Below are 72,089 nucleotides of genomic sequence, written 5' to 3'. Positions count from 1 at the left end.
ATTGGATACCAAATCTAAACTCTCGGTTCCCAGCGGGGAAAAAAAGGACGTCTGTCCACTTCGAACGCCGCGGTGAGAATAGTCAGAGTGACGTTGAGGACTTGCGTTTAAGATTAATCCAACTCCCTGACTGGTGAAATGGAACTACACCATTGGTCTATTCAAATTTTCTTAAAATTCCGCTGGTAATAAACTTGAGACATGGCGTGCGATTGGTTGTGTTGATTTATTATCATTTACTAATATATTTTTGAAATCCTAATGTATGTGCCGTCGTAGTGATTTAAATCAGCCGTGGGGCTTTACTTCCTCAAATTTGAATCTATGGCGATTTTGTTAGCAATGAGCGGTGATGGTAAATTTTTCATTCTTAATACGTGTTTTCATTCAATCTCTTTTTCAAAATGGGATCTTCGGTCAGCGTGATTAGTGGTGAAATATTTTTCATCTGAAGACGACATTTTCTCTGTGTGTTAAGAAATGCATTAAGAGTTTATTATTATTTTTTTTTTTTTGTATTTTCCTTATATTTGCCTCATTCGTTTGTGATTTCTGAATTTAATGAAAAAAAACCACAAAACATTTGTCACAGTGTGACACCGCTGCTATTGAAATGGACACAAAAAAGTACCAGCAACTACCTATTCTAGTCTCAGGTCAAAATGCCTGATGTTGTATACTGTGCTGTACAAATTCTGAAGGTTGCATACGGTGTTGAATAAAGCTCATCAAGGTTAATAATGATACACATTCTGAAGCCACAACCGACAACTGCCCAAAAAGGTGAATGAAAAATATTTTGGTCCACCTTTTTACCCTTCATATTTTGAACCGTTGGTGATAGAAACCTACTTTTTTTAGAAAACCTTTTCCAAATAACGAGTCCATTTAGAACATGCCATTTATTTTACTAATGGCCGTATAATCACCGAGGTACTGAGTTAAATGTTTCATACGAACCCGTGTTCTTTCGAAGAAATGTTCTTGCTCACTCTCTTCTTAGCCCTAACAAAAATATCCATGTTTCTACGTCTAAGTGCAATAATAGCAGAGATATTTGAGTTCAAAAATCGCTGAAATGAAAACAAAAAACGGTATGCATTAACGGATTGGCTCGAGAAATCGTTCTGCAATTACAGTTTATTAAAGTTTTTCTAAATTTTTAAATATTCCTTTAATTTCCGATCAGCAAGATCTCAGCGGACTTTATTATTGATATATAAACATGGAATTTATTTTGTTGGGCTCAGGAAAGACAGGGCAATACTAAAAATTAGAGGGACCGTATAAAAAAATTGATTTTGCATTCCTCTACCGGCTATATGCGGCCCGTAGAAAAATGAATCGCATATCTGAAATGGGCGCTGCACCAGCATATCTAGTGTTGTGCGTGAACATTTTACGCTGCCATCTATTTTTAAAATTATGAGCGAAGTCTAATGATTGGATATTTGCGCCATTGTAGGCCTGTTGTTCTTTGTGGTGAGACTTTTTAATGGGAATATCGGCTCGCATTCAAGCCTCAAAATCGAGACGATCTCCCCCTTTAAAAGGTCTCGCCACAGAGAGCAACGGACCTGCAAACAGTATGAATGTAATTCAATCATAACACATCACTCACTTCACTTCTGAAATATAGATGGCGGCACTGAAAAATCAAACACAACGCTACATACGCACTCAGGCTGTTAGGTACATACACAGTTACACTTCCATCACAACTCACTAGGTAGTAAATCACCTATAGATGGTGATAGACCTGAGTTTCTTTCGACTTGAAAGAAAGAAAGAAAAGGCCTCGAAATCGCGGTCTACACAACGCCAACTCCAGGCTGACCACCACTGTGCTACCGGTGAGGTTTGAACCCGGGTCCTCGCGATGCCGTCACTATAAATTTTGAAGACCGGACACACACCAAATGACACCAAATGATCACCTTTCTTCCGATTTCTGAAAGTTCCTAATTGACGAATTTCACAACTTGGCAGTGTTTAGCCTGTTACTTTTATGCGCGCAAAGATTGACGAAGCCCTCAAGAGTCTCGAAACATACTCTCAGCGCCTGTGGAACGTACGAGCCGCTTTATTTGGTTTCTACTGATACGTTTCATCCTGATGAAATTTATTTCTGTCCTTATCACACTAATGCTATGTCACGTTTGGGATGTGGAAATTTCGTCTTCGACATTTCGTCCCCGACATTTCGGCCTTCGTACGTTTCGTCTCCTACCCGGTTCATTTAGCTTCTGGAAATTTCGTCCCAGACATTTCATCCCGGAAATATCGTTCCTGACATTTCGCTCGCCCTGACCGTATGAGTAACTAAGTAAGTTATTGAATGTGTGAGTAATTAAGTGGTTGCTTTAGTGACCGTGTGAGTGAGTGATTGTGTGAGTGACCAAGTGCATGAGTGTATGGGTGATCTAACTTGAGCGATCAAGTTAGTGAGCATATGAGTGGCCGCACTCACTCACTTGTTCACTCATACGGTCATTTACTTGATCTGGAAGAGTAGGTAAACGTTGCCTGATACTCAGAAATAAGTTCCGAGTTTTTCTGAGTATTAACTTGATCACTCATATAGTCACTTAGCCTCTCACTTGGTCACTCTTACAGTCACTTAGTTGGTCACTCACCTACTCACTTCGTCACTAACGTGGGCAGGGTAGGCGAAATGGCCGGATAGAAATGTCTGGGGGCGAAATGTACTGTGGAAGAAACGTGAAGGGGGGAAATTATGTTGGGGATGAAATTTCCGGAAACGGTAACTTTTTTTTGCAGAGCCAGACAAATCCAAATAAATCGAAAATGATTCTCCAGTTACATATGACCAATCTATTAACGCGATCGATCGATCGATCGGCTTTGTATTTCTATTTATTTATTTATTTTGCCGGAAGCGATACTTCTTATCAGTTACTTTCGGTCGAGTGAGCGCTCGCGATGCTTGCCGGAGATATTACCGAGAGATGGCCGATGGCTTTTTTTTAGACGATCTGTAGTCCGTCATGTCTTCGGTCGAGAAGAAGGATTTTTGTGTTTCCAACCCTAAATTCAATGCTTGACCGTGGTTGTGATAAGACGCTGTGGGATCTTCTTCGCGTCCGTGACAAGTTTGATTTTTTTCGTGGCTACTTCATCATTTGTTCTAGACATCGACTTGCTCTAGACATCGATTCCAGCAAAAGAAATGGAATTTTTCCAATTTTTTCACAATGCGTTGTCTTCATTTCATGGACCTTATTGCATTGAAACTACTTTTACGAATGCATATCCGGCAGGAACATCCTTCAGCATACAACCAAACCTTGGTTTACGAATGCCCTGGTTTGTGAACAACAAAAATGATCCGGTTCACGAACTAGTCTTGGTTTACGAACACTCGAAATGGCCTAAATCCCGAAAGTAACACATTTCGGAAGCGTGAGATTAATTTTTTCACTACAGAATTAAGTTGAAGATTTATATTTCACCAGACAAAAATTCCGCCACCAAATATGGTTCCTCTTATCCATCCCACGGGTCAGCGGGTAGTTTCAAACTTTACGAAACTCTGGAAAAAAATAACCTTTTAAAAGATGTTTTGCTATAATATCTCACGTAGAACTGACAGAGAACAGTAAGTAAGTTCTGGGAAGACTGCATAGTTCTTATTTACAAAGATTGGTAGCGAGCGCCTTACAGAGAATCATAAATTTGACGTGAAATATATTTTGCGACCAGATAGTATTGCAAACAGAGATTTCTTTTTCATCGAGCTTGAGCTATCATTGATATGGTAGTTTTGTTCTCTGCTCTATACTCTTTCTACCTCGGCATTGCGTGGTCAAACCGTCAATAGAGCTTGCAACATCACTCTCATCGTCTCAAAATTGGTCAAAAAAATATGACTTTTCCAACAACGATTCCAAAGGTACGTCATGTTTCTCAGCATTTCCCACTTCGAATCTGCTCTTTCATTAGGATGACCAAAAAATTGGCACATTTCTTTCATTTCAATGCCTCCATACTGTTGCATCAATTCATCTGACCGAGAGAAAATGACAGTGTTTAATTATTGAGCCATACAAACACATGTTGATTTTCGCCATCTTCTCCAAAAACGATCTTTTCCCTATTTTGTCACTGCTAAGTGTCATATGCCATGAAATGATTCCTTCACATTTGATTATTTTTTTTCTCTCCTAGCGCGACACTATAGAAAATTGGAGGCGACTATAGCAAAAAATCGCTGTCTCTACTCTGAAGGAGAAGCTGAAGTTGTTGAACTTCAAGGCGAAGATGCGAGCCGATCTCCCTTTTATAAAGTCTCGCCGCAGAGATCAACAGGCCTACACACAACGGTATATTATTCAATCATTACACTTCACGCATAATTAGAAAAATTAATGGCAGATGGCAACACTACACATAACAAACATTACACAAAAACAAACTTCTCGGAAGGTTCGCTACACGTACAAACACATTCCAACATGTACCAATTCGTTAGAAGTTCCGCAGAGGAATATGGACGAGGTGAATTTCTGGTTTAGTAGTAGTAGTAGTAGTAGTAGTCTCTACTCTCACATGTCTGATCGCCACGGGACGACCGTTAATTTTCACCAATACTGGTTAATCCCATACGTTCGGACGACCTCGATCGACAGATTATGTACATGTTGCTCAACACTAGCGAATAGATCAGCTTGATTGCCGTCATGGAATGATTTTGAAAACCAAAAATTGGATCGCTATCGGATAATTTGACCTGGAAATGAACACAAACTCGTTTCTCTTAAGGCCCCTTGTGTAAAGTTATCTTGCGGATATATTGCTACCATAATATCCCAGATCCAAGATTTAATCACCTCATTTAAAAATCAGATAGCTTGGTTCTCATACTGCAGGTTTATGTTTACATAGTTACTTGTCGGGGGAATGACTATTCGCAAAAGGAACTCGTATATTAAATCCAGCTACTTCAAGTATTGCGTATGTACCTACACCATCGTCTAGCCTAGAGAAGTTAAATTACTTATTCGAATGAAATTTTATAATCTTCTCGCGACTTCCGGCGCAACCTACGGTGTTTTCCTTCCGGTAAAGATTTTGACAGGTAACATCGTAAGCGAAGTTGGTTAAAATCGATTCCGAACTTTGAGAACATTACATGCAGAGAGAACTTGTTTCGCCCTCACAAAACCATGTCCAAAGTCGGTGTTTTCAGTGACAGCTGCTCCAGAATAACGCCGCCGCTAATAATTCGGAAGCAAAGCCGCGAAAACGTGCAACACTGTCATTGCTATTATTCACCGGGAGGCTGAAAATTCCAATATTTACGGATTATGGTAAATGATCAGATTATTACGGTCATACAGAAAGTAATATCTTGGAGCTGAAGAACCAACGTTGGTTTCATTTTTTTAAATGTTTCCCTGAGGCCGGGTACACAATGGACAGTCAAATCGAGGAATAACCAGGCCACATCGCAATATCGGCTCATTGTCCTCACGGACTGATTATCTCTGGCAGTTTATTTATTTACTAGCTCTTATCCGCGGCTTCGCTAGCGTGGATTTGCTAATATCAAAATTACTAGACGCTGTGATTCCCCCCATATAACATTTGAACCCCTTAAGACATCTTGGGTGACGAATTTTAAGAAATCCCGTCTTAGTGAGTATATATATTTACATTATCACATATAATACTGACTAAATTTCATATTTATTCAGCGATTTCGCCTCAGTGATGGTTGCTTTCGATCTTTGAACCCCCCTCCCCCCCCCACTCTTAGAGGGTGAATTTTGAAAAATCCCATCTCAGAGTCAGTCTTTCCATTACAATACCTGCTAGAAAATAGTGACCAAGTTTTATATTTATAGCTTCAGCGGTTTCGGCTCGGCGTGATTTCTCCATATGACCCACCCCTTTGAACCCCTTAGGGACCGAATTAAAAAAAAAAACCTCTTAGTTAGTCGATGAATATAAAATGCTGATGTCATGAAATAAAACTGCTGACCGAATTTCATGAACGCTATCTTTAAACCCGCTCTTATGACCCCCTTAAAACCCCCTTCTTAGGTAGTTTCTACGTCATGAAATAACACTTCTGATAAATTTCATGAATATTAGCTTCAGTGGTTTCGGCTCGGCGTGAGTTCCCTGTAGTACCTCTGAACCTCCTTGAGTCCCGTACATGTGTGAGGGTACGTCCATAGTGAACCGCTTCTCGCTACTCGCTTTATCGCGGCTGAAAAAAGATCGTGAAAACTCATTGGGGCGGCCATAGTGCGCCCGGCTACCTGCTTATACCGGCTCAAACTGCTTTTACCCGCTTTAACCAGAATGAATTATTATTTCTTTTTCTCGCTTGACCGGCTCACCGCTTGCAGTTTTGAACGGATACTTTCCTCTAAGTGTTCGTTTTATAATGGAATAGTAAATCGACGGAGTTTTTGTAACGATCAATTATCGTTATTACTAATCGTTGATTAATTATGACATAATAAGCGAAATCATTAATTAATTAAGGATCATTAATTATCATACTAAATCCAACGGAGTTTTTATGACGCCTAATTATTGTTAATACTAATCGTTAATTAGTTGACGTAATGAAAACGATATCGTTAATTAATCAAAATACCGTTGGATTTCGTTTTATCGTTACTAATTATTCATCATGATTTAGTTTTATCGTTAATAAACTAATTAACGATAAAACGAAATCCAACGGATTTTACCGTTAATTAGTTAATTATCGGCCAGTTCAGTTTTATCGTTATTAGTTGATTAGTTAATTATCGATCATGATTTAGTTTTATCATTAATATAAACTAATTAACGATAAAACTAAATCAAACGGAATTTTGTAACGATTAATTTTCGTTTTTCTAATCGAAAATTTGTTGTGGCACTAAAAGCGAAATCGCTGATTTATCATCAATTAATTAATTTAATATAATTAGCGATTACACTAAACCCATTGCAACTTCAAGGCGAGTCCTATTAATTTCATGTACATTCGTCATTCCTTCATGTTTAATTTTATGATAAATATTTTTTGTTGTCAACAAAAACACACAATAGATCCCCACGTGATAGATCCATGATGCCAACTGCCCATGCAGGCAGACGCTCCCGCGAGCGGTGCACTATAACCACCACCGGCTAGAATCGCGAGAGATCATCTCGCTTTCTACAACTGCCGCGGTTTAAGCAATAAAGCGAGAAGCGGGAAGCGGTGCACTATGGACGTACCTTAAGATTGGGGGAGGTGGCTTTGGTCATTATTACTTGTATGGCAGCATTTTTGCCTCATGGGGAAAAAAGGAGGGACAGTGATCCGTCAAAAGAGTCCAATCTTTGTGGCGGAATAATGGTGGGTGACTACAACCTCGAAACCACCGCGAAAGCTATTTAATTTCTTCGTCACGTTTTCGTTCAACCCACGTGATCAATGACGGCTTCTGGAAAGAATGGTGTTAAAAGGGGGGAACCGGCATAAACTAAATGCTCTGTTAACGGGTTGTAGTGAAAATCCCTGTTAACGGTAACATCCGGGATATTTCATTTCCCATGTAAACGGCGCTTTAAGGGGTCGAATTTCGAAAAACCCCGATCTTACTTAGTCTTTGAAACCTACCTCATGAAAAAAATTTCATCAAAACAATTTCTGACCAACTTTCATGAATAGCTTCAACGATTTCGGCCCAGCATGTTTTCTCCGTATGACCACTTCCCCCTTCTCTTATGACCCTCTTGAGTACCGAATTTCGAAAAATCCATTCTTAGTAAGTCGAAGAATATGAACTGTCGATGTCATGAAATAGAATTTCTGATGAAATTTCAGGAATTTAAAATTTTAACCCTCCTTATGACCCACTTAGGGGGTCGAATTTCGAAAAATACCTTCTTTGTTAGTTTCTACGCCATGAAATAAAAATACTGATAAATTTCATGAATATTAGCTTAATCGGTTCCGGCTCGGCACGATTTCTTTGTGTTACATTTGAAACTTTTTGTTTTTAATTATATTTTGAAACGTAATTCACAGAATTTTTGTTCCTTTGCATAATCGGATGGGGGATTGAACGGTTTCATTATTTCTTCTATAATTCATATCCGAAAGTATTTGAAAAGACATTTTCTGAAAAATTTTATTATTTTGGAAGAAGAGGTGCTCACACACACACACATGGCTCATGGAATCAAGTGATTTTTGAAAAACAAAAAAAATGGAGATAAGAGATATATGAAGCGAAATTTCGATGAAACAATAGATAAATTTTCTCGATAATACGCAGAAATCTCCAACGAATAAGACAAATATACAGAAAATACAAAACTCCCCATGCTTTTTCGACACATCGTGGGTGCCGTCTTCAGAGAAAAAATATACAGGTTGTTCCGTTGATGGAGCGAGGGTGGGTTGCTCGTAGACATTAAGAAGAACAAATATTACAATAGAACATGGTGTCGCTAACCACGTTGAGAGGATGAAAATCGCGAAAAACGCGTGCAGGCTCTGAGTCCAGAGGAGACGAAATGGGTGTCAGTTGATCACTGAATGCGTTCGTGTGTTCGTTCACCAAATCTGACAAAAGCAGCGTCGGAAAACGCATGTCCAAACACACGGACCAAAAGTCATTGGCCGGTCCAGAATATAACCTAGGTATTTCACTTCTCTTACTGGTTCCACGGCCGCTCCACCGATATAGATAGGTGCGTTTCCTGGGTCCGTTATTCTCGTGAACCAAATAAATTGGCACTTGCTGTGGTTCAGCTCAATGGCATTGATGCCACACCTATCCTCAATGGTCTCGACGATATCTTGAAGATTTTCACGGCATTTATTAGATTTCCTGATTGGTGAATATGATGGTATCGTCAGCAAAAAGTGCGATAATTCCTACTAGAGAGAGAGGTGCAGGAATATCATTAATATAAAGCAAGAAGAGCTGCGGGCCTAAGCAGGATCCTTATGGAACTGATTGTGCAGTTGGGTTACACAGGAGTGCCCTCGGCGGAAGCCATGTTGCTCGGGTCGGATGATGTTACGTTGATTGAGATAGCTATCAAGTCGTGTTATATAATTATATACGCTCAAATAATTTAGATATTCTAGAGATGGGCTAGGTCATAGGTCTATACGTTTTTGCAATGAGAAGATCAGTTTTATGAATTGGTTTTATAATAGAAAGCTTACAGATGCGCGAGGAAAATAGTTGTTTCGGAGCATGCTGTTGAAGAGATTTGTGAGGGTAGAGATAATTGCAGGAGGTAAATTTTTAATAGCATAATTGGAGATTATCATCATGCCCAGGTTTTGAGTTTATTAATAAGTGTTTTATCCTCGTCCGAGGTGGTTAGCTCGGCTTCACTAAATCCACATAGAGCCAGTCTTGGTATGCTCAGAAATCTTGAAGTTTCCTCTGATGTTCAAGTTCGATGATAGATGGTTGATTGGAGTTCAGGGTGAACTGTTACTCGTAGTTGTTGGCCAGTACTTCAGTTATTTCACTTTCGGAGAAGACAAATTCATTCCTTTGGTTTTTGATCTTGTTGATGTTGCCTCTTTTGACCTTGCAGTTCTTCCAGGCCCTCCAAAGTGACCCATCTGCTGCTGTGGCGTCTTCTATAAAGTTAGAAAATCGTTCATTGTATAGGCTGAGGTCCCTTTTCGTATTTCTTTCCGCAGTCTGTTAAAAGCTACTTTGTCCAATCGCCTCCTGTGATGTTGCCACATTTTCCTGATCTTGTTTCGTACCTCTTGGGAGATGCCAAATTTGTTGCCAGTTGCAAGAATTTTCCTTACCGATTTATCAATTGCGTTTTTAATTTTGGAAGTGATATCAGAGATTCCTTGTTCGGCAATATCAGGAGTATGTCGGTCGAGGGCTAGTTCTTCTTCGATGCTGAGAATTTCACAGTATTTATACCAGTTATAAGGAATGTCTTTGGGTCTTAAAATACCTATGGTAAAGACTAGTGGATTACGAATTGAATTTAGCACTGGTATTGAACTTAGTTGGGTGTTATATGGAAAAATTTTAGAAATTACAGCCAAGTCAGGCCTACCTTTTCCTCAGAGGAGTTAGTAGGACAAAGGCACAAGACCAGAATAGAACGTTTCCGTCACAGCCTAGCCTTTGCAGGCTGTCTTGCTTGAGTTACCAGTTATGCGGGTGTGAATTTTAACATAATATTATGTGTGATAAAATATGCATAGATTTATTATGTTATTACTACGTGACACTTATATTTTTGAAAAAATATAAGATAATAACGATTACTACATATAGACATAATTGTATTTAATTTTACCTACAGGCTACAACATACTAAATTTTTATTCATCGCGGTCTTTTAATTCAACAAAAACGACAATAAATTCACAATCATTCTTCCAATAGATGGCACTGCACAGAAAAGATGTAATCGTTGGGTATAAAGATGAAAACACGTGAGAGAAGTTCGATGCAAGAAAAATAAACGGAGTACAAACGTGAATAAATAAAGAAAAACAAATAATAATGTATCGCTATTTCGTATCTTCCGTAGTTCTTTAGGTCTAGCAATTATCTGTGTATGTGTATATCATCTTCTTTATCCAAACATATCCAAAGGAAAGGATACTCGTATATGTCATTGTCGCTGGATGATATATTGCTCCCGGCTTAAGTGCTTCATGAGACAGAAGGGGGAAAAAAATTATGTATCAAGCAACATTATATACATCTCTCTCTCTTTCTATACTAGAAGATAGTGTAGGATCTCTTGTTGTGTAACGGTAAGAATAGCTCAAACTCTATTTTATTTATTTATTTATTTTTTTAATGCATGAAATCCGTATCTTTCGTGGTCGTTTATTAAGTGCCTGGCATTTGCTGTCTGTGCATGTTTTTTTTTTCAAGTATTTTCGATTTCAAGACGCGATGCCATTTATCAAGTTCTGGAATTTCTGGACTTTCCGCGAGTTATCAGTTTTCAAAAGCTCCGTAATTAGTTTCTGAGGAAATGTGTGCGTATTTAAGTGCGTGTTTCTGTGAAAAGAAGAGTTTCTTCACTCATTTTGGTTTTTTTTTTGTACTTTCGTCGTCGCTGTTGTTATAATCAGAAAATAAAGAACTTTCGAGACACTTTCGGTATTTTTGGTGCGGTGGAAGTGTTACCCGGAATGTTCATTAAAAAGTTTCCGAGATCTCTCGTGGGCGACGAAATTTTGTTTTTGAAATAGAAGGAAAGAAGAAGGTTTAATATATACCCTCTTGATGCAGATAAACTGGGTTATCGGAACAGTGATCAGGACCGAAATACGGGGACTTCAAAAAAAACAGCAGTGGTAACATGAGACGTACAGGTTCAATCGGGATTAAACGGAAGCTATTGCTGTCGAAAACGATCATTGTCTATAGAGAAGTATTCTTCCATCGTTGGTCCGCTAATTCATGTAGTTGTTTTATAATTTGAGATTTAATAAGAAATACGTATAATACGTTTTATTCATTGAGTTTTTTTTTTATCTCTGCCTTAGGTGTCCGCAAGTTTTGCGAATTATTTCTTCTATTTATGAATTTTTTTCTACTGCTCAAATTATTTCTTTTATTTATGTATTTTCGCTGGTCTTCAAGTTACTTCTTGCATTTTTTATGTATTTTGCCGGTCTGCAGATTATTTTCCTAATTTTTATATTTTTTCCAATCCTCGAATTATATCTCTCATTTATGTATTATTATGCTGGTCTACAAATAGCCTCAAAGAATTCCTCCTATGCATTCTTTGTTGTTGTTCCGCAAAAATTATTTCTCTGTGCAATGCAACTTTTCTGTAATATATATTTTCGACCGATCCTCAAACCACCGGTAGATGGCATCTTCATTTGCATCCTAACTCGTTGATGGCAGGGAATTGCGATTCAGCGATACGGCCGGAGTTGGTGTGTGGTGAAGTAGGCCGCGCAATTGTAGAAATATTTCCACTATTTCACATCGGTAAAAGAATTACAGAACATTAGTTTATGGAATTGAAGATTTAAACTCATTTGTTCAAAATTATAACTAGGCAGTGAGAAATTTTACTGCTCTAAGCAATGTTTATAAAAAATATAACGGGTGTATGTATTAGAATTGAAGTGGTTAATCGCAGAGAGAGACGTTTCAACTTCATAGCCTCTAATTTAGTTCTTGTTGTTCAGTAGTTTCGGAACAAACCATAAACGGATCACATTGCTTTCCAAGCGATGAATTACTATCAGTGGTTAGGATCCGTATTCGTGTTTTTGGTTTGTTCAGATCAGTTCAGTCTATCCGAACATATTCGAATGTCTGCATGAAAATGGATGTTGTCCAGTTAGGAACGAACATGAACAGTAAGTGACCATAAACACCAATCTCTGTGCCTACTTATGATTCCGCTGGACCGATGTTTATCAGAAATTCAAGGAACTATTGAAAGAACGGTGCAAGAGATTTTACTCATACAGGTGTTTTCATGAAGAATTCCGTAACTTTGAAATGTCATAATTTAGAAATAGTGATAGATAGAAAGATAAAAAAAGTGGTAGATTGAGTGGAATCGCCTGTAATGTTAAATACACCGGCTTGCAAAATTAGTTACAATTTTAACTCATAGATGACATTGCGGTCAACTTTTCTATTGGGGGGGGGCATTTAAATTTAATTGTTAACAGAAAGTACCCTCAAACACTTCATGAGCTCGAACAGTTTATCTGTAAGGCATAAGCGCATCCATTGCAGTAAAGACATTGTTAAAAAAAAAAGCTTTAAATTCCACTCTGCTAGTGACACGCCATTGCTAAGCCAAGACGGTCATTTCAAATCCACAGTAATGTGATTTGATTCATGCTTACGAAAGGCAATTTCGCCTAAAGAGCATTAAACCCGTTATGTGACGCCGTTTATTACCCAAAGTTTTAACTAATTTTGTAAATCAGTGTATTTAAAATTCCAAGCCTACCTATTAAACGCACCATTGGTTAGATCTTTTTATCTCTATCGCTGTTTCAAAGTCAAGACGACCTTATTGAAATACCCTGTATAAGTAGTAAAGTGGTTCTACAAAACATATCTGTGACCACTGATGGCCAGAATCTTACCAATCTGTGGCAAAGGATCATAAATAAGACTTTCTTTTATTTCCAACCGTGCACAACTAAGGTCTATCACCATCTATGGCCGATTTACTACCTAGTGAGTCGTGCCGGACGTGTAACTGCGTGTGTACTTAACAGTCTGAGTGCGTATGTAGCGTCGTGTTTCATTTTTTTTAGTGCTGCCATCTATATTTCAGAAGTTAAGTGAATGATGTATTATGATTGAATTACATTTGTACTGTTTGTAGGTCTGTTGCTCTCTGTGGCGATACTTTTTAAAGAAGAGATCGGCTCGCATTCGCGGCTTGAAGTTGGGAATCACAGCAAACCAACTTACCAACTTCAGCCGACCACCACTGTGGAGACGGTGGGGATAACACTGAACGAATGTTAAAATACTCAGCTGAGAGGTGCAATAAATAGTTTTTGATAAATGTGTCAGTTGCTACTTCTAGCTTTCCAACCCAAGTACAAAGCGAAATTCATATCCCATTAGAGGTAACGGGTGACGCTTATTTATGTCTAATAAAGCAGTGCCTTCCAAAGTGTGATCGTGACTACACTTCCTCCGTTCTAGGGGTTGTCAGAACTAAAATGTGTATTCAGTGGAGGCACTAACCATATACGTATCATATGATATTAATTTATCAAATTTTTTACACTTAAAATAATCAATATATGAAGTTAATACAGTAAAATATCCTCCTAACGGACACCCCTCTCTTACCGTAAACAAAAACTAATTGCCCCGTGTATAATAAAACTATACTTTCAAACCCATGATTATTGGTCACCCGTTTTTTACGGACGCATTTTTTTTCCTACCGGTGTCACAAAAGCGAGGTTTTACTGTACTTACTTGTACGGGGTAACTCAAAAAGAATCAGCCGATTTCAAAATAATGTATTTTTTAAAATTAAAAACACAGAATGTGTTTGTGTGTGATAAGTAATATGGCGATATATAAAGGCGAAATGTCTACAATTTATGAGCAATATTATAATAATTAGTGGTTCTTTTTTGATAAAAAAGTAAAATAGTTCTATAAAAAAATGTTCTGCGTTCTTTCGTTTTCACGGTGTCAGTTGGTAATTACTGTTCAGTGTTCCTTAGGCTATCGTTTGGCGTGTGTTGAGGGAAAAAAATGTGTTACAAGCCTAGTGATGAACTAAAATGAATGGCATTCTGATCTCAAATGCAAAAAGCTAAGCTACGGGAATAGTTTGAAAAATTCCATTATAAAACAGTTCTGTCAACTAATTTGCTAACTAAGAATATCAGCCTCAAGGCTGAATAGGGAGGCATGAAACTGATTGTTGCCATTAATTACGAAAATTAAAAACAAAACAAACAGGTATTTTCGGGACAGTATGCTTATTACAAAAATAGTGAGTGCCGCAGAAAACCAGTACAAATGGTCACTCTATATATAGCAGTCGGCGATAAAATTCTTGTCAAAAGCGTGTCGCGCCTGAAATACTTTGGTGCCACTACAAAAAGAAACGAAACCCATCTGGAATTGAAGATTAATTAGAAAATCATTCAGCCACGAGGAATCGAAGATATTAACGTTGACTGAAAGAGAGCATAAGATTTACTACCATAAATCCTTCGATAATAAATTGCTATTATGTTTATCACCAGCTGATATCCAACTGGTCTTTGTATATTAACTCGGAAACTTGATGAGATAGTCAGCACAAGAGTGCACTGCATAGTGATCGCCAACACGCGAGTTCATTCGCATGTCTACAGTCATTTACGAGACGGTAATTACCATTTTTCTCCCCCAAAAATTCGGTTTAGTATTTGTTCAAAGTTACATTCTGAAATTCCATTCTGTGGTCCTAAATTATAAAGTTCTTAAAGTCAATTATCTACCTCATCTGGATTAATAACACCGATAAGGGATCGTTGGCTTCTTAACTGGAATATTAATCGACACACAGAGGCTTCGCGGCACGTTCCTTGCGCTCGTGATGGGCAAACGTCTTCTCTTAGTCGAGAGGAGAAGCTTTCATAAATATTCATGTCCATGCGCCCAGCTGCTCTCAAAACTGATGGATGCGGCGTTTAAGGCCGCTTACGCTCCTCATTGGTAGCTCTAATAATATGGCAGAGGCTAACTTACACTTGGTATTACCTTGCTTCGGTAATACTTGACGCGGCTCTCTCCTTGTGCGTGTGTGTGTGTAGCAATATTAGACAAATAAGTGAAACGTGGTGAGCACAAGAGCTGTGTGAAATTTCAATTATTTTTCTTCCGTTGCTAACGCTTGTCTTGCGAAGAGAAAAAAATAAGTGGATGTTTATTTTATTTATTTATTTTTTTTTTTGAATTATAACGGCTGTACGAATTCGTAATTTCTTATGCGAATATATAATCATGCATATCATATTGCCAGAAGTATTCGGATACATAGATCCAAAAAGGGAATTGAAAGTGTACAAATTTCTAAAAAAAAGTTGCATTATTGGAGCAGCTCTTCCTCCACCTTCTTGAATTACTGCTTTTATCGTTATGGGTGCGTTTCCAATCAATTTCTGGTATTTATTCGCTGGGAATATCCCAGGACCCACAAGGGGACGTATGGTCCCAGGTTGAAAGTCCCACAACTTTACCGTAAACCAACCTCAGTGCCATATCGCCACAGCTGTTCTTATTTCTTTGAGAGAAAAAACGGGATACAGCGAATCCCGCTTATAACGTTTTTTTTCAAAAATACGTCATGAAAAAACGTTGTGAGAAAACGCATTAAACGGGAAATCTTAATGAGAATTTGTTAGGTCCAAGAAAATGAGTCGTACGAAGCGGGAAAACGTTGTAAGTGGGAACGTTGTAAGTGGGACTGACTGTATTTGGATTCCAAGTATATACGAAAAAAATACGGGGGCATTGTCAATTATCGCCATAAAACTAACAAAGTTGCAAACTATTGCCAAGATCACTGAAAATCGCTAGTGGCGGGAAATGAAGCGCTAATCCATATTTGAGGATTACAATTAATTATACGAAATAAAACGTTCAACATGATAATAATGTGAAATGAATATTCTTCGTTGAAATCAGGGATTTAAATTATATTTAAACTCATAAATTATGTTATGATAATTACAACTGTAAATAAGAATATTCATTTCACATTATTATCATGTTAAACGTTTCATTTCGCATAATTGATTGTAATCCACTCAAATATGCATTAGTGCTTCATTTCCCGCCACTAGCGATTTTCAGTGATTTCACCAATTGTTTGCAACTTTGTTCGCAAAGAATAAAAATTCAAGTAGTCTACGTTGGAAATACGTGAAAAAAACGAGACATTTTTCACAGAAAGGTCGAGACGGCCAAAATTACGTTAATGTTCCTTCAAATACGGGATTTTTGGTCACCACAGGTCATATGGGAAGTCATATGAGAACTTCCTACCGATGGAGTTATGTAAGAAATGTCAGTGCCATCTATCAGTGGTCACTTCAGGCTTTGTATGTAGAGAACTTGTTTACAGCAGTAAACAACTTCTTAGTAGTAAACAACTAAAACTGAGTAAAACATTCAGCTCATTCTAATTAAGAAAATTAATTAATTATTTTTTAATTAATTAACTTTTAATAGCAGCACAATTAAAGTAAAAATGTTAATCACTCAGAAGAAAAAGTAAAATTTTATATGAACAAAATTTACATGAAAATGTAGTTCAGTTGAAAATTTCAAAATTTGTCCCTGTACAGCAATCACTGTACTGCATCTTCATATCTCAGTCAATCTCCTGTCGTAGTAATTCACTATTCAAACAGTTATGAAAACTTCGAGCCAGTCGCAATCGACTGTGAAATCACGAAACATACACGTTTGACCGTTTATCAATCTCGAAGTACGTACAAGAAAATACGTAAACCGAAGACGACAAGCCTCCCACCTTGTCAGATCCTCCAAGAGGCAAAAACAAACTAGAGGAATCATAACGTTGACTTGAATGCAGTACCGTCAAATTGGCGACTTGGGCACACATTTTAGATATTTTTCGTATTATCTCCCTTATAAATTGACATTTTTTAAATAAAAGTTGCACCTCCATAGAAAGAAGTTTTTTCCCCTCTGTTTTTATGCAAAGGTAACTGTTTTGAATTTATTATGATAGAGAAAAATTAATGCAAAGTCGTACGCAAGTCACCAATTGACAACTCTATTTTATTCATATTTCGCCTATCGAAGTGTATATGTATCCATTTCACCCACTGGAAATAATTCAGGACAAATTACAAAAAAATAAATAACACATAAATTTTGTTTTTATTATATTGTATTTAGATTATTTATATCTAACAACGCAAATCTCCTTAGTCAAGCATGCCTGTTTTTGAGGGTTTACCTTCCTCAATGCAGAGAGTCAGATAAATGCCAAATCTAATCTTTCAGCTCTGACTTCCAATATTTATTTATTTTTTCCATGATTCCAAAAATTTCAGTAATCTGTCCTGGGTATTTTCTTCCCTCATATTTGAATAAACTAAAATCCCAAACTCTTATGTCGGATGTACTTTGTCCCTCATCAAACTGTTTTGTGATAGGAAATGAAACAACATGATTATCGTTCATATCTTGAAAATGAGAGGTAGGAGCATCGATTTCAGAATCTTCTGACATGAAAAGGCTGTCTTTTTTCACTTTTCTGTCTTTTATGTGGTTATTTATTTATTTCTTCGGTTCTACTGTATGATTAGTACTAGTGGTTGTGAAGCTTCCTTAGGGTTTAGACCAGTGTTTCCCAACTTTTTTTGTCCCATCGCCCCTTCAGAAATTTTTTTATCCCATCGCTCCCAACGAAATCTAACCCATAGGATCCTATGTTATATGTAGTTTCTACCACCCCCGAAACATTTCATCGCCCCCAGGGGGCGTTAACGCCCACGTTGGGAATCACTGGTTTAGACTATCCAGGTCATCAATGGTCATTCTATTCCCTGAAGAAATGAATAGAAAATACTGCCCCCAAGTCAACGCGCAATTCTTAAAAATTTCACTAATCATACAATCATTAATTAACAAACTGACTCAATTTGATAATTTATCACCCGCTATCGAAATAATAAGTATACTGACAAAAGCAAACTTCTACCAAGATTTTAACATGTAACAACTAAGCTTCGTAAACAAAACTTTGCAATGGTTTCATGAAATCTTAAAACAGGTCATGATGAAAGTAGGCGGGGAAAAAAAAAGACGGGATAATTAAGAGAGATTTGGGCACGATTTTGAATCATGGAAGCTCGTTCTTGCGACTGGACCTGGAATCACCTCCGTATTTCATTCGCGGTGGCTATATATATAGCGCCATCTAAAATAAAACTTGGAGCATGTACCCTAGTCACCCGATTTGACGGTACTAGTGTTCCAAAGTTCTCGTTGAAATACAACCATCTCAATGGATGGGTGGAAAACCCCATCTCAATTTATGTCCCCTCAAAAGAGTTCAATTTCATATAAACTCTTAAGCTTTATTTCATCTTATTTTTATTTAGTTCTTTGATTTGCACGAACTGCATACTATGGAGTAAACGACTAAATCCTAGCAAAACGTTCTACTCATCCTAATGAAGTTAATCCATCCCTTCAAATTTTACTCACGAGTATAATCTCATTTCGTGAGCGCTATTCCCCTTTTTAAAGTATTCTAAAAATCTCTTTCCAAATTTATTTATCAGAAGATAACATGTGTTCTTATATTTTCCCTCAAGGAAATCCCCCAACGCAGTCATTTTATTTACACCAGGTGAAACTTGCTGCCTGAGCGGGGTGGTGGAAAGATGCTCATATACTGCAATGAAGGTTGCTGCCACGGTCCTGGGTTCGAATCCGAGAAAGGATGTATTTTTCCTAACGAATTGAGACGACCACTAATAGACAGTGCCTTCATTTCCAACCCATCTCATTAATGGCAGTAAATTGCGATATTACCAGAGTTGGTGAAGTAGTATATGGTTGAAGGGGTGCAGAGAAGAGCTACGCGTGTCCTTATTGGCACATGGGGCTTGAGTTATGAAGAGAGACTTCATTTTTTGAATATGTTTACATTGGATGAACGCAATTTCGTTTCCTATCACTATCATCCCGTCAAATTAATTTGCTTTTAATGGCAGCATAATTAAAGTGTGAGTTAATCATTTAATTCATTAATTACAGTTTTTTCTACAGTAAAAACCCGTCATTCAATCCGGTATGAAAGCATCAAATAATTCACTATCAGGTGTAATTTCACGTGCCTGTGAAACATGCGTCTGATCATTTATAAATCTTCAAGCACAAGAAAGTATATAAACTGGAGACGAAGGGATCCAGCCAGATCCTTCGAGAAGCAAAAGCAAATAACGAGAGAAGTCGTAACGTTGACTTAAACGCAGTACTAGCGTTTCAAATATCTCGTTGAAATCGTATAGGCTATTGGAAAACCTGATCTTAATTTATATCCCCTCAAAAGAGTTCAATTTCAAATCGAACTTAACCTTTATTTTCTTTTATTATTATTTAGTTCTTGGATTTACGCGGAGAACCCTTTTAGGGTCGTTATTTTTCTTTCTATTTTTAGATAGATCTCGTGTTACTAGTTCTTCTTTTGAAGAGAAGCTCTCTCTTGGTTTTCATGCTTTTTCTTGATCATGAAGAAAGGAGAGATTCCCATGGAATGAAGTAAGAGAGATAAGGTTATCGTTACCAAGAGAAAGACTTAGAGCCTTCAAAATCGACAATTTTTCCCTCTCTTTTTTTGTTTTTCATCTCTGCAGTTAATGCTCAGGTCCTAGGAAGGTATAAATAGAAGATGTGCGTTTAGCACACTGTTCCAGTGGTGTAGATTTAAAACCGTTATCAACTTTGAACATGCCGGGAATTTGTGGCGAAAAGAGATTTTTCATTCTTCTCTTTGCATCTACTAGAGGTTTTACTATCTACACATGCATGCCCCCTTTCATTTTTCAAGCATTCTTTCTTCTTTCGGCCAGTAATAATGTGTGAATTATCGCAGTAGTTCAAGGACGTAATGATCAGTTTTAAGTTGGCACATATAGTGAATGTGAATGTCTATCGGATTTTTTTTTTAACTTTCTTGTGTAAAAATTTTTTAATCTCTTATATGGCAATAAATTTCATTCAAACCCGTATGTATTTGTCACTACGAGAAAGTAGATATTGTGAGTGAAAAGTTAGAGAATAAACAATGAAAATTCAGTTGAAAAATGAATGGAATTAAGAGCAAATGAATGAAAGCTGAGAACAGAAGAATGAAAATTTGGGAAAATAGAGTGAATGTGTAAATTCAAAGAAAAATGAATGTAAATTCAAAGAAAAATGAATGTAAATTCAAAGAAAAATGAATGTAAATTCAAAGAAAAATGAATGTAAATTCAAAGAAAAATGAATGTAAATTCAAAGAAAAATGAATGTAAATTCAAAGAAAAATGAATGTAAATTCAAAGAAAAATGAATGTAAATTCAAAGAAAAAATAAATATACATGGAGGAAGGAAGATACTGGAAAATGAAAATAAAGAGCGAAATGCAAGAAAGGGGAGGGAAAAAGGACAAAAACGAATGCAAATTAAAAGAAAACGAGTGCAGCTTAGGAGAAAATGAATGAAATGAAAAGAAAAATGAATGAAAATAGAAAAAAAAGGAATAGTTGTTTTTCTAAAGTAACTTTCTTGCAGAGTTTTATAAGGGGGAATGTACGTTTTTTCCTTTAAAATAACATTGTAATCTAACATTGAAAAATGAAAGTTACTAATCCGTGGGACCAGTGAATACAATAACCTACTGGTCCTTAGACGTCATGGCTGCGGTGCCAGACATGGCCCAGGCTCTGTCCCGTGTGTGAGAGACATCATGACTTGCTCCGCTAAGTGAAATCTGCTCTAAATAATAATTAATTTTCCCTAATATATTAGCATTTAGAAAAGTGATATTCCACCAAGAGGGTGCTAAAATCCATAAAAAATCCACTGCAGATCGTCGATTCTCCCATACGAGATTCTTCCACGATCAATGTATCGTCGCCGGGAGGGGAGCGCGAAGTTTTTCGATACTGGTCCCGTGGACTAGCACAATTTTTTTCTCGGTGGTCCGATTGTTTAACCGGTGGTCTCGGACCAGCGGACCACCAATGATTTCGGATGCTGAATTATTAGTTACTTAATATTATCAGCTATAGCCCATTTTGAGCATTTCTGTCCAGCTCTGACGAATTTTTGAAGTAACCTATCGTTTCCAGTCGGGCCCTGTTTGGTATATACGCAAAATTTGAAAAAGTTGAAAAAGTTGCCACCCGGTCTCTCTTGGCTGGAACAAAAAAAAATTCCATGTTTCCAAGTGGAATATTCGCTGAGATATTTTAATTCGAAAAAGAACAGCATAAACTAGCGAAAAACACTTCTTTGTTCTCCAACTTTTCTTCGAATTTTGAATTCGAATTTGAAATCTAAGTGTATATTGCACTTGGAAACATGGATTTTTTTCACCTCAAGGAAGATCGGGTGGCAACAATTTTCTAATCGGAAGTTGGAAGAAAGGGGAGGACCGTATAAAAATTAAAATTTTTATCTGTTTATCAGTAAATTTTTCTCCCTTTGAACGGCATTTAAGATGACGTCCGTCAACATTTGAAACATTTTTTTCTAATTGAAAGTTGTCTCTAAAACTAAAGGTTCAGGAAATAGCCATTGGACAACGGTAAGAGTGGACACCCATATAAAATTGTGATTGAAATTTTTCCTTAACCTGTCCTGGCTTTTTAACTGTTCAAAAAATAAACTGAGTGCTATCAAAATTCAGCCGGAAATAATATTTTCTGGATTAGATCTCATAACACCATACACTGGGAAAAACTTGAAAACAAAACACTACTTTTTTAGCCGATAAAAACTCTTCTCCATTACTTATAATCTCACGTTACTCATCATTACCGAATGAATAAAAAATGAATTCCTCTTCTCGAATCTTAATTTCCACCGAAAATAGATCGGCATTTGATTTCGAATCCGCTTGAAGCTGAGACCTCTCACCTTGATATTCAAATCTCACATCGTTTAATATCCTCTTTTCCCTCTTCCGTATTACATACCGTATTTCAAAAATCAGTTATTGGAATATCAATGCTATGCTAAATCCCCCACCAGCTTATTCTCCCTTGAGACACAAAGTCGCCATTTCAAGATATAAACGGTATATGCATATACATACTGCATGCAAATGACATTTACAAATGACGTTTACTGCTGTTGAGAAATTGTTTCTTGGTCTAGTTTTCTTTCTTATATATATATTTTTTTAGGTTCTATAGGGGAAGGGCATTGGGTAACCCCTTCTCCTATTTTTTTCCTTTGCCTTGCCCGTTACATTTCGTTTCGAAAGCATTTGCTACGGGAATCTATAATAGCCGGCTTATGGTGCGGGAACGAAAGGTAGAAAAAAATAAAATAAAATAGAGAATTTGTGCAGAGAAGAAGGAATAACTCGTTTTTTGTTATATATATAAATATAAATTTTTTCCACAAAAATATTTTTCGTGTTTTTCTCTTATATTTTATTTTATAGTATTTTTTTTTTTACCGCAGCGTTTTGTTTTCTTTTGGTTCGTATACCGAAGAGAGAGAAAATCTGAGGCGTTCTGGAGCAATTCGTTTGGAAATAACACGATGGATATTGAAACAACTTGGTGAAATACGCTACATGGATTTTACGTTAGACCCTTCCTCCTCCTCTATTTCCTCACGGTCCTCTCTTTCCTCTAGGATAGCTCAAAATGCTGAAGGAGAGATGTTTGAGAGATTCCTTCTAACATTTTTTTTTTTTCCAGTCCTTCCTTCAACCATTCGAGTTTTTGTTTGGGTCTTTGTAAGGGTTCAGATATTCGATTTCTTACAAGGAAGGGCTCAATTTCTTTCATTTCGTTTTCTAGCTTGTTTTTTTGTCCTTCAGACCGATTAAAATTTCGTCGATATCCGTTTCCACTATTGGATTTTCATGTATATGGTTTAATTAACCCTTAACTGGCGTTGTGAAAATTCTGTGCGTAAATGGCGTCGTGGCGCCATTTTGACCCTGGCAAGTATTAATGCATTTAAAAAATTAACGAAAAGAGTTTTCATAAAAAGCAATGAATTTTTTACATGGCTTCATTCATCAATCAGTTAATTCACTTTATAATTTTTCAAATTTCTTTAATTATTTTCTCAATAATGTTCTTTCATTCAGATACGCATTCGAAAAAAATGCAATGATACATGATTTTTGAATTTGTTTTAAAAATTATATGTTTAATTTTTTGAACGCAATTTTCATGACTCAAAAAATGAACAGATATAATTTAAATATTATCGGGAAATAAAATTTACAAATTAAAATAATATTTACTGTATTTTCACAAGAACAAAAATTAGTCTTATTCTGAGTCGGAAACACAGTACTTGCAAACAACACCATGACATGTTGATCACACAGACTCTTACGTAAAATTCACTAACAACACTATCCTCATGCCCACCTCGGATATCCGATGTTTCACCATTAATTTGAAATCGTTATCGACAAAACTGGCGCTCTTCCGATACGCCATTTCGATTTGAACACTCCGGTCGTCAGACAAAAAAAGACTTACGCAAGTGGTGTGGTGGGGTGTCATTTTGATCCCACGGAAACTTTGATCACTGAATATAGAGGGAAGACAAAGTATAATAACATCGTAAATTTGTCAAACACGTCTAAACAACTAGCTTAAATGGTACTGAAAATAAGATGGTCCAGATGCATTTCTTTCTCAAGGGGTGGCAAGATGAAAAATGCGGGGGGTTCAAAATGACCCCACCACGCCAGTTAAGGGTTAATAACTATATACATAATACATAAGGTATTATACAGTAAGGTGGATTTTCTGTATGTACTTAGAGATTGGGAATCATTAAAAAAAGAATTATAAAGGTCTGAACATGTTTTTGTCAATGTTATAAAACGTGACCGCAGTGAGAACAGTCTTCAAACCACCGTTTCAAACGAAGTATTATCTTATGCCCAACAGTTTTTCGACCTTGAGCGAATAGCTTTTGGCATGGTAAAAACTATCCTCTAATAAAAATATCATAAAGAAATTCTATTTAACCATTGGTTTATTTAATTTTTTTTGCACATGCTATTGATCATTATTTCCTATTCCATTCTGATATAGTTTTACATATCTTGAATGCTTAATTTTTTGTAAGTTTTCAAATGAATTCATTAAAAACAGCTTTCACCCATGATGAGATATCATGACATCATTCTAATTGAACAAAAATTGATTCAATACAATATACACTGCTCAAAACAATTAGGGGAGCAAGCAAAAAAGTGAAGAAAACCGTGCGAGACAGCCACGTATTGGCATACAATGGATAGTACACGCGTATCAATGCGCAATACAGAAAAAAGACGTAAAAAAATTTGGAATTAAGCTTTAATTCTTTGAAAATATGGAAAAAACATGAAAAGATGATTTAGGGCAACAATTTGGTTACATGTAAACGATAAAAAAAAGTACTGTTTAGACATGATGCATGAGTTTTAATAGCGTGTGTGGTCTCCTCGAACAGCTAAGACTGCTGCACACCTGTTTGCCATGGATGCGATGAGGTTATCGATCAGACTTTGGGGAATACTGTTCCACTCCACAAGAAGTGCAATCTGCAAGTCTCGGACAGTAACAGGCGGCCTTGGTCGCGCAGCAATGCGTCGTCCGAGCATGTCCGAGCATGGATTCAGGTCAAGAGAGCACGCTGGCCATTCCATACGCTGTATTGTTTCAGCTTCAAGCATTTTCTCCACCAGACGAGCTCTATGCGGTCGGGCATTATCATCCTGGAAAACAAAGGAATCTCCTATGGCTCCAGCGTAAGGGATGGCATGAGGTCGCAGTATCTCGTCTGCATACCTTCGGGCCGTCAAAGTGCCATTCCGAATGATATGCAGGTCCGTACGTCCGCCTATGCTGATTCCACCCCATACCATCCAACCAGCTCGTCTGTATTGTGACCTTTCACGAACGAATGCGGGGTCATTTCGAATGCCCCTGTCCCTCCATACCAGAACACGTCGGGTGTCACACTCCAGACTGAATCGGGACTCGTCTGTAAACAGCACTTGGCTCTAGTCATGTTGCTCCCAATCTCGATGTTCAGCAGCCCATCTTCTTCGGGCCACACGGTGGCGTGGGATCAACGTAATGCAGACCATTGGCCTACGTGCATAGAGCCCTCCCTCATGAAGCCGATTACGTACTGTTTGGCTGGACACCCTTCGTCCTGTTGCCAAGAGCAACCGTCTTTGCAGCTGCGTAGCATTCTCTGTTCTGTTTCGACGGGCTGTTAACCGCATATGCCGGTCATCAGTTGCTGTAGTGGCGCGTGGGCGACCTTGCCCTGGTCGACGTCTAACATTTCCTGTGTCTTGGAATCGATTCCACAGCCTTGTAACAACACTTCTGGCGACTCCAACAGCGTCCGCGACACTACGTTGTGTTTGCCAGGATTCCAGTCTGCCTATAACACGTCATGCCATGGATTCCGGTAAATCACGTTGTTGAGACATCATCAAGTCACCTTGTCTCAAAAAAAAATACTGCGCAATCGAATTTCACAGTTACGGCAGTAAAACAGACGTTTCGGCAACATCCCGATTTCTGCCCTTGTCTCTTTTTTTTGGTTTTTGACGTCATGAACTTTGATTTGCATATGAAGTTTTCTTCTTCAGTTTCCTGCTAGGCTTTAAATTATGGATGATTCATTTTATGTTACTTATCGGTATACATCTTTGCGTAATTTTGTTAAAACCATGTGCTCCCCTAATTGTTTTGAGCAGTGTACATATATACATAAAGGAAACAGCTCAGTTCACATGAAATGAAGCAAAAGTTTTAGATTTCATAGACTTAATCGTTTTAAAATTAAAATTTAAAATTTAAATATTTTCGAAATTTAAAATTCATGTTATTTGCAAATTTATGTTATTTCATCGTTATTGTATGCAATCTTTTTCTATTGCAAAACAAAACAAAACGGTCAAAAGTGCAGAATAAATTTTTTTGTGATTCATTTTTCAGTACAGTATTTCAAGTTTGAAAAAATAATAAACGAGGTCTCTCCTTCACTGATTTGCCTAACGTTTCCTCTTACCTTCTGTGGTTTTCATGTGGCGGGTTCATATGATTCCGTCAGTATGATCTTCAGACGTCTCACTTTTTGACCTATAAATTTACCGTATCTGGAAATTCTTTCGACGCATATTGGAGCACATTTAGTCTAGTGTCTGGATTGAAATGGCTATTTACACTGAAATGTTGCTGTGCGTTCAAATATTCAACTGCTAGTCAAAGAACTATCGTTCAAGGAAAAGAAATGAGTCGTTCAGTTGCAGAACTCGTTAAGCGCCAACCAGATCTTTTTACAGAAAGTGAAAAAGAATCTTTTGTAAGGTATATTTTTCGAGCTGACTGCTTGAAATTTGAAATTTTAACGGCATAACATTAACATTTTAACAAGCCTCAGCTCAAAAAATACACTCTCTACAAAAGTTTCTTTTTCACTTCCTGTAAAAAAAATCTGCTTGGCGCCTAATGAGTTTGGCAACTGGACGACTCAAATATAAATTACATACACTCAAGTGTACTTATAACATGCTCTGTATATAACTTACACTGTACATATAATATACGGTTTTGTAATCCCTGATTTTTGACTCATTCACTTCCATATATTTTTACTTCTGTTATTATATACCACGCTGAAAACATATATACTATGGATAAAACATACCAAAAACACTCTCTCAACCTGGAAAATAATTCTAATAACATACTTCAAACAAAAACCTGGAAAAAACGAAGCCAAAAACTGACTTAATTGTGCAACATGTATTGTATGTAGATGATATCTTGATAAGGAGTGTTTGTTTTGTTTTTTTCACAGAAAGTCGTGGGAATTTTTATACAAATACAACGCCACAACAGGCATTTTGCCCAACGAGGTGGCTGAGACAAACGATTTTTTGTCGAAATAACTATATTTATTGTGAATAATTACATTGGCACTGTAATAGTCTGCAGATAAAAAGCGCCAGCTGTCAGTAATAAATATATATATTCTAACATTAAAATTATGCGCTATTTAAAAAAAAACTTCTATTCATCTCCATAAAAAACAGCAGGGAACATGCTCTTCAAATTATTGAATGTTTTCTTTTCTGTTAATGTAGGACCACTTGGTATACGACAGTGATAAACGATTGGTGTGATCGGTGAAAGCAGAAATCCGCACTGTTTCAAGAATCTCAAATTTCCACTTATTGGAAAACTACGCAAAATTGATGACGAGTAGAATTCATGAACATCAGTTTCTTCTTCTTTTAAATTCATTGTATAAATGCTGACAACTGTGAATGGAAACCATTAGCATAAACTTAAATATTACCAGTGAAATGAATTAAATTAAGAAAAAAATTGTATGCATAACCATATACAAGGTGGGCAAAAGTCCATCAAAACTTTAAAAATTCCTAAAAACCGGAAAAATAACCGAAATTAAAAACGATTTGCAGGGTTAGCATCGCTAGGTCACGGGAATTTTTTTGACAGGAAAAAAAACGAAAAAAAAAAACAGCCGATCGGAGGCACTAATGTACACAAGTCAAAGAAAAGATACGCGAATAACGAACAGAATGCCTCCAAATCGTTTATTACAGCAGTATGTGTTCCACATGACCACCACCACAGGGGATAACAAACGAGTCACAAATCCAGCATCGGCAGAGTGCAGCAGGTCCACATACACGGTTTGCAACGGTGAACTGATTGTGGATTAGGAGCGCAAGTTCTTATAACCGTTTCATTTGCATATTCCCACAGAAGTCACTCGTACCAGCGCCACATATCGGCTGTTTTTCCCAGTTATTTTTTTTCCTCTTCCGTGAACTAGCGATGCTAACCCTACAAACCGTTTTGTATTTCGTTTTTCCGGTTTTTATTTGTTTTTAAAGTTCCTACGGAATTTTTGCCCACCCTGTACATCCTGCATGTATTACCTTCGATAAATTTACAAAATTACTCAGGAGATATCAGACAGAAACAATATTAATTTAGAATTAAATTTAATTATGTGCTGAACAAGCTTATTTCGTACGGGACGCATACAATAATGCAAGTCTTCATGCATATATACTGTACAACCATAGGCGTAAGCAGGATTTTTTCAACGAGGAGGGTTCAATTTATTTTCTTCTGGGGGGGGGGGTTACATTTTTTCTTGCAAATAATATCGATTCAAGAGGGGGGTTATAACCCCAAATTCCCCCCCCCCCTTTGCGTATGCCAATGCATACAACTAACTGCCATACATGCTAATTTCAAGACCTTACTTATAACATACACTTATAGAATCACCTAGTATGTATGCCATAAGCGAACTCGATTGTATATCTTATTTCAGAAATTTTCCCCCACATATTTTAATTATTTCGAAAACCTATGCTCAAAATTCTCGACCATACATAATGGTAAGTACACATACCATTCACTTAATTTAGAGTTATTAAAATGTTGAATTTCATAATCAATTCACACATTTGCAGACATGTCGCACGTTTTCCAATCGGCCGACAACGACACGCAGCATGCCATTCACTCACACGGATTCCAATCACAAATATTCATTCCCCTACACCTTTTAAAATTGCTGGTATTTGCTCTCATTTTTCATCCGTAGAAAATTCGATAAATTTCAACACTCCATAAATGAAGAAAAAACATGCCTTTTCTCATTCAAGATTGTTTAACGTGTTTATCGCGTGCTTGGATTCAACCGGTAAAAAAAAAACCCGTATCCACATCATTATATTAAACGCGTAATATATTAGTGTGAAAATGCGAATACGCACTCGCACGCAAGTCGAGATCCAAGTCGATTCTGGCATCATCGGAAGAGATAAAAAATAAAATGAAGTTAAGATGAGAAATTATGAAGTAGAAGGGAACCTTTCAGAGCAATCCTCCACCGTTGGTAATCGATATATACACGTATATATGTACTATAAGAAGAGTAGGGAATGCATGTGTGTACTCAAGTCATCCAATATCTTAAATTGCGATCATCCACTCGCTAAAGAAGTATTCTCGCTCTCTCTACACTCTCTCCTCCCATGTCCTTTTCTCTTTCCCATTCAACCTCTGGAACATGATGGCGATGCTTCACTTTTTATCTTATTTTTCTTATTTATTTATTTCTTTTTTCTTTTTTATGCTTTGTTTTTACTCTCATCCTCGAAAGAAAAGATATGTCACGACGTCATAAATCACGTGACTTCTTGAAGAAAGAGTGGACACGCAATTTGTCTCAGTCGCCCGAGCATAACAAAAAAAAAAAGTGAAAAAGGTATATAATAACATTTTGTCGGTAAAGCTTTTGTAAAATACAGTAAAACTCCGTTATAATAGCAGTTTACAATCACGAGGAAAAATTGTCGTTATAACGGACTTCTTGTTGTAAGCGTATTTCTATTTTTTGCAAAATTGCTGCATTATCAGGATTCAGGTGATACGGGACTTTCAAATTACGAAAATAAGGATTTGTTTTACATAAAAAAAATAGCGGAATTTCATAAAATAATAAATCGCATTAAAATCCGTTCAATAGTTATTTTTCTGTTAAATTTTTTATGGTTTTAAAAATGATGGTTGTCGACGGGAAACAACATCTTCGTTTCTAGTTTTATCCGTGTTAGTTTTTCGGCACAAACTGAAATTCACAACCCTTGCGAAATAAATTCCACTTAATTTACTCCAAATTTCACAAACTTATTTCTTGTGATCTATTTGAAATAACTAAGCATCCATTAATAATACCCAGCATTAATCCTCTTATATAGGCTATATATAAGCATATATTGCCGCTGTAAGGATTAAAACAGGGAAATGATAGTACGAATTATTTATAGAAAATCTGTACATGGTGCATAGGAAAGAACATTTATTTGAGTAACTCACGAACCGCTGATCTTAGAGATAAACTTTCAATCAAAGAAAAAGTACCCAAATAACGTGTTGATCTCATATTTATACGCCATTTATATTGCAAGGGGATGTAGAGTTACTAAAAAATAAAATGAAAACTTTTTTATTTGGTTACCTTGTCCTAATATTGTATGCATGCGATCCATGAAGTATATTTTCAATTGATCTGAAATTTTGAGCAGAAAACAAATGTCATACCATGAATGTTCAGACTTGACATAATATTCGTTATGTTTTAATAACCATTATAATAGAAATTTAATTCTGCCTAGACGATTTCGATTATAAAATCGGGATAAAGATTGTTATACAAGACGTTTTCTTAAATTCACGGCAATCGCATTGATGGCACGAGAACAAAAATGGGGCATTGTGCATTAATAAACACTCATTTTTAGTTAGTATATCCCAGTTTGATAGGAAAATTCGAGTAGCGCATTTTACCATGCCAGAAACCTTGTTTATTGCTTTAACCCCTTTTCCTGACATTGGCAAGGAACCAGCTGTTTCGGTTAATCCTTTTATCTACAAAGGCAGTTACTATGAGCTGCAATCTTTCCGATAATCGAGTACCAGGGAAATCTCCAACAATACGAGCAGAAAAAAAGTCAAATATGAAGTTTGGTCTGAAATTTCTGTGAAAAAATTTGTAAATCTTGTAACTAAGAGATTTATTGAAATAAATATTAATCATAAAGGATTAATATCTCAAAAACTCTTCATTTACATTCAAAAATAATATAATAATAATAATAATATTTTATTTCATATTTTCAAATTACACATTTATTGTCATCATCATTCATATATATTTCATATTATGTATATTCATATATGTTTTTTATTTGTCATCTATTTTTCACTCTAATTCTTAAATAACACTATAATGGTCGATATTATATTTCATTGAAAACTGGCACTGATGTTTGCCATATGATAATATTGATATTTTACGCAAATTTTTCCAAACAAATTGTGGTTTTCATGTATATGTAATAGACTTTAACAATATTAGTGAAACCCGTTTCATTTATGGTTGATGAATATAAATTGCCCACATTTATATATTTGTGAGAATTATGTACATGAGAGAAAGGAATTTTTTTCGGTTCGTTGAAATGTACGTGATATGTATGGATGATAATGATAATATAAATTCATAATTTGAAAATAATAATAATCAATATCAATACTAGCAACTGATCACTAGGGCTAGGATTTCCATTACTTTACATATTTCACTATTTTTACGTGATAGAGCATATTTTAATAAATTCAAGTCATTACTTTGCATATTTCTGCATTTCAATGTGGATTGTTTCCCCTTTGCCATTCCACACACAAGAATAAGATGGCTGAAATTATTATAAAATTTCTATTGTCTCAATTGTTTATCACTTATGTTGTTGTGTGGTAAAGAAGTGCTATCATCTGTTTTTGAATCCGGAAAAAACAATTCAGTAGTTTTCTTTGCCTGTAAGTATTACCGCATCAATACAGAATAACAAGCGGGATACAGTTAAACTTCTTTACAATGTCGAAAAAATACAGAAAATATTTCATACTAAACGAATTGTGTGTTAACCAACAAAACAGTGAATTAATTATGCTCAATATTAAAAATACTTTATTCCAGTATAAGTTTGCATAGAGGAAACTGTACAGTAAAACTTCGATAAACCGTCACCAGGGTTGTGACGGATAGTAGAAATCTTTACGTGCAGTAACGTGATTTCACTTCGGGCTTGGGATGAAAATGAAAATAAAATATTTTAAATGTGAATAATACATATATATTGTATTTATTTTTAAAAACGATCAATATAAATTTCATTATAAGGTCAGCCCAGGCAGTGGTGACATTAAAAATAGTGTCCTTTATGTTGCATCTCTTCCAAAATTCTTTGATGGTCGTCATGGCATCATCAGATGGAAGCAAGCCTTCTATAGAAGCTTATCTATAACGTCGCTTCGAATTTGTAATTATGTCCTGGTTCATTATCTGGATAAGTGGATTTGTATTTGCTAGGAAAAAAAAAAAAAAAGAGACATGTTATTTTACCATCATCACTTTTGAATTCACTAGAGGTGTGTGTCGGGGTATTGCCCATTAACAGCAGTGCTTCCTGCGGCAACTGACTTTCGGTCATACTTAAATTTGAGATTATTTCACAATTAGTAAAAGAATAATTATATAATTATTGACAGAAATGATTTCAAGATATGTTGAGAAGGAATTTAGTTTCACATTTACCGAAATAAATCATCATAGAATCATTTAAAGTGATTCCTGATTTAACGTTATCTCAGAATTATATAATTTAATTTAATCCGTAATTAATTAAAATCATTTTCAGAATTGATGTTAAATATATCTTTAGAACTAATCGAAATTGATAAATAATAGAAGAAATAATTCTAGAATAAATAAAAGCCTTCAATCATTTCCCCCCCCCTGTTAAACTCGCGGGGCCCAATTGACCCCTCCTATTAAGATGTCACTAAATTTTTGTCACGATAGTTCAGGGCGAGACAATTTAGTGCAGCGACTATTCAACGCAGCCGTGTGTTGGTGGCCCGCGGGCTTTATGGGAAGTTTCAATTTGGCCCTGCCGAAAAAGGTTGAAGACCCTCCTGATCTACAGACACTAGGAGAAGAAACGGTATATTTCAAATGGATACGTTATTTTGAGATTTACATAGAAAGTATGTTTCTATCACTAACAGCTCAAAAAGAGTGAATAAGGACATAACTTTCCACAATGCATATCTATACTTTCAAACTGATAATTTTCTAAAATTTGATGAAAAAAATCACAAAGTTAAGCACAAAAAATTCATTTAATTTGCCGTTTTTGAATAACATAACTGAAAACCCTAAATAGTAGGGGGGTGGGGGACCACTTTACTTTAGGACAATTGTACCTGCGGACAATAACAGGTGGGAATGTAGAGTGGTGGTTCCAAGTCGATTTAAACTAGTGATAGGTAGCTGCTCGTGGGAACTAGCTCGTGGAAGACTCAAGGTAAGTAAATATGATATTTTTACTCTTTTTTGAAGGTCAAAGTAAAAAAAGCGTTGCTATCCGTTGTTATCTCCCTTTGCGGAACAAAATATCTTACGTGTTGTACCTTCAGATACTCTATGGTGACGTACCTTCGGACATCGCAAACTAAGACATTGAAATAGCTAAAAAAAAAAATCGCTGAAAACACAGAAAAGCAGGATAAAGAAAACAATCGATGAAATAAAAGCCTCTCCTTATTTCTTCTGACGACTTAGATGAGATAATTTTGTCATCGGAATCCCCAGGTTATGATTTATTACGAATTGACTGGGAAATGGAGGAAGAAAGCATGGAGAAAAAGTTCACATAAACGTGTAAAATACTATAGCATATAGTATAGTATAAAAACACTGCAATTTTTTTATATTATTATCCGCCGGTGAATCTGGGTGTTTCCGTAGGTACATCAGGTTGTTCTACATATGGATGGAAATTTCTTCACTCAATTATAATGTGTTTTTTTAAATTCAATATTCAAAATTTTGGATTTCAAAAACATGACTTCACAAAGGTTTAGATCATAACCTAAATGCTTTACTGGGCGAAAATACATTTCCCAGCGGCTGGGAGAAATTAAAATGTGAAATTTTCACGTAGGTACATCGATCTCCGCTGTATGATTCGGTTCTAAACAATCCATAAGGAAGCAAACAATCAACCCACTCACATAAGATCAATCTCAGTTATTTTATGGGGCTCTCCCAAAAGAAAATTATTTCCTTTTATATAAAAAATTGGTAAAGACACAATGATAAAGAAACAAATATATATTTTTTTGAGGAGGACTTTGTTCTGATTGCGTGACCATGTACTGTACAAAACATTGGAGGAAAAAGAAATTTTTAATGAAATTTTTTTTCACACATTTTTTTTTTACCCCCGTTGTGCTAACATTGATTTTTTATTTATTTACACTCCCGTTTCTGTTCAATTTTTTTTTGCTCTTACTCTCGAAAAAAAAAATGCTCACGTGTGAACGAAAAATAAAGAAGCAAATTCAAAGAGAAAAAAATTCAAAAATTTCTTTAAAAAAAAAATCCCCTAAAAAAACTCCATAAGTTCAAGTTGCGTGTTTATTTGTATAAGTGACTGTGCGGATGATTCATAGGCGTCCATATAATTCAGACTTGCGTGGAAAACTATAGATTCTACTAAAAAATAATTCGTGTTGTGGATTTTTGGAACAAAAAAAATTGTGGTTTTTTTTTTCACGCAACGAAATAGAAAATCGGTATAGAATATGAATCTTTGATATTTGTGAGGAGTATGAATCTGGAGTTTGTGAAAGAATGAGTGTAGAATTTATATGAGAGATTGAGTATGAAATTTGACAGTGCATGTGTCTGAAATTTGACAGGGCGTGAGTCTGAAATTTGTGATACTATGAATGTAGAATTTGGAAGAGTTTGAGTGAGGAACTTGTTAAGAGTTTGAGTGAGGAACTTGTTAAGAGTTTGAGTGAGGAACTTGTTAAGAGTTTGAGTGAGGAACTTGTTAAGAGTTTGAGTGAGGAACTTGTTAAGAGTTTGAGTGAGGAACTTGTTAAGAGTTTGAGTGAGGAACTTGTTAAGAGTTTGAGTGAGGAACTTGTTAAGAGTTTGAGTGAGGAACTTGTTAAGAGTTTGAGTGAGGAACTTGTTAAGAGTTTGAGTGAGGAACTTGTTAAGAGTTTGAGTGAGGAACTTGTTAAGAGTTTGAGTGAGGAACTTGTTAAGAGTTTGAGTGAGGAACTTGTTAAGAGTTTGAGTGAGGAACTTGTTAAGAGTTTGGGTCTACAATTCGTAAAACTATGAGTCTGGAATTTGTGAGAATAATGACTTTGGAAGTTGTGAGAGTATGAGTGTGGAATTTATGTGAGAATATGAGTGTGGAATTTATGTGAGAATATGAGTGTGGAATTTATGTGAGAATATGAGTGTGGAATTTATGTGAGAATATGAGTGTGGAATTTATGTGAGAATATGAGTGTGGAATTTATGTGAGAATATGAGTGTGGAATTTATGTGAGAATATGAGTGTGGAATTTATGTGAGAATATGAGTGTGGAATTTATGTGAGAATATGAGTGTGGAATTTATGTGAGAATATGAGTGTGGAATTTATGTGAGAATATGAGTGTGGAATTTATGTGAGAATATGAGTGTGGAATTTATGTGAGAATATGAGTGTGGAATTTATGTGAGAATATGAGTGTGGAATTTATGTGAGAATATGAGTGTGGAATTTATGTGAGAATATGAGTGTGGAATTTATGTGAGAATATGAGTGTGGAATTTATGTGAGAATATGAGTGTGGAATATGGGCGTATGAGTGAGCATACGCCCCGTATTTTACTCTATTTTTTCTTACAATCTAAGTTTTTCGTTTCGATAAAAATGCATCGGCCTTCTAATTCAAATTATGCATCGATAAAATGCACCGTTACAAGAAATACGGTCACCTCAAGCATCGAATTTTATATACATCTTTAAGGTAAAGTTTATAGGTCGGCAGAGAGAGAATACAGCATTGCGTTTGTGGAGTTTCCGATCTAAGGTTCTATGTGTGTGTGTTCTGCTACGGACGTCCATCCATAAAGGAGGAAAAGTCTTACCCGAGATCAGAAAATGGTGTGAATAGAAAATTTCATTTCGCCAAAGTGCATCGTCGTAATCCTAGACAGTGTATCTGTTTTCCCGAGACCCCCCGCGGGATTTGATCCCGGAGGAAAAAGTTTAGAGAAGTAGTTTAAAAAGAATGGAAAGATATTATCTGTGACTTTTTTGTAGGAACAGAAACAAATGAATAGATCATGTCGGTGAGAAAAAGCTTTCTTTGATAGTGATAACGAGAAAAGTATCACTAGAAGAAAGTACTACTTCAAGGAGAGATATTGGTCAGTGTTGTCACGTAGACCAAATACAGCGATGAAAAAGCGTTTGTGGTGGTTGACAGCAAAGTTTTCAGCGCAGAAGGTTCCGTTTTGACAATTCTGTGATTCTCGGTGAGTAATAAGGTAACAAAGCTGCTGGAATCGGTTTTACTCCGCTGGAATTAGCCTGAATGGTCTTTATGTGTAAAATACAGACAGCGATGCGAAAAAAATAATAGAAAAATTATGTTACTTTAAGTTTTTTAGAAGAAATGCCACATTCGCAAAACATTTTCTGATGACATCTGATACTTCTTTCAAGTTTTATCAAAAAGCTTTTGCATAATGTTTATAGTGTAATCCCAGTTTTAGACATTTTACTTGAGCTTGAAATATGTTCTAAAAAAATCTATTACAAAACTTTTATCATTGATTTAAATATTTAGCATTGAAAAATTTTAACATGGTATTTTGACATATATTGTTAAAACTATGAACTAAAATCAAAGATGTATCACGTGTATTTGTCTAATTACAGTGATTGATAACATATACGATAAGTGAGAAGAAATTTCAAAACAATTCACACGTACATCAACAGATTTGGGTGGGTAACTTATGAGAATCCTTTATATTTTAGTTCATAACCTGCATCATCACTAGCTGAATGTAGTGCGAAAAATAACAAAACACACACATTTTTCATTCATAGAATTTTTCGCAATAGTGGTTTCGGATCGTACGTGATACATTTATTCTTACGTATACAAATAATAAATGCAAACTCCGTTGAAAATAGGGGAATTTTTCTTAAATAGAAAGCTTGTGGCTAAAATTACGGAAGTGTTTTCTGTAGCCCTACGAAACCATAAAATACAGGTCTTATGGTCACCCCTACATACAGGGTGATATTCTGTAATTCCCCTTGCCGCATTTTACTGGCGAACCGTTGATTCTAGAGGCACACTTCCAATTAGGAAAAAATGTCCAAATAGCATGTAGAGCTCAGATATGTCATTCGTGTGGCAAAGAACTGTATAGTTACTAGAGTATGATAACTAGCTTTTTTATACGTAACCCTGTCCTATAAATACGATTGAAAAGTTGTTGCCTTTGTTTCTCCCGAGGCCAACACAGACGTTTGTTGTTTGTTTCCAAGTGCAATATTTGCTTAGATATTTCAATTCGAAAATCGGAAAAAAGTTGGGGAAGAACAACATCACCTAACGGACAATGATTCTTTCCCTCGTTTTAATGCTGTTCTTTCCCAACTCTTCTCCGATTTTGAATTCAAATACATCAGTGAATATTCCATTTAGAGACGTGTAATTTTTTGTTGTCCTCAAGAGAGACAAGGCAACAGCTTTCTAACAAGGTTTTAGAGGACAGGGTGCCCGTAAAGAAAATTTTTATATTTTGATAACTAGTCTTTTGCAACATGATAGTAATATAATATATATATATATATATATACTGATATACCCTGTATATCGGTGTTAACTTGTCGAGTGGTGATAATGACGGAATCGCTCGCATCGCGAATACCTGGGATCGAACTCTACCGTTTTCACAGTGGTAGTCGGTTGAAGTTGGTTTCATAGGGTTTACGGAAAATCCACCGCTAGGAAAATTCACCGACAACAGTTCGATGCGAGTCAGAAGCGTAAAAATGTAAAAATTGCAGTTTCATACTACATTCTATTATTTAACAACTATTTTATTTCGCGATTCATAACAGATAGTTCTATTTTCATTCAACAGGTGACAGGAAGTTTCTGGCCCACGAACAGGAAAAATATCGCATAACTGGCCCGCGGGGCTGAGAAGGTTGCGCAACTCCCTTCTGACTTGTCCCTTCTGAAACAATCTTGTTTCAGAATGATGTTATGAACTGAGCCTCGCTGAAAATGACATTTACATTAATACGCGATCAAGTTACGAACAAAAGTATGCGCCGACATAGACACAATGTGCATTCAGGAGATTTACACAACATATCCGCAATTACGACAACAACAATTTGATCGGTTATCGACTATCCGAGAAGACACTTGAAATTTTCATTCCCGGGGAGGAGGTCAATTTTTCATGTCTATAGATTGACTGGTTTATCGCTTTACAAGAGTCGAAACAAAAGTGCAGCCTTTTGATAACAGTCCTGAATCCTTATGGGATCGAATTATCGATTTATCCGAGTGAAATATTTCGATACCGAAACCTGGTTATTGTTCGCTCCCAGGTGAAGTCGTTTGAATCGAGACACTTCTCTACGGAATGGAAATCGATTTCTTGCGGACATTTTCGAAAGCTGTTCCGCGTCGTCAAAGGGGTGAAGTCGACATCACCTCCGGAACACTTCCCGGAATTTGTACTTCTTTGTACTAGAGAACAAATCTATCTGTTAGCGTAAACGCTGCGTGATTGAAAACGTTTAATGGAATAGTTCTCGGTAGAGGCCAGTCATAAAGCATCGATCACTGAAATGCCGATTCATGTGTATGAATATTACCAGTGATTTTTAATTAAAAATACTAGACAACAAATTTTGAATAATTTTCTGCGTCCTAAATAAAAATAAAAGTGAAGTTCTATTTAAGGGGGTCTCATACCTTTTAACATGGTGAAAAAATCCTCTCAATTCACATGTCATCAAAAATACTATATTTAACCATTGATTTATTTCAAAAATACTTTACACATAGTTTTAATTGCATGTGTTATCCTATGCTAGTACAAAGTTTCACATATGTCTGATACTTAAATTTTGAAAATTTTCAAAAAATGTATTAAAAACAGATTCATAAAATACCATGACATCGATGTAGTTGAATGAAAATCGATTCTATATATCTAATTTAGAGGAGAACTACATCTAGCAGTGAATTTAAAATGATTGATTAGATGATGGAAATGAAACTATTCAGTTCATGAAATATGAAGCAAAATCTTGAGATTTCTCTGACTCAGTCTTATGTAAAATTAATATCTAGAATTTAAATTTTTCAATTTCAAAAGATTCAAAATTCAATTTTAAATGAGATTGTGTCAATGAAATCTCAACCTTTTGCTTCAAAGGATATATATATTCCGATGCTGGCATAGGATAGCGCGTACAATCAAGAAAATGTGTTTAAAAAATTTGAAATAAATTAATAGTTAAACAATGCCTTTAATGGCATTTTTATTAGAGAATAGTTCTTCACCATGTTAAAAAGTGTGGCATTCTTTATTTCAGGGGAATTAAGGGGATGAACAAGTGTGTGTCTGTGTGTGCTGAACACGAATCCAATCATAAGAAAGCTTCATTAGATCCGATTTTCTTTGTAGTTACGCATTTAATACATACATTCTCCCTCACGCCAGAAGCATGAATGTGCAAATTTTGGATTTTTGGGTATATCAGCTGACTGATTCCTTATACAAATACAAGGCCACAACAGGCAAAATGCCTAACGAGGTGACTGAGAAAAAGCTGCTCATAACAAATATGGATGTCATATATTAAAAAAAAAAGCTTTTACTATGTAGGTTTTACCAGAAACACGCATGTTACAAAGCACGTTTTAGGGTGATGACACTCATGGGGTAGCATGGGTAGAGTAAACACTCAAACGGCATTTCCCCCGTTTAGAAAATTTTGAACGTTCATGCTTCTGGCATGGTAATGCGTATAAAGCGAATTTTTTTGTATTTACATTCTTAAAGCACATGTTCACTTGTGTCTTATTAGTTATCTGTCTTACTAGTTATTAAATCACGCTTTGTATAAAGTCACTTATATTCGCTCTCACAGGTGACGCTGTACCGAAATCAAACTGTATCTATGGGACTTTTAAACTGGTAAAGAAAAGAAGTCAATTTCGAAATCAGAAAGGAAACGCCGTAAACGTAGGTGCATTGTTATGAGGGCGTGAGAAAATCTGAGAGATCCCATTTATAATTTATTTTTTCCTAGAAGATCAAAGTGAAAAATGTAAGCAACGTAAATCATCGTACCAGTCAAATCACAAGCTAGATCATATCAGCGATTTCAGATACAGACGTTTAAGTACGAAGAAAGCAACAATAAAAATCGTGAAAAATTTTTAGATAGACTTGAATTCGAGTTGGAAAACATAAATATTGCTGAGAATGTGTTTTCAAACATTTCGCATTCCATTGCATTTCTCCAATTATTCGATACATTTTTTTGGGGAAACAGCGGAATTCCTAGTTCTTTGTGCGAAAATGGTAGGATATGAGAGATCTTTTCTCTACCGGATGATGTATTGCTTGTATTTTTAGGGTGTCCTTAAACAAGGAAAAAAATAAATATAATACTCAGAAGTATATGGGGGGGGGGGGGCGATCTCATCAAAAAAATAGAGAGGAAATCGTTCAGAGACCACGATATTTTTCCTCTCGTTTCGAACTTGGTTCGGGTGATCATTTATTAAGACTTGTCAGCTTACGGCTGAGTTTAAATTACTCAAGTATTTCGATATCGAAAGCCCCATACGCTTCTTCGTGAAGCTTTCGTCGATGGATTCTCTGTGTGTGGGTCATGCCATCATGTCGTTTTTGTCTGAAGATCATTAGTAATTACATAGGTTCTTTTTTTTTCAAATTATATTCATTTCCATCATGAAGTAATTTCTTTTCATTCAAAAATTTCCATTATTTCTTTTAAAAATTTTATTCGTAGGTTATCCGACTACCTTTCTCGTTACTTTAGTATACAATGGTAATGGAGTGAATTTTAATAATAGTTTCTACTAGAAAATATTATTGCTAGTGTCTCAGAATTGTGAAAGTGGTAATACATTTTGGACTACCTAGAATAAATACTACCTTTGTAATTTTCTATAAAAATGCTATTTTTGTGTCAAGTTTTAAGCAAAATCATGTAATATTCGGAAAACGATTCCAAAAAAATTCTATGAATGAAATTTTTTTTTCACAGCATGTGATGATGCAGGTTAAGAACTAAAATTTAAAGAATTGCGTGCTATACTCATAAGTAGGGCTAGCATTTTTATGACTGCATTTCGCTATTTTTATGCAATAGAACATTTTTTTCATGATTTTCAGTAACTTTGAAGATTTTTTCGTGATTTTCAAACTTTCAGTGATTTTGAGATATCATATGATACTTCATAATTCTCTATAATTCTTAGGTTTTTTTCATAATTCTCTATAATTCTCAGGTTTTTTTCATAATTCTCTATTATTCTCAGGTTTTTTTCATAATTCTCTATAATTCTCAGGTTTTTTCATAATTCTCTATAATTCTCAGGTTTTTTTCATAATTCTCTATGACTATAATGGTTTTTTTCCATAATTCTGTACAATTTTAGTTTTTTCATAATTCTGTACAATTTCAGTTTTTTCATAATTCTGTACAATTTCAGTTTTTTCATAATTCTGTACAATTTCAGTTTTTTCATAATTCTGTACAATTTCAGTTTTTTCATAATTCTGTACAATTTCAGTTTTTTTCATAGTTCTCTATAATTTTAAAGTTTTTTTTCATGATTTTCAAAAAGGTTTTTAAAATTTAAGGCACATTTTCATATTTTTAGTTATTTTGCACATTTCAGCAGTACAATGAATGAGGATTTTTTCCAAAGCTATCTATTTTTCCAAGCTTCATTTCCTACTCTTCTTCCCAACCTTCTCTTCTCAATCACTGACGCAAACACGCACTCATTTATTACACACACATACACAGGAAAAAAACAGTCTTATATTTAACTTCTTGCATAGGCTTGTCTCTTAATTGAGATTTTAGGCCGCTTTGATGACATATGTGCCAAAACTCGGTAGAAAATTTTTTATTCTGTTCTGTTCATTTCCCAGAATCGGCGATTTTTCAGATATATTAGCGGTAATTGCAATTTTAATCACGTTTGTCATAGTTTTTGACAATGATTGGCAATTTTCCGTACTGCATTCTTTTCGAGAAAGTATGGTCAGCCAATTTATATAAAACCATATTTTTAGGTTTTTACGACATATTTCTAGTATTTTAGGGCATAAATGCATTTTTATGGAGCACATTCTGTAGGTTCTTAGGTCATGAAAATCCTAGCTCAACTCATAAGTTTCATAAAAATCTGTGGATGTACGTGCGAATTTTTTTGAATTTCATTTAAGATATTTATTTATTTATACAATATTGATTCGCCGAGGCCTATACAAGAGGATGCGGAATTATGTAATAATTCCATAATTCTCTATAATTCTCAGGTTTTTTTCATAATTCTCAGGTTTTTTTCATAATTCTCTATGACTATAATGGTTTTTTTTTCATAATTCTCTATGACTATAATGTTTTTTTTTTCATAATCCTCTATGACTATAATGTTTTTTTCATAATTCTCTATGACTATAATGTTTTTTTTTCATAATTCTCTATGACTATAATGTTTTTTTTTTCATAATTCTGTACAATTTTAGTTTTTTCATAATTCTGTACAATTTTAGTTTTTTCATAATTCTGTACAATTTCAGTACAGATATCGTGTATAAAACAATGTAATGAGACAAATACACGTGATAGACATTGGATTTTGTATAACTCTCAACAATATATGACAAAATATTACGGCATAATGTTCCTATTACAGGAATCATGCTTAAAACTCAAGTAAAATGCAGAAAAATAGCATTCTTCGTGCAATTATAATAATTATCGTAAGAGCTGTAGAACATTTCTCATGGGAAATTTAGAATCAGGGATATTGATCGATGAATTCATCCTTCATTCATTCGGCAATTCATCCTCATTCACTATTGTCCCACAAAAGAATGTGAGCGCATATTAATATGAAAAAAAATGTAAATATCATATAAAAAAAAGTGTTTGTATATTCAATATGAAGGAAACTGGATCAAAATTACAGCAGCAATATTAAAAAAAATGTGTCAAAGAGTATAAAAATTGCGAACCCCCAAATTTTTTTATATATATATTTTTTTCATATATATATATATATATATATATATAAATGAACTGAAGTAAACTTACGTGCCAAGATTTATAAATTCTTAGAATTTTCCACACGATTTTTTTCTCTTTCAGTTTTTCCAAGGAAAAGTTCGTTCAGGAATTTTAGTTATTTTCTCCTCAAGCCACCGTAGAATTCAACAGTTTCCTTCTTCACACATACCGTCATCTCCATATTGGAATAAATATCTGGAGAAAGTTTTCTTCTTTTTTTTTCGTTTTTTAATATTATGTATTATTATTATTCAGAATAAAATTTCATCAATTTAAATTTATGTAAATATTGTACGCGAGCTGTCGTTGCGATTCAGTGGAGCGTTAGAGGCACGTTATATTGCAGAAACTATGCGCAGTGAAATTTAAGGGAGAAGCGTGACTTTTTTAAGCTTCCTTTTCAATTTTATCCTTGAATTTTATTTTTTTCGATGTAAATAAAAATAGACGGAAGCTATCACGGAACTATCTTTTTTAGTGTTTAAAAATGTGGTGTGAATTTCATGTTATTCGCGTGTGCCATGAAATGTCGAAAAATGTATGCACACATCATAAACTTTTTTGTGAGTGATAATCAAGGCCCGGTTGGTGAAGAAATTTTCATTTTTTGCAATTTTGAATACTTTTTTCGCTTTTAAGACGTTTTTTTCTCAGGTTATGGGGCATTTTTTCGAATTTTAAGGACATTTTTGACTTTAAATTTTTTTTTTAATAAAAAGTAGACCTAAGCTAAAAAATTTTAACAAAAAAGTGCATTACTATCATTTATAACTGAATCATTGTTGAAATGTATTTCCTGTTTCGTCATTAATAAAATTTAATTCCTATTCAGTCATTAGTGAAATTTAATTCTTATTCAGTCATTAGTGAAATTTAATTCTTATTCAGTCATTAGTGAAATTTAATTCTTATTCAGTCATTAGTGAAATTTAATTCTTATTCAGTCATTAGTGAAATTTCTTTCTTATTCAGTCATTAGTGAAATTTCTTTCTTATTCAGTCATTAGTGAAATTTCTTTCTTATTCAGTCATGAAATTTATTTACTACTAGCAAAATTATCCGGTGCTTCCCAGGTTCTCTTCAATTGCTGGGAGGATTGAAAAAGTGGCAAACCATTATGAAAGAATAAACTGTTATATATAATATTGGCATCGTTAAAGAAGAGGCAAATCATTGTAAAGGCATGTGCATGTCTGAAACGCATGGGGAACACGACAACCGAAGTAAACATTCCGAAAGTGACTGCTGGGGCCCAGAAACCATTGTTGTCGATACACATATACATACATACTTTTAAATTTATATATTAGATTCAACCATTATTGAAACTTACTTCTAATTGAATTATAGTTCAAATTGTTTCTTATTGAATCATTGTTGAAACTTATTTCATATCGAATTACTAATGAAATTGATTTCGTATTCAACCATTGTTGAAATTAATTTTTTATTCGCTCATTGTTGAAATTTATTTCTTATTCAGTCATCGGTGAAATTTATTTCTTATTCTTATTCCTTAATGAATCATTGTTGGAACTTATTTTGAATCATTGTTGGAACTTATTTCGAATCATTGTTGAAATTTATGTCGTATTCAACCAATGGTTTAATTCATTTTTTATTCACTCAGTGTTGAAATTAATTTCTTAGTCATTCAGTGTTGAAATTAATTTCTTAGTCATTCAGTGTTGAAATTAATTTCTTATTCAGTCATTGTTGATATTTATTTCTTTTTCAGCCATTGTTGAAATTTATTTCTTAGTCATGAGCGAAATTTATTTCTTATTCCGTTTTGCAATTTATTTATTATTGAATCACTGTTGAAATTTATTTCTTATTCCGTTTTGCAATTTTTTTATTATTGAATCACTGTTGAAATTTATTTCCTATTTGATCACTGTTGAAATTTATTTCCTATTTAATCACTGTTGAAATTTATTTCCTATTTAATCACTGTTGAAATTTATTTCCTATTTAATCACTGTTGAAATTTATTTCCTATTTAATCACTGTTGAAATTTATTTCCTATTTAATCACTGTTGAAATCCATGTCTTATGTAGTCATTTCACCTATGAGTTATTTCTTATACACTCATAGGTGAAATTTATTTCTTATTCAGTCATTAGTGAAGTTTTATTTTATTCAATTCAAGAAGGAATTTATTAGGAGTCATTGTTGATATTAATTTCTTAATGAATCACTGTTGAGATTTATTTCTTATTGAATAATTGTTGATATTCATTTTTATTTAATAACTGTTGAAATTCATTTTTTATTCACTCATTATTGAAATTTATATATATTTATAATAATAATAACGTGATCCACACGTATTCCCAAGGGATCAGCATGACCCGTCCAGGGAATTTGTTAGTGTTAGTAAACATCCATGCCCGAACCGGGATTCGAACCCAGACCTGCACAGTCAGAAGCTAGTTCCCTAACCACTCGACCGCCAGGCGGCTGCCATATCCACTCACATTGTTGAAAATATTCTCGGCAATTACTTTATAGTGTCAGAATATTGCATATCGATCGGTAAACATTGCGAAAATAAATGAACTTTCCTCATGAATTCCTAAAATATTGTAAAGATACAACTCAGTTATTCCACGCATATCATAATAGCAAACAATTCGCGTTATGACATTTTCTGTATGTATTATAGACTATTTTCCTTGGAATATCCTCTGAACAATGGATCTGGGAAATAATCTCCTGGAATCAACGAATTCGTTTGTTTAACAATAGTTTCAAACTGCTATTCTCTAGACTCTTATGAGTTTTCGTATCAATAAAATTGGATCCGTTCGTGTCATCATTTTATTTTACCTGTGAATATCTGTTACGAGCGAAATGATACGCAGACAATTTGTGTATAATGGCTTACCCGTGTTGTTCAATGTGTGTATACAGGTTCCTCTATATTTCACATCCTATTTCGAATATTATGATATGACATGAAAAGTTATGGTATAATAGCAAAGAAATGAAATATTGGTTTGAATAAGTTTTAATATAACTCTAAGGAATATTCGCATGGTATTCGGAATTTTGTATTTACCTTAATCTCATAAAAAGATCAGTAAATTCTTTATTGAGGATCTCTGGAAGAATCGTACTCGAGTTTTTCTGGTCTGTCTTTTTCTTCTTTATATTAATCAATTATGCCTGCTAAAATACATACATTATCATACCTGCATGATAAATACAAATACAAGGCCACAACAGACAAAATGCCCAACGAGGTGGCTGAGGAAAAAGATGTCCGTAATAAATATGGATGCCATATGTTTCTAAAATAGAGCAACACAATTAAAAATCCTATTACAAAAACTAGAAATAATGTATAGAAATGATAAAATATTATGGTTGTCTTATTCTAAGTATGGGTAGCTTCTCGATTTACCGCAATATGTTTATCGTATTTCTTTTCAAAAGTGTCAATTGTGTTAGAATTTACTACCCCCGGGGGTAAGCTATTCCATTTATTAACAACCCTATTAGAGAAAAATTCCCTGCGACACACCATAACGTAGAATGTCCCTTACCAATAGATACTGGTGTTCCCTTGTAAAAGCAGTCGATTGACGGCGTATCAATAATTCATCGTTCATCCTATCCAACCCGTTGAAAATTTCGATCACTTCGATCATATCCCTCCGACACCTTCGTTTATCCAATGTAAACATCTTCAAAAAGATGAAGTCTTTATTCATAACTCAAGTCCCGTGTGCCAATGAGGACATGCTTAGCTCTTCTCTGCACTCCTTCAACCAAGTCTAGTAGGTATGGTCACCAAAACCTTATTAGCGTACTCCAGTCCAGAACGAATTAAATTATTAACACCTCGAAAAAGCGGAAGAAGGACTTTAGGAGAACGCGAAGAGACCTATAAGGAGAATTGAAGAGAATGAAGCCGAGCATTATATTTTATTTTTTGACCACCGCTGAACAATGTTCAGAAAACTCAAGCCGCTAATTAATGGGAATTCCCAAATTGGTGACCCTAGTGATGCCATCCAACTCGCAAGTTCGAAACGTGGGTTGTTCAAACCAAAATGAGCGACCATGCACTTGTCATCACTAAACGTCAAGCTCCATTCATTTGCCCTTGCTGCAATCCTGTTTAAGTTGGTCTGGAGCAACTCCCTATCCCTTTGATTCCCGACAACCCCATTGGCTTCATGTCATCTGCGAATTTGCTAACAATCCCATTGATACCCTGATCGAGTTTATCGATAAAAATTAAAAAAAAAAGGCATGAAGCCAAGGATATCGTCATGTTGAAAGTCAAGGTAAACAACATCAACATTTTTGCCCTTACCCAAAGCCTTAATTACGTGATCATAGAAGCAAAGGAGGTTGGTGACACGTGAGACTTCTCCTTTCTGAACCCATGCCGATTACCCGACAATATATTATTCTCGTTTATCCACTTCACCAATTGCCGTTTGATAATAATTTCTAAAGTTTTCAAGAGGGAGCTCGTCAAACTCCTTGGAGTTTTTTTGCGGATGACACTGTGTTATATAGGAATATATATTTCTCATTTGCTTATTAAAGTTGAAGATGACTTCACAGAGATTAGCGCGTGGCTATAAGAAAAAATAAATTACTTCCAAACATAGAAAGAACAAACTTCATTTGTGTCTAAAAACTAGAGATATCAAACCTGAAACTCCAACATCACTAAAATTGCATATTTGTAAATACCCCTTAAAAAGCTGCTCTTGCATTTATATAGAAAGAGTTAGAAAGTATACCCGCCTATTCAGGTGTAATTGTACATGCCGATCTGAAATGCAATAGTCATTCAAACAATGTTTTTAATAAGAGGAGAAAACAAATTGCAGCTTTATAAAGATTAAGAAACATTATAATTCAAGAACTTCTTAAAACATTTTACCATTTATGGATCAAATGAAGAGTAACTTACACTATGAGAATGAGGGTAGGTGCCTACCACGATAACATCAAGAACTTATTTAGCACCATTTATCGTATAAACTATGAAATAATAACATTTAATAATGCAAATCTACTTAAGCTAGAAATCATAACTCTTGATATAAGGCAAATTTATATGTATAAAATAATAACTTTCAGGCTAATAACCATAATTTATATTCCCTACAAATAACATCGATAGAACATAGATAAAATTTCTTTTATTCAACGCCAAAAACGAATAAATACGTCGTTCGAAAAAGTATAAATTATTTAGGACCAATAATTTGTAACAAATTCGGGAAAAAATTATCAAACGCTATAATAAATATACATCTAAAGGAAGAAATTTTTATATTTGCAAATTCTCTATCAAATTTTGAAACATTCATCGAAAATATGAATAGGCAATCCCCAAAGCAAAATTTGAATTACATCTGAATGTCTGAAATAAATCAAGAGCGTGTTGTTATTTATAGGTAGAGGACTTTTTTGTACGCTCTTACACGGACCAAGCGGGTCTCTAAAAGCTGCATAGTATGAGTGTTATTTTGTTGTGTTACCGTCTTTCATTTGCATTTTTGTTTTGTATTGTATGCCATTGTGCCTGCGTTGTGTTGTTGATTATAATAAAAAATAAATAAATTCCGCAGAAAAGTGATTTGAACTTTTTTACTGCCTGTGATTAATCTGAATGATGATCGTGAAAACTGGAGTTGAAGATGCGAAAAAAAAATATCTTCATGGTTTTTCTCAACTTATTTGCATCCCACAAGCGAACCACTCGGAAAACTGTATACAAAATTATGATTGTGCTTCTCATCACTAAGAGCGGAATGATCTACCATTTGTTCATGGAGGTAAACGAACGATCGCCTGGGTTTAACACATTGCAAGTGGGGACAGATCTCAGACCAACCTCAATTCGCTGGAATTTAAAACTCGTTCTTCAGCTGAAGAAAGTGGTCGAGTGTGGAATCTTTCGTCACATTTTTAAAACGTTGTCAAAGAAATGGTGATCGAATTACATCTTTTCTCCTTTTTTTTTTGTCTGCTGATGTGAGAGGAAAAATAAAACAAGGTTGACAGGATAGCAATACCGTGCCAGTGTTGTGCCTAAAACAAACTACACTTGATCCCGCTTATAACAACCCCACCCCCCTCTTGGAAAGTTTTCCCGCTTAGTACGACTTACTTTTGGGGGTCTCAACTCTAACAAATTCTCATTACGATATCCCCGTTTGAAGTGTTTTTCCCGCTTACAACGTTTTTTCATGACGATTTTAAAAAAAAAAAAACGTTCTAAGTAGGATCCACTTGTATATACTGTAAGACTTTTACCATTACAGCTGCTAATCCACCGCACGAGAGCGTTAACTAGTTCAAACACTATGATTTTGCCCTTTGCTTCGCCAAATCCCGCTAAATTTGGTATTTTACTGATACGTAAAAACTGGTTTCGTTTTCGCAGAAAGTCGATACGGTCAGTTGTGAGTGAATTGAATTTATGCAGCCAGTAAATGGATTTAGAACCCTCCGTGATGCAAATGGGTAAAAATAATGAAGTTAACGGAATGTGCCAAAGGGCAACCAAGACATTTTGAATAAAACCAAATCAGATTAATAAACAAAATTTATAATAGATTCAAGAAATATTGCCACAAGCTTTAAATCCTTGCAACGGCTTAGCCATGGTCATCTCATGTTGGTTATCCAACTTTTTCGGTTGTCAACCAGTTGACAATAATTTTGCTGAAGACTAACAGCATTTAAAAATGAATTAACCCATTAACGTTGGTTGGTAAGAAAATTTGCCTTTCTAAAATTTAAGTTTTTTCTTTGCCAATAAATGGTGGAAGTGGTTCCACTCATTATTTTTTGTTTTTAAAAAAGTCAAAGTCGTCGTTAATGGGTTAATTTCTACATTGCATTTAATTGCTGATGATTTAAAAGATCGTAAACACGACATGCATTCCTGTGTGATTCTGTTTTGTTCTTGTGTTTTCTACCTCCCTTAAAAGTTTGTACATTGAATTTTGAATAACCCTGTATACTGTCCTTAATCAACGGCCTTTAAGAATGTCAATTATTATATTTTTTTCCCTTTTCTCTATCATACTGAAAAAAATAATTAAAGTTCAACATGGGAATGAGATAATTCGTTGAGGATAACCATAGGTGAAATTCTTAATTTTTGCTGTGTAACGTTTTATGTGATTATTTGTATTTTTTTCTGGGACTAACAAGAAAAAGTGGCATAAATCAAGAATTCAAATCATCGATTGTGTTGAAGAATTTTCATTTAGATATTAGTCCTTGAATTTTTTTTTCGATGTGATACGGAAAAACGCAGATTTTACTAATTGAGACTTTTTGGTTTGGAGATCGTACGGATATGCAACTTTCTATAGTTTCTCCTCTAACCCCGATTACTATTTTAAGGAGGTGGGTGCACGATCTTGGCTTCACATTCTTTCTTACGCAAAAATTTCCTTCCTTTAAGGAATACTTAAAAGTTCTCTCTCTATCCATTTTGAGCACTAAATTTTTTTTTCTCGAATACTACAAATACTTTTATACAATTCCAGAGCATTTAGGATTTTCATTATTGGTTTTTTTTTCCCGAATTTTAACGCAACATGATTTTCTTCAAAAATTACAGAAATTTATCCCTACTTTGTGCCATAAAATTTCTTAAAATCATTTAAATAATAAATCCTCCTTTCAAAGTGTGTAACACCTTAGTATTAGGAGTCACGCAGTTTTAAGACTTTTGAACAAGTAGCATTCAAAAAAATTTTCTTCGTCTGACAAAAACTTAGTTTGAGAAAAGAGCATTTCAATGGGAAAACATTAGCATATATAATGACTGCCAACAGTTTATATTAAAAATATGTTAGAATAATTTCTAGTGCAGAGAGAACAAACACACGAACGCAGGAAATTTTATAGTATTTGAAAATTGAAAAATTCGAAACTGTATTTTTTTAGGAAATTTGCGTGCACCTATCTCCTCAAGAAAGAATGTAAACGCACAATTCTCCACTATTGCTGATATTATTTCTTTTACTTCAATTTTATAATGAACAATATAATTTTTATTCCTTTCGGAAACTTAAACTACTTTTTTGGGTGGGTTGTTTTTTCAAAGGGTAAAAAGAAAAACAAAAATTCCATACGTTATTTTTGCTGCTGGTATCATCTGACAGACAAAAGCATCCTCAAGAGATGTGCGAAATCGTTACTGGTGTTAGCGCGTACGAGCGTGTGCTTTTCCTACGTGAGGTTCATTCATCCTTTCACAGACAACCGACAAGACGAGTGGCTATTCTGACAGGTTATGACATCTTTGGCATTTTTTTGTCCATCTGACGTCACTTCCACTACACTCGATCATCCGTTCCAAAGATTCTTAGCCTTACCTCTCACTACGAGACCAAAGTATTAAAAGAAAATAAATAAGTACTCTTTGGTCTCTAATCACAGAGTGACAAGAGGCATTATATGTCTTGGGTGTTGATCGTACATTCATCTTTCCCAGACTAAATCATAGACATCTCTAGAAATTCTTACGTTTGAGATGAGCCAACTGCTGAGTGGCAGTGTTGGCATACTCAGTAATATCTTAGAACATAGAAATGTTTAGTGATGACTCATGCAGTGTCGAACTTAGTTAATTCGAAGTCCAAAGTAACTGGATTAAAGTTCGAATTATCCAAAATCCGAATCATTCCATTATCTATCCTGGATTTGTAAAATGACTACGAATTGCAACTCCATCATCACCACACACATATTCACATAGCATAAATATTATTAATTAGGGCTGGGAATCGATTAAAATTTTTAACTGGTTATATCAAAGTTTTTTAATCGATTAGTCGACCGATTAATCGAATTTTAATTACCATATAATCGTGTGACCATATAATTTTAATAGATGCTATAAAAATATAATTTATTCATTTCACTGACCTTTTCGATAGAAGTAATAGGTAAAGGTAGGAATAGGTAAAGAGAGAGAGAAATCAAGGCTTCCCGATTCAAGCAATTTAATATATATATGCTGAACATAATAACTGTCAAAACTTGTAATTTCTTCACTTGGATCTTATCGTTTTTTAATGGTTATTTTTGGTTATTATTCACAGATTTCAAGACTACTTTCGATTATACTGTTCATTGTTTTTCTAGAAACTCCTTTCAAATTGTAATGTCAGGAGATGCACTGATGCTTGCGAAAATACTAAAAACTACTGTTCATAGTTGAGGTAATAGATTTTGGTCTTGTCTTTTTTTTCTCTCTCTAAAACTCCAATCAAACTCATTTTGAAATTGAAAATCATCAGTTTTTGACGAATTGAATTCGGTCAAAATATTGATTCAAATATTTTTTTTAATTTAGTCACTGATCCAAAATGTTCTGGTTTAAACATGATTTATGAGACGTATCTCAAATCAGTTTTTTCAAACAAATGAAGTTAATTCGCAAACTTTTAATAAAAATTTTAATCGAATTGATCGAGACAATCAGCTCAACTAAAATTTTTAACTGCGATTAGCAATTGATCGATTAATCGACCCGATTAATTGTACCAGCCTTACTACTCTCTCTACAACATTTGTATGTTTATAAAAGTTTGAAAGTATTTTATACAAGAAGTGGCCATTTCAATCTGAAATTACATAACTCTGGAATACAATTCAGGCGTCATACAATACAGGTAAAAAAGCCAAATATAACTTTTATATTGGTTGTTAACTCAAGAAAACTTAAATTGTCTATTTGACATTGTAATGTAATCTTCTTTTATCTTGCATACGCAGCTAGATGCCGATTTTTTTGTCTATCAATTCCATTCATGTTGCTACTTATTTCTTGGTATTACCTATGTATATGTGAATTGTTTTTTTACTGTCGTTATTACTTTTACCTACAAACGTGTATCAATTATTGCTTTTGTGGGCTCACAAGCTTGCTTAGCCCCTAAATGTTTTGTGTCTGTATCTAAACTGACTAAATAAAATTATCTCTCTCTTAATTATTGAAATGTTATTATCAGTTATAAAACTGTTTTCCAAATTTCAATTAATAATTATAACATAATTATTTATGATGATAATGATGATCTTAAAATACTTAAGATTTTCGAGATTAACCGTGCAAATTTATAAGGAGTAACTTATAATCAGGTAAAGGCGTCCCCTCCCTCTGTTGTTTGATTTAAAATACAGTACAAAATTTGATGCAATCCATAAGTATTTTACTGTCCAAAATAAAGAATAGTCAACAACGAAGGCTAAGAACAAGGAATACCAGGAACAGGGCAGTCTTAAAATCATCATGGGCACCCGAGCAAATGAAACGGTAAATGAAATTTTTGCAGATGATATAAATTCTCAACATGACCAAACAAGTTGATATGACAATAAATAAATAAATGGCTGATCTACAAAATTGGACTAATAGAGATCAATTCATGCATGTTTGTAAAATCTTTATTCGAGCAATATTTTCAAGCTAAATGTCTCCAAGTTCGAAACATCAGGTAAATCCTCATAATTCACATAAAATACTCAAAATTAATAAGAAAATATTATTTTCAAATCCATAACAAATATTGATATCTTTCAACGTAAAAAAAAAGGAAATAGAAAAAAAACAGCATAAATACTAATGAAGACGAATAGTTTCGCTTTAGTAGAGGAAAATTGAAAAATTTTCGAAACGAACAAGGAAAAATAGGAATTACTACCGTATGAAAAATGAAATAAATGGGCTCAAATATTTATATAAATGCATTTAAAAAACAAAATAACATCCATTTAGACGCGAATAAATCTTAGTTATTTCAAACGGTCACACAAATATGTATCTTTTTTGCATATTATATTCTATATTTTTTTACGAGAGAATAGAAATATTTGAGTGCTTATCTCTCGTGGGAATTTTCATGAAAGACTAAAATTCAATAAATGCCAAGTAAAAATAAAAATGCAGTACATTTCAATGAATTTTTAAAAAAGGAAAAAAAAAAGTCAATATAATCCACTGAACTGTCTAGAGTGTATATCTCCCAATGGTACCATTAATCCCCTTTTCAACTGAAATGGAATGTTTTGTGAAAATTTTTTCTGGAAAAAAAGAAAATGGTTTCATTTAGAAGAGCTTTATTTTAAATAAATGTGTTTAAAAGTATTTTTGTAATATCAGACTTTTCATACGTTTCAACCTCACGGGTTTCATATTGCTCATCATGGAAAATAATGATAATTATATATAAATACCACTTTAAACAAAATTTCAAAATTTTTCTGCTTCCGAGATGAAAATAGCCATTTCCTAATTAATTAAATGTGCTGAATTCGAATATGACAAAGAAAAAGCTGAATTGGCTACGGTTTTTTCTTTGTAATGTGTACGCATTATTTCGAAAAACATTATATATGTAGATTTTACACTGCTCAGCAAAAAAAAAAAAAATTCATGTTCAACAGAGAGACCTCCCGTACGAAAAATTCAATTTTGTATCTCAGTACATGTATGTCTCCAGTATAAAAAAAATGTCATACCGATTATCATATTATCGTATTTCCGATCACGGTGTAGCAAATTATACATGATTCATAATGAAGATAATAATAAAGATTCAGCCAGGGCAAAAAATTCTTAAAATTTTCCATAACACCGCAGTTTCACAGGCTAAAATAATGATCAAGGAAATAGACTTTTTCTTATATTTTCTTCATGTATTGGGACGAGAAAAGCCGTCCAATTCTTTCTAAAATCAGGATGTTTTTATATTTAAAAAAAAAAATGAAATTCAAGTCCCAGATCAATCCAACAGCAACTGAAACTTACTTCTAAGCGATAGAAGCATTTTTCATTTCTGCTTTCAATTTTACGCATAAAATACGATCATGTTTATTTTTTCAAAGAAATAGATATATTTTAGTTTTATATAAAACTTCTCTATCTCAGCGCGAATTACTTTTCACTTACCCATTCCACTCGGCGGAGCAAAAGTACATATTCAGTAGGAACCCATTAACATTTCTGATGACTAGTCCCATTGATCGACGTACCATGCACCCGTTAAGTAAAAATATCTGTAAACTATTTGCATGAGAAGTACAGAGTTAGAGAGAGAGAGAGAGATACTTCACGTGGCACCAAGAGACGACCTCTCTCACGAATAGAACTCCCGCTATCGATAACATTTAAAAGCTTCGTTATATGTATTACGCATGCTTTTGTCATCAGAGATAATTTGACGCAATTTATCTCTTTATAGAGAGAATAGCGGAGAGAAAACATACTATATGAGTTTACTCTCATCGGAGTAAAGGAAAACCGATTCACGCAATGTGTTTTCGAGATGCGATCGTCCCTTGTCGTTCCCGTCGTGTTTTCTCGTTACAGCATAGAAGCAAAAGGAAAACCCTGAGCTCCTCTCCCTCTCTTCCCATTACAACCAATAGATACCCGAGGCTAAAGTATTTTCCTCCAAAGAAGATTGTCCAACAGGGTAAGGTAGCTGGATGGCTAAACTGCATATTGGAAAGGCGAGGGTAAGAAGAAATAGTAAGAGATCCTGGTCATCGGAAAAATATAGAAATCCGGTATCACTAACCTTAAAGGACACCTGCTCTCGAAAGGAAGACGTATTTGGTATCGTTTCTTGTACTATCAGAGAGTGTACGCGGCTATCGTGTTTCCCAGTGGAAAATCATCGCCACAACACACGAAAATAACGATGAATTTGCGAATTATACGAGTCGTGAACTCTTTAACCAATAGCATTTATTGGCGATGAGAGATATACAAAAATTTAATTATTTCTACAAGATTTTCTGACGCGACTATCGAATGATTACAGGATATTGTCTTTATTTTGGGTTGCAGTCAATATTATTAATTAAATACATTGGAGCGTGGTGTAAATGTGTTTATTCCTTTCAAAAACATATTTTAAAGAAACGTAAAATTCGGCGATACCTCGGGTAATGATGATGATTTGTTCCGGAATCACGTTCGTTAGCCGGGATATGATTTTCCATAGGTTTCTATGAAAAATCGTTTGATTCGTTCCAGGTTCTGCTCAAAGTTTGAAGATAAGTTTTTTAAAACGCCAAAAGATAAAAACTGACTGAAGACTAAAACTGGAGAGCTTTAAAATTGGAAAATCTATAGCAGTGTTTGCCAAATTAGGCAATATCGCCTCCTGGGGGCGATGGAACGAAAAGTTTAGGAAACCGCATATTATCATGTTTCTGTAGATCATAGTTTCCCAACCTTTTTTGCCTCATCGCCCCCTTCTTCAGAAATTTTTCTCTTCCATCACTCCCCCCCCCCCAACGCAATCTAACCCATAGGATCCTATGTTATACCCGTAGCTTCTACCGCCCCCCAGGAGGCGTTAACGTCCACGTTGGGAATCACTGATGTAGATCATACACTAAAGTTCTTTTTTTTCATCAATGTAAACAACATACATCTGCTTTAGTCTACTAAAGTTGGTGTTGGCATAATCCAGTCGAGTTCATAGGGTGTCCTTGTCCATTTGCGATTTGGTCAGCTCATGTGTGTCTGATACACGCAGGTGAAAAAGACAATCTCCTAGAATGTCCAGACTGTTCAGCTTGATGCTAAGAATCTTGCACTGAAAGAGCGCGTGCTCTGAGAACAGGGACTTCATTTTTTTCCAATGCATCCTCTAAATTGGCTGAATTGGCTCATTTTACATGAAATGGTTGAGACATTTTCAGAAAGAGAAGTGGAGCTACATCTAGAAAAATATTCCAGCTAGAGACATGAGCTATTCGGGCTCGAGTGACAGTAACTCTGATAATGATTCATGCTAAAATTCAACTCACGACGTGGCTGTTTTTTGTTGGCTTGGCGCATGCATCCATACCTCAAAAAATCACGAAAACAATTTTCGTTAGCCGAGGTATCACTGTATGAATTGCGTCCGTTTGGCTAACAATTTTAACAAGGGATTTGGATATTTTTGAGTTTGGGGGTGCGGCTTATATAAGGATCATTCTGAAAAATCCTGCTAGGACAGGGGTTTTCAACGCATGGCCCGCGGGTCACATTTCGCTCTCGAAAGCTATTTGTCGTGGCCTGCCGACCATTACCAGAAAATGGTTGAAACATCCGAATAGGATCAACTCTAGAACTAATGAAGGAAATAATTTTAGAATAAATGAAAGAAATCGATTGCAGAATGTATTAAAAAAAATAATTCTGGAATTCTCGAAAGAGAAATAATTGCTATAAAATGATGAAAAATAATAATTTATGGATTTTTTGAAACAAATAATTTCAGAGTTGGTGAAAAAAAAATTTATAAAACAATAAAAGAAATAATTTCGAAAGTTTTGATAGAAATTATTTCACAGTTATTAGTGAATGAATAATTACATACCAATGAAAATAAACGATTTCAACATATCAAGAAGGAAGATTTTTTTCCATCAAATTTTTATATCAGAAATATATATCAGAAACTTTTTCATAATTGGTGAAAAAAAATTATTTCAGCACGAATCAAAGTTGATAAATTAATATAAAATTAATAATAAAAGCCTTCAATTATTTTTGTCTCTGTTCAACACGGGCTATACAATACTACTAAACCATTTATACACCTTGTCCACATTCATCTGCGGAACTTCTAACGATTTGGTACATGTTGCAATGTGAGTGTAGTGAACCTGAGAGACGTGAAGTTTGATTGTGTGCAATGCTTGTTATATGTAGGATTCTTCCTGCAAATTATAAATATCGCAGTTTAGATTGGTGGACCCCCCCGTGTTAGGTCTTATTTTCGGGGGAAACCAGCAGAAGGCCTCTGCACGGGTTGCCATAAACGCCATTCAGACTACCTAGCAAGTCTTCCATATTTTGAAACACAGCATCCTGTTTCGTTTCTTCTTATTTTGGCGTAGAGTATACCTGATTGACTCGCAAATACCGCATAGTGATTGGATGTGGGACATAGAAATCGCCAATTATGAGCCCGATCATTTCTTTTTCTCACAACGATGATACTGGCACGAGCAGGGATTTTTTTTTCTCCTGAATATGTATTCTCTGAGGGAAAATGGACTACTTACTGACGTCACAAGCTGAGTGCGGAGGCTATCTATCTCTAGGAGGTGTTGGGGAAAGACGGTAGCAGGGAAAGCTTCACGAGACGTACATGCAGTGGAATGTCTTCTTCACGAGGTCATTCTCCTTACTACAGTCGAATCCCGTTATAACGAACACCAATAGACCGGAGAAATCACTTCTCTATAACGAAATTTCGTTATAAAGGAATTCCAGGTTTTTGCATTGCTCCTAAGAAAACTTATCTGGAGGATGAAAAAGCGTTTACTAAAACGAGATTTCCGCGATAACGGTGCTCGTTGAAACGGAATTTGACTGTTGAATCTTTTCCGTGAATGTATTATATTAAATTATACATTATATTCATACTAAAATACTTTTTTTAAATTTATTATTTATGTCAAAAAACCAGGCTGTCAGATAAATTTTGACGGAATATAACAAATAAATACACTGTTTCCAGGTTTGCGCTCTCAGTTTCTTTGAAGAGTCGGATTATTTTTGACTTATTATAATAAGGAAAAAAAAGTTACAATTCTTACTGATAGGTAGCACTACGAAAATTACCTAGATCAGTGATAGGAAAACTTTTTTAGGAGTGGTCCAAAAAACCAAAAGAAAACATATAGGTAGGCCGGATATATTCTGACATTGATTCATAATTGGAATTTTTATTCTTTAAATTTAACTGGTGGAATATGTTGTATTATTTGTAGACCGCCATCGACAATGAGACAATCGTTTTTCATTTATAACAGTGGCGCGCAAAATTTTTGGATCGCGATACCCTTTCTGCCCAAGAAATTTATAGACGACCCCTACATGGGCTGACCATATGTCTCGTGACCCCTACATTGGCTGGTCATGTAGGGGTTTTGCCTGAAACGCGAATGTGCATCCCTATTGAAACACACAATCATTGAACAACACAATCTCTAGAGTGGTGTCGCATACGTTCATCATGGCTGCCATCACATAGTGTTCAGCGTTGAATCTCGCTTCAGTCTTAGAGCAGATGACAATCGGACAAGTGTGAGGAGGGACCGGGGCCAGTGGTCCCAGTAAGCCTTTGTTTTAGAGAAGCATACAGCCATTACCCCTGGTGTGATGGTGTGGGGTGCTATCTCTTACGACAGCATGTTGTCTCTAGTCGCCCTGCATACAACTTTGTGGGCACCATATGTGGTTGCCGGAGGTGATAATGACATTTAAATTGAAGTAGCTATTTATCCATAGTTAAATTTTATTTGACTCCACTAAGACTGTTCAATTCTAGATACGGTTAAATATACGGTTTATTAATTAGAAGAAACACACGGCACGTTAACACATATATACGAAATAAGAATACACGGACACACAGTTAAAAGACATCTCTACTCTGCAAGAAACCAAAGCCTTCTCTCCCAAACAGCGGAAGAGAGGCCAAGAAAAGGCGCGCACACATAACGAGGTGTTGGCAGATTTATGCTATTCGAAACCAACACCTACACACTCTTGCCGACAGCATCGCCACAGTACTCCCCCACGAGTCCGAAGGACGTTAAGCTTGATAAGGTGTTACAAAACGGACTTTCCGTCCGAACCTCGTGACGAAGCCCTGTGGCGAGGCTGGGGCATTACATATAGATGATTTGCAAACATTAGATTCTTTGCATTCGAGAGAATTAAACAAAAATGCAGGTTTTAAACGATCAATAGAAATACACTTAGATTCATTATTGATACGCAAAGTAAAAAATTTATCAGTCCTATTCAAAACTTCATAAGGTCCTTGGTAAGGCTGCTGTAGCGAACGCCTTACAGTGTCAACCCTTACAAAAACGTGTGTGGATCTGGCCAAGTCCTTGTGCACAAAAATGTTTTTTGAGGAATGATTGGACAAAGGCGAAGGACGAAGCTTTGACATAGTCATACGCAAGTTCGTGACATAATCAGATTTTGAGGTGTGCTTACCGGAATCTTTGAAGAAGTCTCCTGGTAACCTCAGAGATGTTCCGTAGACCATGTCCGCCGGCGTAGCACCAAAATCAGGTTTGAAACTTGAGCGTATCCCGAGTAGAATGGTAGGAAGAACGTCAACCCATCTTTCAGTGGCGTGACACATGATGGCAGCTTTCAAGTCCCTGTGGAATCTCTCGATGGCTCCATTGCTTTGTGGGTGGTAAGCGGTAGTACGCACCCTGTCCACACCCAGCAACTTCGCAAGAGATCGGAAGAGTTCAGATTCAAACTGAGAACCCCTGTCCGTAGTAATGCGTTCTGGAACGCCAAAACGGGAGATCCAATTCGACAGGAAAGCGAATGCCACAGTTTCAGCAGTCTGATCGGGTACAGGAATAGCTTCCGGCCATCTGGTGAATCGGTCACTGCAAGTCACAACGTAGCGATTTCCTTTACTTGGTGGAAGTGGACCCACGATGTCAATATGGACATGCGAGAACCTTAAGGAAGGTAATCCGAATGCACCAATAGGAGAATGTGTGTGACGACCAACTTTGGATCGCTGGCAATGGATGCAAGTTTTGCACCACTCTTTGCAGTCCCTTTCTAAAAATTTCCAGATGAATCGTCTGCGAACCATTTCAGTAGTAGCTTTGGCACCAGGGTGGGAGAGGTTGTGCACTGCATCAAAAATAGCGCGGCGAAACGTTGACGGTACGTAAGGTCTAATTGAACCAGTGGAAACATCACACTGTAGAGTGACTTCAGGAGAACCGAAAGTCATTGGTTTTAACTCGAGACCTGAGTCCATTTCACGAAGTAATCGCAATTCTTCCTCATCCTGAGCGCGAGCCATCTCGGCGAAATCGATACTAGGAGGTATTTCAATTTCCGATATTCTTGAAAATGCATCGGCTACTGCATTTCGATCGCCTGAAATGTGCTTGATACGGGTTGAAAATTGACTAATGAATTCTAGATGACGAATCTGCCTAGGTGAACATTTTTCACTTTTTTGGGAAAATGCATAGACCAATGGTTTGTGGTCTGTGAGAATTTCGAAGTCAGATCCCTCCAGCATATGTCGAAAATATTTAATTGCTGAATATATCGCTAGCAATTCTCGATCGTACGCACTGTATCTGCGTTCAGCTGAAGTTAGCTTACGCGAGAAGAATCCTAATGGCTGAGTTTGATCATTAACTGCTTGATTCAAAACTCCGCCAATCGCGAAATCAGACGCGTCGACAGCTAGAAGGAGATGCGCACTTGAAATAGGATGAGCCAATAGAGCAGCATTGGAAATCATTTCCTTGCATGACTCGAATGCAGATTTTGCTTCCTCAGACCAGACGATTTTTGTTTTATCCCGTTTTTGTTTGCCTTTAACTAGATCATGCAAACATGCTTGCGTAGAGGCAGCGTTTTTCATGAAACGATAATAAAAATTTATTAGTGCCAGAAAACGTCGCAGCTCATCGATTGTGTTGGGCAATGGATAGTCCAAAAGTGCGGTAACACGATCCGGCAACGGGGAAATGCCCTTTTCTGACACAAGATGACCTAAAAACTGAATTTCTTTGAGTCCAAATTGGCATTTGTCAGGATTGAGAACTAAATCGTATTCGCTTAGTCTCTTGAACAACACATCGAGATCTTGTTCATGCGACTTCTCATCAGCTGACGCAACAAGAATGTCGTCTAAGTAAACATAGCAGAAGTCGAGATCCGAGAGGATGCTGTCAACGAATCGTTGAAATGTTTGTGCGGCGTTCCTGAGCCCAAAGGTCATGAAAACATACTCAAAGAGACCGTGCGGTGTAATCACAGCCGTCTTGGGAATATCACTTTCTTTCACAGGAATCTGGTGGTATGCCTTTACAAGATCGAGTTTAGAAAATATTCTTTTTCCAGCCAGACCGAAAGAAAAGTCTTGAATATTGGGAATAGGATAACGATCAGGAGTAGTTACGGCATTCAACCGACGAAAATCACCACATATGCGCCAACCACCTGTCTTTTTTGGGACTAGGTGGATAGGACTAGCCCAAGGGCTTTTGCTAGGACGAATGATGCCTTGCTTCAAAAGCAAGTTAAATTCTTTCTTGACGGCAAAAAGTTTTTCAGGAGAAAGACGTCTAGCCTTTGCGAAGACGGGAGGCCCTGATGTTTCGATGAAGTGGATAATGGCATGTGGTTTGGGTTGAGAATTTAAGACCGAACCAGTGAGATTTGGGAACTTGGTCAAAATTTTATGGTATGTAGTGGCACCAGAAACTGTAGTTAGACCGAGAGAAGGACCAGTGGTAACGACACCAAGAGAGTATAGAGTTGTCAAATTATCAACCAACCGGCGATTCTTGACATCAACAAGTAAACCGAATCTCTCCAAGAAATCGGCACCCAAAATAGGACTTGTGACGTCGGCCACTAAGAAATTGAATGAGAATATTCTCCTCAGTCCGAGATCAAGTTCAAAATGCTTAGTTCCATATGTGTGAATTTTAGTGCCATTAGCCGCATATAACGAAAGGTCGTCAGGCTTGGAAACTTTGGCAAGTGATTTAGGAAAACAGCTCACAGCTGCACCACTGTCAACAAGAAAACGAATTTTCGATTTTCTATCACAAATGAATAAGCGACTTTGAAAGTGGCAATCTCCGGCCGCCGCTGTAACAGGATTGCCCACTAGTTTTCCGAGTGTTGGCAAGGTGAAATGCAACGATGTGCTTTTTCACCATATCGAGCATGATACCAGCACAATTTGCGTCGATCGGAGCGATCTGAAGATTTTTTCCGCTCACGAGTTTTCGAATTGTTTCGCGACCGACCTCTGTATTGGTTTCGAGAACGAGAGAGCTCTTCGACTCGTGTAGCGAGCGATGCAATTTCTTTTTTAAGCTCATGCAACTCTGAAGAAGGCAGAGGAGGTTGAGACACCTGAGAAACGACAGCGTTGAAACTCGAAGCTTCTAATATGCGATCAGCTATCTGAGCTAAAGAGTCAAGAGGATCCCGACAAATCGACAAAATTTGTTGAACACTGACGGGTAATCTTTGCTGCCATAATGTGCTCAAAACATCATCACTGATTGTGTTATTCGACAAGTTTCGCATCTCACAAAGTAGCTGGGACGGTTTTTTGTCGCCTAGCTCGCACTCATGAAAAAGAGATTTCAAGCGAGCAGTTTCAGATTGAGCAAATCGGGAAAGAATACGTTTCTTTAGAGTCTCATATAAATCGTGTGTGGGAGGATTACGTACTAAATCACTCACGTAAGACAAGATTTTTGTGTCGAGAACGGAAATCACCGAATGAAACTTCGTCTTATCCACGGTAATGCCTGCCGTGATAAACTGGGATTCCACTTGAAGGAACCATAAATCAACGTCGGCTTCCCAAAATGGAGGCGCACGGAATGAAACACGTGAGACTTCGGTTCCCGAAAGGGAAAGTTCAGTCTGACTAGCAGTTGCTTGCGGATTTGCCATAGCGAAAGAATGAAGACGGCAATAGTCCTACGAAAGAGAGAAATATTCACTCACCACGAAACTGAAATTAAAATCCACGTTGCAGAGAGGTATTCATGATTCGTTGTAACGTACGAGGCTGAACTGGAACAGTGGTTTCAGAAGGTAATATCCGATAGTCCTGAGTCACCAGTTTGTGGGCACCATATGTGGTTGCCGGAGGTGATAATGACATTTAAATTGAAGTAGCTATTTATCCATAGTTAAATTTTATTTGACTCCACTAAGACTGTTCAATTCTAGATACGGTTAAATATACGGTTTATTAATTAGAAGAAACACACGGCACGTTAACACATATATACGAAATAAGAATACACGGACACACAGTTAAAAGACATCTCTACTCTGCAAGAAACCAAAGCCTTCTCTCCCAAACAGCGGAAGAGAGGCCAAGAAAAGGCGCGCACACATAACGAGGTGTTGGCAGATTTATGCTATTCGAAACCAACACCTACACACTCTTGCCGACAGCATCGCCACAACTTTAACAGCTTAACGATATATATGTTGATGACATCCTCCGGCCATTGGTATTAATTATTCTTCACGGCACGTCATCCTGGGGGCAATTTTCCAACAAGATAATGCCAGACCCCATACAGCTCGTATATCTCTGGACTGCCTCCGCGCTGTTGATACTCTTCCTTGGCCATCAAGGTCACTGGACCTTTCCCCCAATCGAACATATATGGGATATGGTAGGCCGCCAGATTCGGGCACCCCAAAATATCGCAGATCTTTATGAATGCCTGGCAGAATGTACCGCAAGATGAGATTAGGAATATTTATCACTCTTTACATCGACGTATATGAGCATGCATCGTCGACGGGGGGGGGGGGGTCACCAATTACTGATTTTAACATTTAATGGGTAATTGCTAGCCCTAGATGAATCCTACGGCTTTGGATTTTTAATCATTTCATTAGCTGTGTATGAGCTTTAGAAATGTTTAATTTCAATAAAAACAGTCAATTTCTCCATGGTGTTTCGTTTTTTATTGCAAAAGAGGTGTTTTTTTAATATTGCTTTCATAAATTTGCATATCGTAAACAATTTGAGAAATGAAATACACAATTTCATAGCATCAAATGAGTAATTTAATAGCAACAACGGTGGCAAATGGGAATAATCCCACGGACGCCTTACAAAGTACTAACAGACCTAACCCCCCACCCAGTGGTCCGCGGAACATAGATTGGAAAACACTGCTCTAAAGGGTTGTAGCAACGTGAGTTGCACACATGTGCAGAGAGGGTGTAAACTATCTTCTCTTGTTGAGAGACCTCGACGAGTGTTGACTTGTGGATAACATCGTGCATTTTCCCATTCTGAAAATCCCTTAGTTTTCTAATTACTTCTAGACAGAGCCGTGCTTATGGGTGTACGACAAATGCGATCGCACCGGCTACCGCGGTTTGAGAAGCTCCACACAGTAATAATAAATTCTTTCGTAAATTCTGAATATATAATTTTTATTCATTCCAGAATTCTGAATTTCTATACACATTCTGGCGTGATCTGCATTTTCATCTAGAAAGAAATGATTCTGTAATAATTCTTCCATGAATTCTGAATTTACACCTATGCTGAAATTATTTTGCTTATTTATTCTGAGTTTTTATTAATTCAGAAATTACAGTATTTCTTTCATTTGTTCAGAATTTCCTTTAATCCAATCATGGCATTAATTCAGGATAACTCTGAGGGAAATTCCATCAATGCTAGAAGTATTTCTTTAATTTAAATTATTATGAATTTCCATGGGTGCTGGGGAATTATCTCTGTCAATTGTTTTCCTTATTCTCGATTCATCGATTCGGAACTTTCATTGGTTCTCAGAAAAAAATTTTTCATTAGGTCATAATTTTGATTGGTTTTGGAGTTATGTCTTACATTAAAATAAAATTCTTCAGTTCGAAATTTTCATTGCATTTTTGTTATAGTTTTGAATTTACATTTTAATGTAAATTACATTTAAATGCGTCCATATATTTTTCTGCGAGGGTATTTTTCAGCATTCCTGTGTATTTTCAACAATGTATGAATTTTTTGAACCCGATTCCCCCTCTCCCACAGAATATATGAAATCAGTGATAACGGGTCCCGTAATTCTTAAGACGCCTCTGGCCCCGCTTCTGGTAAAAGCGTCCCCTGCTACTGGAAAGACAATTCAGCCCTACGTGGGGCTCAGAAGGAGAATACGCTAATTAGAATCAACCGGAACAGATTCAGCACTGTACAATCGATTCAAATGCAAATCGATTTTCTTAACGATAAATGAACTCAACGACACTACACGCCACAAACACAACTCGCACACTCGTAAGTGTGTGTGTGTGTGGGTGAATCGAGAACAATCCAAAACAAAAATCATAAATCGAATGTAAATCTTGATAAATTGCGTGTATAGGAAATTTGATAGGCGGCGTCAGACATGATACATCACCGTAAAAAAAAAAAGATAAAAAACGAGCCATGCAAGTATCATTCTAGCGATTCCTCTACTTCAAATTCTTATACGCAGATCACACAAGAGATGAAAAAAAAATGATGTATAATTCCCATAAATATTCAATATGATATACACATTCTTGAAGACACCCAGTAGACCATGCTATGCCTCCTCTAGACTCTACCCGGACACCCGACCCTAAAAAAAATGTATACATTACATTTACTTCTGTTTTATTTCTTAGATACTCACGATAAGATAGGACACAGAGTCTAAAGCATACATAGACAAAGTATTCTTTGATGCATCCAAACATCACACACACAGAGAGAACATGTATGATTTATACAGATATTGGCACGCACATTTCAAATCGTATCGGAAGAGGAAGTGCCTATCCGAATGGTAAGAAGGATACGTATCGCCTCGGCTTGTCTTACAGTTCGGCATGAAATATTAAACGAAGGAATACGTCTGTCTTTTTTTTTTGTGCGTATAAGGTCTGTTTGTATTTTTTCCCCCCTTTTACGTTACCTACTCCTTGAATACTTCATAAGTTTCAGAGAAAGATACACCCCTCACTATGTGGAACTCGCACAAAACATGTACTGTGCACTCATTCTTCAAAGTACACGGTGCCTGATGTAGTTCTTATGGAATAGGGTTAAAAATATGCCTATGTTTGTATCTGTATCTTTTAGGATTTATTCTCGTGGAAAAAAGCTACGTATTTTTAAACCGAGTCTATATACTGAGTGTACTATTACTGTTCAGTGGAGTAGCTGTTATGAGGATGGTTTCTGTTTCGACCATTTTTATCGTTGAGAGTATACAGTGTGATGTGAAATTCATAGTAAAAATGCTAAGGGGTGATAGAATACACGCACACACAACTAGAGAAGCATAAATAGCTCTACGAAGCATGCTCGGAACTTGAATGGTGAAGCGATAGAGGGCGCTTCCTAGCCGGGTGCAATAAAAACACTGAACACAAGTCATGTCATTTGTGATGTGGATTACGGATGAGATAAGTGTGTACAGTGGCGTATTTACAGGATGTCTTGGCGGGCTATAGCCCAGTACGGCGAATTTGACGAATGAGTGGACAAAATTAGCTTTTAGGATGGGAGGAAGGTAACATAATTTGTAGGCTCACCAGAAGTTTGCTTCTGCCAAGAGAGTGAGTGACTAGGTTAGTAAGTGATGAAATGAGTGACCCCTAGAGAGTTCGCAAGCGTGGTGAATGGCGAAAAGAGTGTTTCAGAGCAGGGGTGGCCAACTTATCTCTGTTTGAGGATCAACGTAATGGTCAGACGCAGCGTCGCGGGCCGCACCAGGGACAACACTCCAGTTATTGCAAAAGCCTCATGCATACGGATATTCCGGCATATAAGCCGCACCCGGCACGATCGCTTGCTACGCCATCGGAGGCTACAAACATTTTGATTGGATTTATTAACTAAACTCTTCATTCAATTGAATACTATTTACAAATAATTACTAATGAGTTATTAACTGAACTCTAGTTTTTGAAGAAAAAAAAACTAGTATTCATAAATATTCTCTCATAGACAGTGAAATCAGCGAAGAAGGAAACTGCGTAAATAGCTGCAGTGCGGACTACAATTTCTTACCAGACCAGACTCAAATTTTTGCCCCCATGCCAAGTCCTCAGGACTGATGATGATGGGATTACAGACGGGCTAGTAAACAGTCTAGGAAGGTGTGTTTAATGTACGCCAGTAAGTATGTGCTTCAGCTGATAAGGGTTCCTCCTTGTCAGAAACTTCCCTGACACAGGGATACAACAGATACGGCGACCCGACCACAGAAAATGATTGCTACCGCAGGGAGTCTCACGCCGAGGGGTTAGCGCACCAACCTCTCGGTGCGTGTAAAAAAAAAGGCTGCCTTTCGGACTCGGCAATAAATTGTAGGTCCCGTTCTAATTGGCCCTCGTTTGCAGAAAATGACCGTGGCAACAAAAATGATAGAATGAAACTTATTTTTAAGTAATTCATTAAAATTATTTGTTGTTTTTGCAAATTGACATTAATTTTCTTTATAACTCTACACATTACTTGTGGATACTAGTACAAAAAGTCGTTTACCCATCAGGGGCCCAGACACCCCCGAATTAAGAACCACTCATTTAAATAACTAAATATAGTCCCTCAATGAACCGGGCATAAAAAAAAAGAAGGAAATAACAGGATAGGAAGGACTTTGCCGTTTCTACAGGAACAGTGATAACAAAAACAATACAGACTAAAGATGGCCGGGGGGTTCCATTGCCCCGAATAATTTACAAGGCGCAATAAAATAAGAGAATGTAGAGTGGGGAGGGGTATAAAAAAGAAAAGTGTTGGAAGTGAGAGTAAAGCGTACTTATCTGGCCTAAATTGTTTTCGAAATCGACGTGTGTAAGGAATTGTTCTTCCAGATTATCTAACGATCTGTTGTAGTGTAAATCTGGGAGACAATGGCCTCGTTGTAGAGGGAAGTCCCCTGGGTGTCGTTTCTCCGCGGTTGTTTACCCGACGAACAGATACCATCATTCACTGCGAAAGCGTCCGCCATTTCTCGGTGAAAATTTCTCTTCTAGAAATTCTCCCCTTATATATATAAAAAAAAGACATTTTCTAAGAGAGGAAGGAAAGACTGGTTAATTAAAGCTCTTTCCGGAGCTCCATTTGTTTTCTTCTTTTTCTTTTGCAATTAGAGCGTTTCTTTTAGTATCATTTCTATGATTTTCCAGATCTATGCAAGTGTGGATATAAAGGAGGTGTGATCGGGGTGATCCCCCCTTCCACAAAGCGAAATGCGATAACTCATGAAATTTTCAGAACTTCTATATGATTAATATTTCACTCAATCAATCCGTTGAAAATAACCTGCATCAACGTTTTCAATTAAATAAAAAATTCAAGAAAACTTCGACTAAAAAAACGGGGGAAAAACCGGGATATTTTTTCCAAAAGATTCGGAACGGAGAAAAGCTGAAAAAAAATTGGAACAACAATACCCCGGAAAAAAAATAGGGACGAAATGTCGAAGGATGGTGAGCCTATTCACAGCGACTAATTGTCCCCCTCAACCAGCGAGCTCTAGATCTATGCGCTAGGTCTATGCGTTTGAAAAAAAAAAGCGTTAAGGTTCCCCGCTTATCGTTTTACAAAATGTTAAAAATTTCCCATTTTCAAAGGTAAAAGAGCAGCGGCAGTCCTAAAATCTCTCTCAAAACGGCAACCCCGAACCCCAAGGCCGCAGCAGAGGAGGAAGGAAGTACTTGAGGGTCTGATTCCCCTCCCCCCCGAAATGTGACCAAATGACCCAAAAAAGCAGAAAAGATGACCAAATTTATTGTTCTATTACTCTGGTTCCCCCCCCCCGAAATGAAAGTGGTCCCCCCCCCCCTCCGAATGAAATTTCTGGCAACGGGCCTGCCGAATCCACATATCGTTGAAAGATTACTTCTTCTGATAACATGTTCCCTTCCCCCTCCCGCCCAGTCAATCAACCGCCAGTGAGCGGAGTCAGCTTTTGTCCAAAGTCTGATAACAGAAAAAAAAAGGCAATGGTTTTTCTTTTCCCTTCGAGTATTGCGTGCGTGCAGCATAAATTACCGGAAAAACGATAGTTTTTGCCCCCTCTTCCTTGCTTTAAATAAGTGGCAATTTCAAGGAGGTTTAGCGATTTTCAATGTGACAGTTGTATAATGCGGATTAGGAAAATTTTAAAAACCGCTTAAAAGATTAAACTTCATTTTTCCCCGTGGCCCCCTTAAAATTCCCCAGGACTGCAGGGGGCCATGTAGCCCCAGGTTGATAACCTCCCGTCTAGACAACCAGGGCGTACACTCAGGACATACCTTAAGAAGGGAGCAAACTGATGGATTGACGGATGCACACGGATTCTCTACCAGAGAAAATTTGAATCACTGAGTTTCAGAAAACATTTTAAAATGAACGGGAATTTTTTAGCATCACACACACACAAAGGTATTTTCTTTCAACATTATACTGTATATTTTTTAGATTTTTTTTCTGATTTTTAATCGTCTTAAGAGGCGGCGGCTCAGCGCAGCTTCGGCCTATCGTCATGAGTAAATATGCCACCGCATGAGTTGTGCCGGAAGTGAGCATTTGTATCTAGCAGTCTGAGTGTGTATCTAGTGCTGCGCGTGGATTTTTAGTGCTGCAATCTATTTTCTCAAACTATGGGTGAAGTGTATAGTGATTTTTGTACCGTTGGGGGCCTGTTGATCTCTGTGGCTGGACTTTTTAACAGGGAGATCATCTCGCATTAGCGCCTCCAAGTTGGGAACCGAAAAAAAAACCTACTTCAGCTGTGTACCGCTTTTGAAGTTCGACCCGGAGTGAAGGCTTTTGAAGATCGATTTGTGACTTGACTTGTTTTACGTCCTTTTATACCATCCAAGGGCTTTAGAACGAGAAAAATAGCACAAAAACAAAGTTGGTGTACGTACGAAACAACATCATTTGCTTGAACATAATTTTGCCCGAAGGCCCGTGACGCTGCTGTTTAGACAAGACGACCCTGAGTGGTAATCATCTGTCATGTCCGGTCTCCAGCAGTACCGTCTTAAGGCATGGGCCCACCCGGGCACGGCCCCAGCCTAAAGAGAAAAGGGGACTCACGAAAATCAGATTTGGTTGAAATTTTCAAGAATTTGCCAGATAGGACCTCAGATATATCACTCGGCCCAGGTCTCTAGACCAGGGTCTTCAACCGCTCAAATTGGACTTGCTAAATTGAAACTTTCCACGAATCCCGCGGACCACGCTAGATCATTTAATTTAGTGCTATATGAATATAAGGGGGTTAATGGGGGCCCCCCACGTTAAACAGACAAAAAATAACTGAAGACTTTTATTTATTCTGAAATTATTTCTTTTATTAGCTATCAATTTTGATTGGCTCAGAAATATTTGTTCTAAAATAGTTTTTGATCAATTACATTCGAAATTAATTAATTTTCTGAGACTAATTTCAATCTGAAATAATTTCATGCGATTATGTGATGATTCTGTAAAATTTCGATAATTCTGAAATTATTTTCTGGTCAATATATATTTAAATAATTTCTTTTAATTATTATGGAAGTATCCTTTTACAGATTGTGAAATAAGCTCTATCAGAAATTACGAAATTATTTTTATATCTCGTTTATTTATAAGCTGTTTTTTCCCTTATTCTGAAATTGTGTTTCAAAAATTTTAAAATTATTTTTTACATTTTAATTCTGAATTTGCATCAATTCTTGAATTTTCATTAATTCTGAAAGTATTTATTTCATTATTTCTAAATTTCCATAACTTTGTTCTGGAATTATCTTTGATTATATAATTCAGAAATTATTTAATTATTTCTAGAATTAGTATTTTTTTAATGTTTTCAATCACTTTCTGAAAATGATCGGAGGGCCACGACAAAAAGCTTCGATGGCCAAATGTGGCCCGTGGGTAATGCGTTGGAGACCCATGCTTTAAACTGAAAAAAAAACGTGGAAGTCTATGCGCACACACACAAACAGGGTAGAACTTAAAATCTTTGGGGAAATGCGCCGTTTTTATTGAATGCCAGTGTCACCTCTTTTGCAAAAAGACAAATACGAATGAAAATATTTCACAATTTTCCTCACAGATAGCGACACTAGCGAGGATGAGTTCAGAGCGAATTCGGATAATTTTCACATGAAATTTTTTTTTTATTAAATTAATTAAATATATATATACAAATGCGAGAAAACAAAATTTGTACAATGGCACAACTGCTGCCATCTATCGAATGCAAACAAAACTATTTATTGCGATTATTTTTTCAAATTTTTGTTGGAGTTTGATCGGTTTTCCGCATAAAAATTAACAATTATGCGGTATGATTAGGCTGACCATATATGTTCGAAAAAAATACGTGCAATTGGCCTTCGAAATACTCGAAAATACGGGACACCGCCAATTACCGCTCAAAATGATGCCAA

This window comes from Pholcus phalangioides, unplaced genomic scaffold (genome assembly GCF_987345545.1).
Source record: "Pholcus phalangioides strain wild (caught in Gottingen) unplaced genomic scaffold, Ppha-v1.0 ptg000006l_1, whole genome shotgun sequence".
NCBI classification, from domain to species: domain Eukaryota; kingdom Metazoa; phylum Arthropoda; class Arachnida; order Araneae; family Pholcidae; genus Pholcus; species Pholcus phalangioides.
Note: the sequence above shows the minus strand (reverse complement) of the source record.